Raw genomic sequence first — 72,089 nt, 5'->3', positions numbered from 1 at the left:
AGGATCTGAAGCAGGCTCCACACTGACGGCAGAGTGTCCAAACAGGGCTCAAACTCACAACTGTGAGATCATGACCTGAGCCAAAGTTGGCTCCAACTGAACCACCCAGGTGCCCCTTGCCCAGGGTTTCTAAACAGAGCTGGCTGCAAAGACTTCTCTTTGATGACTGACGCATCTGTTTCTGGACCCATGTTCCCCACTATGTGGAAGAAGTCTATCTGCTGAAGACAGAATGAGCAACCCACAAAGAGAAGCAAAGAAGAAAGAGGAAAAGGAGACTTTACTGCATTCTAGTCTTTGAAGCCGATTGTTTCGAATGCCAAAGCTGACCAAACCCTTTCATAAGTGGCCAATATATTGCACTTTTTTTATTACTCTGATTCAAGTTAGATATGTGTCACTTGCAACCAAATGTACTTGACTTGTACATATATTTAAAATAAACACATTTTAAACAATGGGACAGTTCCGCATTGTACTCTTGAAAGTTCTAAGTAGAATGACCTTGAAAGGTCTTCTAATCCATTTCTTTGCCTTCAGGCAGAATGACACTTAAACCGTCCAAGAATGCATGTGGATTTTTAATAAATACCATCTGTTGGTGACATATGCCTGTGGGATTTGTATGTGTAAATTACAATTATGAGATGCTCAAAAAAATAAAAAACAACTATACATTTCTATTGCCTTCTCTGGAAAGTGATGAATCATGTTACAGAGTGCATACTGTATTTCTCTTTTTGAAAGGGCATTACCAATTACTTTAGCGATTTGATTTTCAACAAAGTTGAAATTGCCTTAATGAGACTATCTCAGAATTTCTGATTCTTCAAAGTATGTTCAACTATCTTAAATTTTTAGTTTTAAAAAGTCTTACCTTTGACAAATACTTGTTTTTTGCCATTATCAGTGCTGTATGGAAGAAGAAACACAAGTTCGTGGAAAACACACTCCTCCCAGAACAGTAATGACATCATTTCTGACATTATCAAAGGTGCTTCCAGCAAACACTCCACAAACCAGGGCAATGTTGAAGTTTCTTCCAGGAGAGCCAGAAACAGTGATCAATGCTCAACAAATAATAAAGGATTTTCTAAAAGGTAAAGAGAGAAATTTGTTTAGGATCCTAAAAGAGTACTACCAAAAATAAAGAGTAAAAATAATTAAATCTCTATCAAATAATAACACATTAGGTAACTTACTGTTCCATTATTGTCAACACCATATGAGATTGTAAGTAATATTTCAAATCAGAGTCTAAGGATTGCATATCCAGACATAAAAAAATTCCTATTTCAGGCATTACCCTGAAAAGGATATAAATGGTCATTCTTCACTCTGATGGCCAAAACAGTGACCAAGAAACAGCATCCACCCTGTTCAGGTCCTTCCCATGATGCAATGTTCCCATAATGCCATAATGTTGGCTTAGGATTTTAGAAAGTCAAAAACAAAACAAAACAAAAAGGAAGAGTTAAATGAAATTTAATTTCCCCATTCTGCACAATATACAATTTATGTAGTAAATTTTACAATATGTGTGTTTCAGGGAGCCTGTGTGGCTCAGTCAGGCATCTGACTCTTGATTCTAGCTCAGGTCATGATCTCACGGTTTGTGAGATAAGCTCTGAGTAGGGCTACAGTGCCATGCTTGCGTGGGATCCTCTCTCCCCTTCTGTCTCTGTCCCTCCCTCGCTCAAGCACACGCTCTCTTGCTCTCTCTCAAAATAAACAAATGAACTTTAAAAAATCCTATAAAAAATAAAACAAAATACGTGTTTCAAAGTCAGTGTAAGTTTGTACATGTGTATATCAGTTTGTTTGTATGCCGTATGTATGTCTGTCTCCCTGAGCCTGTAGAACTATTTCTATGAAATATCTCACTGGGAACACTGTTACAGGCTATTTTCCTTAAAATTCTCCAGACCAGAAAGGCACTGTGGCATTTCATCTATAATAGACACCAGGCACTGGAATGACTTCACAGGAATGAAATGTAATATTCAAATCAAGTAAAGAAACTAGTTTCTTTGTGCAATTTACATATCTCTATATAATAAAAGGGATCATATTTTCTTCAAATACTTTTTTTAACTCAATAAACAACTCTCTCCTACTTCTGGTTGAAAGTAAAGCCAAATTATTTCAGTCAATAGTTTCAAGAAATAACATTTTACATTTATTTTTCATTTTCATGTTTTATACAATATCTGTCATTTGTTTGAAAATTGAATGTGTGGCTAGTCGGTTAAGTATCTGCCTTCAGCTCAGGTCATGATCTCAAGGTTCATGAGTTCGAGCCCCACACTGAGTTCTCTGATGCAGAGTGCAGAGCCTGCTTCAGATTCTCTCCCCCTGCTTGTGCGTGCACACTCTCAATCTCTCTCTCCCTCTCTCTCTCCCTCTCTCTCTCCCTCTCTCTCTCCCTCTCTCTCACTCAAAAATAAATAAACAAAAATTTTTAAAAATTAAGTAAAATTCTGCATATTTTGAATTCTCCTTAATTACATGTACTATATATTAAGATATTACCAAGCTATTTGGAAATTTAATTTGAAGATTGAACCTTTACTTGTATTTCCCTAGGTGGGATCCCCTGAACTCTAGTCATAGGAAATATTTGACACTGTTTTTGTGAAGAACACATTTGGAAAATGCTTCCATTAATATTTTAAATCGCTAACACATGCACACACACAAATTTATGTAATTTTACTTAATACAACTTTTCCCAATACACATTACTCTAGACTACTCTGAAGGAAATACCATAAAGAACACAGAACTTCCTGATGGAAACACCATAGACTACCTTAAGGAAGACACCATTTCTATTGGATTAACTTTAAAACATAGTCTACTCTTCATAGGAATGAATTGCTTGCAAAAATACTAAACAAACAAAAACAGAAACAAAACAAAACAAAACAAAACAAAACAAAACAAAACAAAAAAACCTTCACATATTCACATAAGGCTGTGTGAGCATTCCTTCCCGGCTGGCTGGATAATTACAGAAACCCCAGGGAGCATGGCTGGGGATGGGGACTCCCCCCATCCCTTATTTCTTCCTCACACCTCTTGTCCACACTGCTCCACATGCCACGCCATGGTCACTTCTGTGTATCATACTTGACATACTAATTGCAGAGAATTCTCAGATTTGAAATCCCGAAGCGCTCTGAATTCAGTCTGTCTTTGAGGTATGTTTTCATTAATTTAATATCCGTAGGAGGAGAACAAAACCGAATCATAGAGAACACTACACTAGGTTTTAGGTGAGATGAGTGCAGGAGCTGCCTTGGCAACAGGAATCAGCTTTTATGCAGGCAGAGATGCAAAACTATGGTCTTCTTGACCAAGAAGACAAAAATATACACAGAGCTCTTCTTGTTCCAAAGAGATCTTGAATTCATCTTTTTTTTTTTTTTTCCTTAGTATTCTTCTAAAGTATTTCCTAGCTCTGTCGGGACCTTGTAATAGTCTAAGTATATCACAGATATATGCCACACTTTTATCTTTATCCTTGCACTTTTCTTACCAAATTTTAAACATAAAGTTTTCATATATCTGATCATCTAGGAGCAAACTAAATAGCCAAAGGCCTCATCAAATATTGCACTTTTGCTTTCTCATCAGTTCCCTTGTGATTTGTATCACTCTCCCAACTATTTCTAAGTAGATCTTCACCAACTTCTGCAAGTTTTAATGCCTACCCATCAAACTTTTATTTAAACCTTTGGTTTCTCAGCGATATAAAATTTGAATAATTGAGAAAATAAGTAATACTGAAGAAATAAAATAATAATCATCTAAAAATACATTATAAGATAAGGGGAAATGTCCCACAGTAGAACCCAGAAGCTTCCAAGTTCACTTCCAGGTTCTGCATTACTTCACTGTTTTACATTTTTAGACTAGATAAGCTCTTTCAATACAACAGTAAAGGGAGATAAAGCAATGGATCAATACATAATGATTACAAAAAAATTATCTCACTACATTCTAATAGATAAATTATATTCTGAAATTATTTCACAACATTCTAACAGGTAAATAAACTATATATATTGGTTTGATTGGCTCATATATTAGTGCTTTGCTAAGAGAACAATATTTTAGATTCAAGCCTTAAAAGGGGTCAAGTAACTATGGCGAGTTTCCTAATCAGAAACAGCATCCATAATCCAACCAGTCATCCCATATTATCCACCTTGTTGCCTGATGAGTGAATATGGATGAATCCACACAAAATAAAAAATATCACTCTGATAAACAATTCACTGAATGACCCATGTCATTTTCATACATATTTACAGAGATTTCATTGATTCAAATTAGATACAAATGGCTTGCATTGCCTCAAAACCAATAGAATTTCTGCACACAAATTCCTTTTCCTAGTAAGTCATTTTCCCTTCCTTCTTTGAGAAAGGTCAAATGTAGCCTCATCTAGGAACATATTTATCACCTACTCCCTGCCTTCATTTAGGGTTAGGGCTTCTTCTTTGGGTGGGGAGAGCCTTCACTGATGTGCTCCCTCCCCCTTCCTAACCAGCTCTGGAATAGGAATTTCTACTATACACCCTACACTTAATTTCTATAATGACTTTTAGCAAGAGTATCATCATGACTCAATGACATATCTACTTGTATGTCTTCCCCAGAAGACAGTGCTTTCTGAATGGCAAGACTGGGTATTTTCCTTTTGTGTAAAAATTAATAAAAAAAAAAAAAGATAAATGCTTACCTCCTACACTAAGATCTAAAATCATCATAAAATAAAAATGAATTTATCTGTTTAGTTTGCAAAATCAGATCAATCAACTCTAAGCCTCCATGCATATGCCTAGTTGACTGAAAATTAATGATTAGTCATTTGCTGTGGTGAGAGGGGAACTTTCCACCACTCTAATGTTATGCAAGAGTCCCAGAGGTTTATATGGACCAAAACATTCAGGTATACCCTTCTTTGCAGTCTACCTAGGACAGTGTTGATACTGTCTGAGCCTGAAGGGCAACTTTCTGCCCCCATGCTAGTCCCAGGCACAGATATCTGTCACCAGAAGTCTCAGGGTCTCAGCCATTAGTGATCAGACCACTGGCATTTCTGTGTCACACCCTTAGAGGCCCATTATCGCCTTTGGAAGCTGGAGGGGAACCCATCCCATGTATACAACATATACCCAACACAGCCACCTGATCATTTACCCAGGGGACTCTTAGAACTCCTTCACCCCAAGCACTAACCCTGCTCACTCCTTTCCCTTTCACACTGTCCTTGTTTAACTCTTCTCAAAATGAATTTTCCCCCTGGGGGAGGAGAAGTAGAATAAGGGCAATTTACCATTGGTCCCACAGTGCTGGCTTCTCTTTCCTGAGGTTCAAGTGGGAAAGGAGATGTTAACAACAGATAGTGTTTTTTTAATCTTCTATTAACTGACTTATTAAGCATCCTTCAGAGGAAAAGACTAGTCAGCCATGTCAGCAAAAACAAGGATTCACTGAGGCAAACATTGTAAGCATTAATTCAAGAACACCCCCCGGGAAGAGGCAGCCTTAGCTGAAATTTTCAAGAGTTGTAGCTCCTTTGCAGTGCTGATGCTATTGTGGAGAGGGATAAATCCAGGTATCTTCACTGCATTAAGTCAACATTCAAATCTTATATTTCCTGTGATTCAAGTTCCAGATTCACCCCAAAACCTAACTGTAGCTTAGCTTCCTATGCAGTTCTGCTGACGAGGATAAACGTAACAGGCATGTCTGTTTGCTGCCTGACAGTTGTTTTTCTTATTGTGAAGTAATAATTGGCATTCTGCTTTTGTAAATTAGTCTCAAGAGCTTTGAGAATGGATTATATATAAGTTGACAACATGTAGAAGAGGGAAGGCTAAATCAGGGTCAGGCTACTATAGACTGCCTGGGGAGACCACCAGGACAATGCCCCACAGCCTACCCTAGGATCATCAGATGCTTTTCCTTCTCTCTCTACAAGCAGGCTAGACTCACATGTGGGGCTCAATAGCTGAATATTGAATGATTAAACCTTTTACATTTTGACAGCATTGTTTAGAGTACAAAAGAAGTCTCCAAGCATTATCTTTTTTAATTCTTAAGAAAATGCTAAGGGCTGATATGGAAGTTTCTATGTCTGTTTTACAGGTGAAAAAAACTGAGCAACAGAGTTTTGGTGACTGGTTTGAGGTTACATTGTTATTCACCAACCAAGCCAAAATGTATTTTAAAAAGTGGCTACAAATATTTTTAACCTGGATGTGACATTAATGCCTTGCTACCAAAACTCTGCCCCTCAAAACACCTACAGATAAATAATAGTTAATGGTTATGTAGCTCTTAATTCTACACAGGTACTATTCTAAGTAATTTACAGACATCAACTTGTTTAGTCTTTATAATAACCCTATGAAGTTAGTACAAATTATTATTCTTATTTTACAGGTGAGGGAAATAAACTTCAGGGAAATTACGTAAAGTGTCCAAGGTCACACAGCTAGGAAGTGGCAGAGACAGGAATTAAACCCGGACACTACTGTTTCCCAAACCTATGCTCTTTCCCTATGTTATACTGTGAATATATGAAAATCCTTTGCCTGGTTGGATACCATAAATCTCGGATTCTACTTGCAGCTTATTTGTCATGTGCAAAAGGCATCTTTGCCACTTGGTTTAGTAGCCATGTTTGAGATTTGACGTCTATATCCATATCTTATCAGGCTTGTACTTGGAAATCTGTCACTTTCTTCAACCCTGCCACATCTGCCAACCTATACTTTCTAACACAAGGACAATCCCAAGAACTGACACCTGCACTCTCAATTCTAGACTTCCCCAGTCTGATTCAAACTGCTTCCAAATGGAAGTCCAGTTATAATTGACAAGATGAGATAAAATTTTATTCTATTAAAAGACAATTCTTTGGAATACCAAATGTTTTTAGAATAATGTTCTTCCCCATGCTTCTCCAATATCAGATAACTTACTAACTGCCAACCTGTATTTCAATAGGTATCTCATTCAACTGACTCTTTTGTGATAGTTTTGAGAGTATTCCCTCCTTAGGCCACCCACCACAATCATCTCTCTCTCATTCGAGAAATATTTATTGAACCACTAATATATGTAAGAAATAAGCCTAAATGGAATCCTATGAGATAAGATTCCAAAGGCATAGCCTTTGTTGTCAAGGAGCATACTATTTATTAGAACTAAAAGATATACAGAAATGAATATTAGAAGAAGAGTATTATTAGTTGCAAAAGGTTTGTTTTTGAAGAACTCTGGAGGAGAGATTATCCCATTTATTCTAAGGAGTCAAGAAGTCTCCTTAAGAAAATCACATTTCAGGTAGAGTCGTACAGGAGTGCCAAGGAAAGAGACTACTTCAGGTTGAACAACTTGTAAGATCAAAGAACAGAAGTTAAGACAAAGCAGAACAGTTTTCTTGCTTGGCTAGAGCACTGTATGGATCCAAGGATGTAGCAAGAATCATCTTGGAAAGGTAGGTTGGGGCCAGAGTGTATGAACCTTGAATGTACAGCTCAGCATTTCACTCTAAAGTAATTTTGGAAGTGAGTAACGTTCTTTTTGTTACATTGCACAGTGGCTAAAGCAAGGGACAGTGGGGGTCAGAAAAAAATCTCCAGCTTTGCCACTTAGTAGTTCGGTGACTTTGAGTAAGTCATTTAACCATTCCAGGTCTCAGTCTCCTCATCTGTGAAATGATAATGAATATAAGAACTACACGTCATAGGGTGTGATGGCAATTAAATAAAGCAATGCTTACAAAAGAAGACAGTGTGGGGATTGGCATTGGTAGATACTAGGAAACACTATTAGTACTGAAAAAGCAAATAAGTAGTGAAGACTTAGAATTCTCAAAACTCATTCTGCACGCATTGGAATACTTTCTAAATCATCTGTGCCCCTTTGCGACAAAAGGCATTTGATACCATATTCCACATGTGTGTAGTTGAGTACTACGTGGACACCTGCCTCCATCCTGTTCTTTGCCCACTTCTGTCTTTGCATTGGTCTTTCTGGAAGACACATCACACAGATAGTACATATTAATTTTCTGTTTCGATAAAACCCGTGGGACTTTTTCACACATACTACAACTGCCATGCCAAGCCTCCTGAGTCCTGTCCTCATGCAATTATTTTTTTTCCCTAAATGTAGGAATTCAGATCATCTCTGTTAATTTAATCGTATTAATTTCAATTGATTTCCTTGTAGAAATCATTTTAAAACTACTAATTTTAATCTAACATTTTAACTTCAAGTCACCTGAAAATTTGATAAGCATTGAACCTCTCACTAAAATATCTAACTAGGTTAGAACAAGAAGAGTTCTGAATTTTATACCCTCATATGTCTCCTCTAGTTTATTAACTTATTAATCGACACTATTAGGCTATGATAATTCAGCCAGCTAGATTTTTCTTAATATTCTTATGTACTTCTTGCTCAAAAAGCTATCTTCAAACATTAGATCAAATATTCTTCCCAAATAGGATATAATTTATCTGCCCCATCATTTGTAACAGAAAGTAAACTAGATGTTGTTGTCATAACTTGTTCTTGGTAAATACATACTGGCTTTCCATAACCACTGTTTTCTTATTTAACACTCTCCCCAAATTTGTTTTATATCCATGCTTTTCTCAAAGTTCCCTGTGCATATGAAGAAGAAACCTGGCCAAATGTTCTTACTGAAGCTTTTCCAAGTTAAGTCTGTATGGATTCTTGAAGTAACACATTAGCTGTGTGGGTAGATGGTATGAAAATGGATCCATCAGAAGACAGGGCAAGACTCTTAGCTACATCTATACCATGAAATGTGTTTATTTACAAAGATCTTCACAAGGAGATTGGGTAGCTTCAATCTTATATGTTATACTCTTTTAAGGCACATTTCAATATATTTTGCAAGCAAGAGAACCTTTCTGAGGCTTTTCATTTAATTTTTTGTGGAACTATCAGGTGCGCAAAGGAAGAATACACCAATTAATTTGGTTTCCAATTAATTTTGTTTCCTGAAGTCATTTCATTCTAAGACAACAGCTGGAAATCCCCTTATTTCACATAGGCACTAGCAATTAACAGTATAAAAAATTAACAGGATGCAAAGATTTCATTCTGCTTAACAATCAAAAGGAGTTGTTCTATCAAAAGGAGTTGAAAGGGGCTTCCCTTGACCCTGACCACCAGTTCCATTTGTAGTTCATTGTCCCAAATCTCTTGTTCTAAAAAGCTTTCACAGAGCAAACACCTCAGTAGCTTGTTCTGTCACCTCTATTGCACTTTGTCCAATAAATTGGGTCAATATACTTCCTATTCTCAGCCTTTTCTTCTGACTCAACAGGATGCTGGCATCATTCCAAACCTGCTGGGCCCCAATCCTGGTTTAATAGAAATTAAAAAAACAAAAATCAATGAGAGAAAAAATGTTTCTGGATAGCTCAGCTGACATAGCCACAGGCAGGAGCTGGTTAGTGCTATTCGGCATTATCCACATGATCAGACAGACATAGACTGTTATTTCACAGTTCACCCTGCCGACCAAGTCACTCAATTGTCGCAATCAGTGCTAATGCTTTAGGGTAAAAATAAATAAATAACAAATGTGGACTCTAGCACATGCACTGGCTGGTGCTGTGAATACGCACGGAATAGCACTATCGGTAGATTCAGCCAGCCAAGGTCTAAATCAGCTAGCTAATCAATTCCTGATTTGTCTTTTTCTTTTTCTTTTTCTTTTTTTTGGTTTCTGCTTTGTCAGTTAGCTGGTTGTGACCCATGAAATTCCTTCTTCGGAAAAGAGTTTGCTTTAGGTAATACTCTTCATTCTAAAAGAAAATCTACTGACTATGGCATCATTGGGTGACAATACCAAGCACAAGCTACTGCAAGCCAAGAGGCAAAAGGGAAAGGTTATCTAGTAAGTAACACGGAGAGATTTCTTGCCTCGAAGTATATGAACTCCTTAAAGGCTTTAGAAGCTACCTTCCCATGCAGTAGCCTAGGGATGCTATAATTCATTCAAAGAGCCACATTCAGAATGGGGAAAATAGAAATATAAACCTATCCAACTTGGCACGAAAAACTTAAATGGGTTTGAATAATTGAAAGCAAGCAGACTTTACCATATTGCAGCCAAAATTCAAATGGCATGCTGGCTCTTGAGACACAGAAAAGCAATCTAGGGCATTATCTCATGTGTCATTCGCTCTACTTTTCTTTAAGAAAACTATAGCAAGAGGATTTGTATTTTAAAGATTAATGCCAGATATGAGCACTGGGAAGAATGAGTATCTTTAAAATGCTGAAGAGGCAGAAATTTAGGAGAAAATAGATCTACTCATAATTTGAAATTCTGTCTTTCCTCTGTTGGCTGAGTAACAGGCTTTGTCATCTACTACAGTAGCACGGAATGTTGAAATGTTGAAGGAGTGGGAGGGAAGGAGGTTGCTGCAGGCAATATCATCTCTATTATCTGTATTAAAGGAAAAAAAGAGCATCATGTTCATAAAGGAAGGAAATACCTGTTTTCACCAGCAACAATAGAATTTCATAGTTTGGCTGCGTTATTTTAATGTTTCCCAAATTAGCTCTCATTCCTTACCACAACCTTGCATCGTAATCTGGACTTTGTGCAAAATAGAACATACAGATATTCCTCTCATGCATGATGTCCAAATTATAGTCATAATTTTATAATAGTTTAAGTCAGGCAACCAAGTAGGATTTCATTTATAAACAGAAATTCTTGTCAGTTTCACAAGCTAGGAGGAAAAATATAAGAACACTTGGTGAAGAAAGAAAAAGAGCGGATGGGTTGTCCCTGGGACACATTGTTTGCAGTAAAAGGTTAACCTCATCAGCAGAAAAATGACAGAGTAGAAATAGCAGTAATCAAACAGAAGCAAGTAGTAGGGGAAACCTATTGAAAAGCAATGAGAAAGTGGAAAGAACTTGAGACAAAGTAGAGATAAAGACGTTTTTGAATAGAGGCTACATGACAGAATGCATGACCAATAAATTCCAATTTGATTAAGAAGGTTATAAGAATCTGAGGGAGGAGAAAGAAGATGACTCTCTACTGAATGTAGAAGGTGGAGACTGTTAATTGTCGGAGACTTTGAGCCTGCCAAGTGCCCTAGGCTTAACAAAACATTTTGTCGGGGACGCCTGGGTGGTTCAGTCGCTTAAGCAACTGACTTTGGCTCAGGTCATGATCTTGAGGTTTGTGAGTTTGAACCCCACATTGCACTTGCAGCTGTCAGCGTTGGGCCAGCTCCAGAACCTCTGTCCCCCTCTCTCTCTGCACCTCCCCCACTTGCATGCACACTCTCTCTCTCAAAAATAAATAAACACTAAATAAATAAACACATATTTTGTCACATGTCTGGTTGGTGGGCATTAAGAAGGGCACTTGTTGGGATGAGCACTGGGTGTTATACGCAACTGAAGAATCACTAAATTGTACTATTGAAACCACTATATGTCAACTAACTTGAATTTTCAAAAAATCTTGAAGAAAAAAATGTCAGTTTCCCAACCTCTCCCTCTTTTTATAGGTACAAAGAGTAACGTGGCTCAATTTCTGAAAGCTAACCAGAAGAAATGTGGATATAGACAAGTGCATTCTGAATAGCAAAATAAACTGAATTTTCTCCTTTTATTGAATAGTTGCCTTAATTGTTTCCTGAAATAGAATAACCTCAACAATACTACCTCTGGAGAAGAAGGGGTACTCGTCCATCTGGGCCAGATGCCATCCGGTGATGCAACTCAGATCACTCTCTGCAATGGGAGGGTCAATGGTTTCCAGTGCAGAGGTGGGGCCACATCCAAGTCACTGAAGGGATTTTTCCAACTGCACAGGCCTGCCACCCAACTGCAACTTAAGAAAATGGTGTTCCATAGGTTGATAAATCTCCCCTAAAGATAGCATACTGGCCTCAGGGATCATTTAGACACAGATGTTATCTTTCTACACTGGTTTTCCTCCATGATTCTTTAATGTAAGCTGTAACCTAGATAACAATGGCTCCAAGCCAAATACCAATTTACATATCAAAGGTACATCCTGCGGTACATTTGTGTTGACCTAACCATTGTGTTGACTTGAAGAGAAAAAACGAACTGTTAGTGAGAATTATTGTGTTAATTCAGATTTACTGAGAAGATCGGATTAGATGTGCAAAAGATTTATTAGGGGAAGGAGCATCAAGCAGAAGAAAAAAAAGGAAGAATGGTAGGGTAGGAGTTTCCAATGGTAACAGTGTTCCAAGAAAGTTTCAGCCAGGCTGGCGAGGAGTCCTTTAAGTTAAAGTCACCCACAGCAGGAATCCTATGTCTCAGAGGAAGGGGCCACCTTAATACCTCCACTGGTCATTGGCTGGGAGCAGCCCACCAGGAATATGGTCTCAGGCAAAAATGATGGGTGACCCAGAGGGGCAGCTGCTGAGGCTGTCAGTCAATTACCTGTATTTTCATGGCTACCATAATTAGTGTAATGTTGCAACATTTTATTCTAGCCAAATAAAGCGATTGACCAAATCACTGACTTTATTTAAAACATAACTGCTTTCAAAGACTTGTAAGGGTAATTAATTTCTTTCATAAACTTTTCCTAAGAACATACTATATATCGGGTACCATGCTAGCTGCTATAGATAGGGAAGTGGTTAAAACACAATACCAGCCTCAATGAACTTATAGTTTTACACGAGAGAAAACGACATGCGATGAATGTGTATTACATATTAAAACCAAATAAGACCAATTTTATCATAATATGGATATCTTTTAAATGCTTATGATATGTTCACTGGGTGAAGCATTTAATAAAACACTACAGTGCAAAGAAAATGAACTGTGTGGTTAGTCATCCTCCAAAGTCAGGCAGTAAAGCAAACAATATTATATGGAAAAAATTAACATCTTCATTTTTAAACTTAGAATATTTCAGTAAAATAATGTAATGTTTTTGCAAATGATACGAAATTGGTTTCAATTCATGAACCATTTTCTGTTAATTAGATCTGTTTATAACAAATATATGATTTTAGTTTTCCCTTTTCCCTTAATTTTAATTGTTTCTCAAAAGTTAGATATTCCATGATTTCAACAGACAACACCTCACATTTGTAAAAATGAGGATCATGAAACTTCATTCATATAGATGAAAATTATCCCAAGATTTCATACATTCATTGAACAAATATATATTGACTATCTATTCTTTTCCAGCTTCTCTAGGTACTAGGGATACAGCAGTGAACAAAACACACAAAATTCCTGCCTCACCTGAAGTTTAGACTCTTGTTGAAGGGGGAGGATGGAGAGAAAAAATAAATGAGTAAGATATAACATGATAGTAGTGTATTCTAAGGAGAAAAAGAAACCAGAAAATGGGGATAGAAAGGGATGACAAGGTGTATACTAAAATTTTCCATACGTGGACCAAGAATAAAAAGTTTATTGAATGAAAATAGTAATTCATTGGAACACCTAGGTGGCTCAGTTGGTTAAGTGTCCAACTTCGGCTCAGGTCATGATATCACAGTTTGTGGGTTCAAGCCCCACGTTGGACTCTATGCTGACAGCTCAGAGCCTGAAGCCTGTTTCAGATTCTGTGTCTCCCTCTCTCTCCGCTCCTTCCCCACTCACACACACACTCTCTCTCTCTCTCTCTCTCAAAAATAAACATTAAAAAGGAAAAATAGTAATTCACTAATCAAGTTTTTTATTAATTTATTAATTTTCAATAAGCATTTATTTGTAGGTGCCAGTGACAAGAACACAGAGATGTAGGAGATATGATCACTGCCTTCTCAATGCCTGCTAAGTAGTGGGAGGGTAGAAATCAACAATCAGTATTATATTCCCAAAATGCTAATATATGAGCTGAAAGTAAAATATAAATATAGCTTTATTTTCACATTTGCAGAGATACAAATACAGATATTTTTTAATATTTTAATAAATATTATTTAATATTAAATAAACCAATAACTGGCAATGTGACAATAGTAAAACTTTTTTGAAAACTCCCCAAATCCTCCTAAATGATAAATCAGGAACATTAAATGAAACAAAACAAAACAAAACTACAGACAGTATCCTCAACAAAACTAGGGATAAGGTATCCCCATAAGCTTCAGAACAGGCATTAGTGTGTCTAAACCATCAACAGCTGTGTGCCCTACACAGAGGAACAACTATATGCTCAGATCACTGAGGAGTGGAAGAGTGATACCCATTTATCAACCCTTGAAAACCAAAATTTAATCCAAAACAATCACAACCAAAATAAGATAATCCTATGGAAGCCAAGACTAAGGATTTGGGAAAAACCTGAATGTCCTTACAGGACACAAGTTTCAGAGAAAGCAATTTGGCTTATGAACGTGAGAAGATTGAAGAGAGCTTTGTCAGTGTATGTGCTTGAGAAGTACAGAGCAAATATTCATTTTTAGAAGTACAGAGTTTTACTCTTAAGGAGCGTTATTGGAAATAGATGCTTAGGTGAGTGAGTAGAATAGGAAAACTGGTTATATAAAGAGAGAGAGAAGTTTCAGATACTTCTCTTTGGGTGCTTTTGGAGGCACCCAAAGGAATTAAGTCCTGGAAAGTGGTATACAGGCAAAATAATGAGAATAAGTCTGATATCACTACCTTGGAATGCAAGCCTATGCAGTTGAGGGCTGAAGCATGCATTTAAAGAAAGAAAATACTTCTAATCTAGACTTACCTATAAAAGACACAAAAGCATCTACATAAAGGCCATAGCCTGAGTATTTCACATAACAGAATGGACCTTCTCAATCCAAGGAGCTCTCCATAGGAACATAGTCCTGATGGCCTAAGAAAATCTACAACACTGGAATATGGGAAGTGGTGAGAAAAGCAATATGATCTAAACCATATAAAGTTATTGACAAGAAGTGCCTGGGTGGCCCTTGATTTTGGCTCAGGTCATGATCCTAGGGTTGTGGGATTGAGCGCTGCACCAGGCTCCATGCTGAGTGTGGATCCGGCTTGGGATTCTCTCTCTCTCTCTCTCTCTCTCTCCCTCTCTCTCTCTCTCAGCCCCTCCCCAGCTTGTGCATGTGCACGTGTGCTCTTTCTTTCTCTCTCTCTCTCTGAAAAAAAAGTTATTGACAAGAAAAATGATGAAAATTAACCTACTGATATTTCAATAACCACAGGGTATACACACTAGGAAAATCTGTCAATAAAAGAAATGAAAATGAGCTGAAAAATATCAAGAAAATTAAGAACACAACCACAGCTTTGAAAATAGCACAAGTCTTAATAGAAAGCCTAGAAATTGTATGACTATATATCAAGAGAATAGGATACCAAATCTCAAGAAAAAATAGAAAAAAAATTCATGAATAAAAACTGAAATAGAAGGAATATGAGAGTGAGTATACAGAAGCCAGTGCAGTATAAAAAGAAAATTTATAAAAATTTAAGGAGAATTTTTTTAATGTTTATTTATTTCTGAGAGAGAAAGACATAAAGAGAGAGTAGGGAAGGGGCAGAGAGAGAGGGAGCCACAGAATCTGAAGCAGGCTCCAGGCTTTGAGCTGTCAGCACAGAGCCCAACATGGAGGTTCAACTCACAAACCATGAGGTCATCACCTGAGCTGAAGTTGGACCCCCAACCGACAGAGCCACTCAGCCACCCTTAAACAGAGAGTCAAAAGAATTTTCAAGAAAACTGTTGGGTGTGGCCACGAGTGCTGCCCAATCAGAAAGTCTGGCTGGAGAACCTGGGCAGCCACAGAGGCCACCCTATAGCCCCACTCAGGCCAGGACCAAAGCCAGCAAATCTGCTCAACTGCTGAGCATACCTTACAGCCCCATTGCATCAGGGAGCCCAAATAGTGACCCCAGGGCAGGCTGAGAGCCCAGCCTTATGGCCTTGCCTGATTGCCAAGCACAGCCTACAGATTCACCCAGGCAGGGAGCCCAGCCAATGACCCTGCCCAATTGTGGAGCATAGTGAGCGTTTGGACTCCATCAAGGAACCCAGAGAGCAACTTCACCCAAAAGTGGAACACAGCTAGCAAGCAGCTCATCACAGAGCCCAGCTTGTGACCCCATTTAACTTCGGGACACAGTCTGCCGCCCCACCTGATCATATATATAGTACTGCCTACTGCCCGGCCCAACTGCAAAGCCCTGGCCTGTCTGAACGTGTAGCCCAGCCGGCAGCAGAATCTGCTGGGATATCCCATCACTTTTTGCCATATTTTCTTCACTGGAATTGAATCATTAAGCCCAGACTATACTCAAGGAAAGAATTAAGTTCTAGCTTTTGAGGGGAGGACTATCAAATAATTGGTGGCCATACCTCTAAACTATTACAAACACCAATTAGGTGTTTTTCCAGAAACAGACAATTTGAATTTAAAATTAATATGGAAAAAAAATAAGCAAGAATATTTAGAAAATAATTGAAAAAATATCATAATATAAGGGAGCTTGCCCTACCATATATTAAGCCATATTACTATGTTTTTATAATTTAAAAATGTAAAAGCACATGAACCAGTGGAAAAAGAATAGAACATCCCAAACAGACCCAAGTACATACAGAAATATACAGAAAGGTTGACTTTTATTTATTTGTTTTTTTAAGTTTATTTATTTATTTTGAGAGAGCGGGGAAGGGGCCTAGAGGGGGAGTGGTCAATGTGGGACTCGAACCCATGAACTGTGAGATCATAACCTGAGCTAAAACCAAGAGTCAGACACTTAATTGACTGAGCCACCCAGGTGCCCCCAAAAGGCAGACTTTTAATAAATGGTGATCAAAAAACTGGGGGAAAAATCACTAGACGAAGAAACAAACAAAAAACGTAATAAAAATAAATAATCTACAGAGAAAAGCAGGGAACCCAGTGGAGAAGATACAGAGGCAAGGTAGACACCACTGAAAATGACTTCACAGATAGTATTAATTTGGGAAGCACACGTTTCATGTATTTAACAACAATATAAATTAGATAACAGAGAAAAAGGCAATCTTAAAAGCTACAAATACATTTAAGCAAATAAATCTAACTGCATATTGGGTTGGTGACAAGCACATGGAGGATATAGGATCTAGTGAAGAGACGGATTTACAAAAGTGTGGGCAAAATGAAAGATGAAACCAAGAATGGGTGACGCACCCCCGGACTAGGAAGAGAGGGAACAGTTGTCACCATTAGGCTACTAAGGGCCCAGAGAGGACATGACGTAATGCTGGAATCTAAGGAGATGCATAACCATATGACACAGCCACCCTGTAAGAGCTACAGTCGTAAGTAGAGAAACACAGCCGGCAGCCCAGCAGGAAAAACCAGGGGAGGAAATACCCCAGCTTCACTCTCCTGCCCTTCAAATGTCCTCTCCTCCACAAAGGAGAGCCGGAGAGAAAATGAGTTCAACTATGCCCTTTCTAGGGAGTGCTTCCCACCACACAGAGCAGGATAAAACATTGAGAACAAATGCAGAAGGGCAAAAAGAGAATGTACAGTACCCCAAAGAAATAATGTTAAATTTATTAGGTGAGCTAATGCATAAAGATTATGTGAGAAAGGCTCTAATTTTTAGGGTTCAAACAATTTCAAAATCTTTAAAAATTTAGAAATATACAAGATGTAGTAAGTTAAAAATTTGGTTGTTGCTGTTTCTGTTTTCCTCATAATTGGGGATGAAATGCATAGTGTTTTATACTGCTGACAAAATGGAAAATTGTCACAATCTTGCTAGAAACCTATTTGGCAATAGGTACCAAGAGGTATAAAAATGCTATAGGCTACAGTCCTCCAAGCTAAAAAATAAGTAGATGGTATAAAAAATGGACACACAAAAACAACCATGGCTGGAGTATTTTAAAAAGCAAATTGTAAGAAACTTAAAATTGAATGATGAGGAAATGTTACCTAACATTTAAGTAGTAATTTTAAATTCAATGTACAAAAAGTTTTAATGACTTGGGGAAATGCTCCACAGCCCTCAGGCTCTTTTAAGTCCTCATGGGACAAACTTAATATTTCTGTTATTATGCTAACCAATTTATTTTAATCAATATAGAATAGTTAACCTGTTTCATAACTAAAAAATCCATCAGGATAACGCTGAAATGATGTCTCTGTGACCTTTGACTACAAATCACCTCCACTCATTCTTTTGCAAGAACTTATGTATCTATTTAATCAAGTAATAAATTATATCCATCCTTGTTAAAAACACAACAAACCAAATCAGAAAAACCTAGATAACATGAAAGCTTCATTTACCATCACTCCAGACCCTACTCCTTTCCTCAGAGCAAACCAGACTCAGAGCAGGAAATTTAACTTTCCAAAAGTTCATGTATATGTAAAATATATATACATAAGTACATGTATGCCTATGTTATATGTGAGACCTATATATACACATATATAGTTATATGCATATACAGCCAAACACACATTATACATGTGTGTCCATGCATATATAAAAATACATGCACATACATACATAAATAATCCAATAATAGGTTCATGTAAAATTGCTTTCCATTTTCAAAGGTTTTATCAATTTATATCCTACAAAGTTTTTGCTTACATACTGGCCAAATACAGTCCTCATTTACTTCAAATTTTGTCAATCTTATGGAAGAAAAGTATCTTTGTTATTTTAATTTGCATTACCAACTGTAATAACTTTCATGTTTATCAGTATATCTTCAACAATAAATTGCCTGTTCATATCCATTGTCCATTTTTCTATTTAATTATTTATGTTTAATTCTTTATGTTTTTCCTTTTGATTTATTTGTATTTTTTTTTTAATTTTAGAGAGAGCACATGCTCAAGTGAGGGAGAGGGAATCTTAAGTAGGCTCCATCCTCAACGCGAAACCAGAAGCAAGCCTCAATCTCACGACCCTGGGATCATGACCTGAGCTGAAAACAAAGAGTTGGACACTCAACCAACCGACTGATGGGGATGTGTGTTTTTTTCTTTTTTTAAATGAAGAACATCTATGTCCTGTTATTTTTTTTTTTTATGATTGCATTATCTTCCCCTAGTATTTTTACTATTTACACATTATATTTTCAATTCTTGTGTATAGTTCCTACAAAAAGATCCATTTTTACTAGATTTTTCCATTTGTTGCCACACAATTTTCCCATTATTTTTATTCAATGTTTTGATCACTTCAATATTAATAAATCATCTCTTAATTTCTAATTTTAAATAAATAAATATTTAGTTAGATCAGACTTGCCAAAGTTGCATCTATTTTATTGGTCTTTTTTAAAGAATCCATTTTCATTGTATGGTTCAGGACTAATTCATGATTTCCTGGCTTTATTTTTATTAATTTCTTCATTCTATTTTCTTCAGCTTTATTCTATTATTTTCCTAGAATTTTAATTCATATGTTAATTTCTTTTTTAAGTTTTTATTTTCAAATGTATATATATCTCTGAATTTAATTCATATGATATGTTTAAAGCTTTATCTTTCTTCTAAATAGATTTTGAGCTTTTTAGTAGCAAAATTGCCTGGCATGCCATCTGTGTTTTGATATTTACATACAGTCTGAGAGTTGCCTATTATTAGAAAATTTATTTTCATGATTAATATGTCTGGTCTTCTTTAATCTAGTTTTATGCTTTTTATTTATTGTACTTCCCTTACATTTTACTTTATTTAATTTTGCCCTTGCGATTTGAAAATAAGTATACTGTTTTCGTTTTATAACTGTTAAATTTGTATTTTTTAAAATATTGAAACCTGGGGCACCTGGGGGGCTCAGTCGGTTGAGCGTCCAACTTCGACTTAGGTCATGATCTCACAGTTAGTGAGTTCGAGCCCCGCGTTGGGCTCTGTCCTGACAGCTCCAAGCCTGGGCCTGCTTTGGATTCTGTCTCCCTCTCTCTCTGCTCCTCCCCAACTCATGCTCTGTCTCTCTCTCAAAAATAAATAAACAGTAAAAAAAATTAAGATATTGAAACCTGGTGTCTCTACTTATGAATATCTATCATTTAAGAACATATCCTGACTGCTACTATGTAGAATGAGAAAACTACCCAATATTTTATTCCACTTCTACTCTTCCATATTTTCATTTTTTGTTGTAATCTCTATTGAAACCTTGCTTATCATTTCAAGCTACTTATTATTATAATTATTTATAACACTTTTGCATTTTTCCATTACTTTTCTTAGCACCACTTTCAAATTTATTGTTAAAACACTTATTCCACTGAAGTAATGAGTACCACTTTTAAGTTTTTGATAATGGTTTCCTTTCAGAATGGAATGAAGGCCAGTGGTTTAGTCTCCATTTCCTTTTCCCCATGTAAATGGAAACCATCACAACCTTTTCCCTTGTTAAAACCCCTTACAGAAGATCTTCAACCCAGTGTGCCAAGAATGGGTTACAGGAATGATGACAAGGGTCGGAATCACCCAGCCCTGTGGGCGGTTGAACAAACACCCTGGTCTTGGAACTCCACACTAGTCACCCGGCTGCAAACAGCCCTGAGCATTTACCATGCAACACTTCATTTCCTCTGCGATGCCACATTGCAAAGACCTGCTAGAAAGTCCTGCTATAAATGCTGCTCTATTGCTTTCTCTTCAAAGTTGTGGAAAAAGTTTGAAATCCAGATGTTTTCTCCTTATTGTATTTAATGTATTTCTGCATCCTAGATATGTGTGGGTTTCTTTTTCATTGTTAAGTATCCGAGCTTTTATCAGAATGTGTTTATATTCCATTCCTTTTAGTAACATTTGACAAATCATGGGCCATTTGAGTTTACAGAGTAAGTTTATTCTTTAGTTCGGAATGTTTTCTCTCATAATCCTTTTGCATATTTCTTGTAGATTATTTATTCTAATTCTTCAGAAAAACAGCAAGTTTTCAATATTTTTCTGTTCGTCTTTTATATTTATCATCTTTCCATTAATTTGTTTTTACCTCTTTTTCTTTTCCTCTGCATTCTAGACAACTTCTTAATTTAATCTTTTTTGTAATTCTTGATCTTCTGCTATGTCAGGCCTGTTCTTTGTTTACAACAGGTAAAAATTTTATTTCTACTTTTAAAAAATTATAACATTTTTATTTACCGTACCTAACAACTTTTATATTACCTTATATGTCTTGGCACACATATTTTTTCATCTCTGTTATCTTATGTCCTCTCTTTCCTATAATATTTTATAAAATTTAATTGAGTTCAAAAATTTCTAGTGATGAAAGCTACAATGAAATATGTATATATTTGTTATGTATGTATAATTTATCTTTTCTTCTGGTTAACAAATCTGTTTATAACTTCCAATTTTTGTTTGTTTGTTTTTCTTTTACATTTGCCAAAACGGTGACAATTCCATGCCAGCATCTCCTTTTCCCCAAACAAACAACTATCTGATTTAGGCACCTCATTCTTTGATTGAATGCCATTGTCTTCCTCTCATTTGATCTGAAGTTGTAAAGTTAGTTGATTGGTTGTTTTTTCAGTCAACTAGAAGGCTGAGAAATACAAAGAACTGTAGCCAGTGGAAAGACTGCCTTTTAGTGTTCCTATAAATAGAAAAGATAAAAATATCTTTGGTTACAGGTCAGATCCTGTATCCTAGTGCTGTTACCTAGTGCTGTATCCTAGTGCTTTTTTATTTCAAAAAAGAATTTCTGTGTTTGGAAAAAAAAAATAAGTAAATCTGTCAAAATCTGTTGTCACTCACCCTCTGCTTCTACCTTCCTCCACAAGATCTGGCCTCTGGCATGTCTATCCCCAAATTTCACCCGGTCCCCTTCAAAAGGAGGCCACACCACAGAGGAGCCTGAAGCTTTGGACAGATACTCTTTTCCTTTCCAGAGTTAAAGCCCTAGAATATACACTTGAGTTTATTTGGATCCCAAGTCCATATCTTTTTCTACTACAGATAACTGGCCCTCACACTCATATGAACACCTTTAAAGAGTCTTCCATCCCCATTGTGCCCAAACATTGTTAAACTAATAGCTGTTTGCTTGCTCACTGCCTGCATGACTGCTGGATTGATTAGAGGAGCCCCTATTACTACAAGCAGGCTAGTGTTTGGGATGCCCCTTTCAAATAAAGATTCTTATTGTTGATCATGAGGATTCCTGGAGCCTGTGTGATTATATTTCAATATACCAGTCAATGAAAAACATGGTATCCCTATCTCAGTAAAAATTCCAACTATGTATTCTATCCAATCAAAAGTATCTGCTGGATTTCACTCTGTTTCTTTCAAGGTGATAAAAAGGTAAGTGATCAGTGGGGAATCTGTAGATGCAGTTTTAACATGATGTTGAAAAGAAAGTATGGGCACCAGGTCAGACTTGTGACCCATTTAGGGTACAGAAAGGCCTTTCATTATGGGATATTCTGCCCATAAGACTGAGTTCAGGGCTGGCCAATAGAATGTTATGCAATGATGGACACGTTCTATATCAATACATTTGATACACTAGCCATTAGCCTCTGGTGACTGTTGAGCACTTGAAATATGCCAGAATGACTGGCATACAGAGGACTGTATTTTAAATTTTATTTAATTTTATTTAATTTTAATTTAAATATCCACATATATTGTACAGCCCACAGCTAATCAAATCATTGGCTTATTTTTAGCCAACTTTTCTCCCCTAAATCTAATCTCCCAATTATCCCCAAAGCCACTGGAGTTTATTTCAAAAAGATTTTGAAGCAGGTATTGCCTTTATTACAGTTTTTCCCTAAGAGATCACTCTCAATTTTAAAGGACATCGTGTATTAGGTCTAGAAGGTTGAAGGGCATTGACCTCTTCTCTCCAAGAATTCTGAGCCTTATCTAACAGTGAGACCACAACATATCATCAAATATGAGTTAGCTGGAGGACTGGGACCCCTACAAACTTGACAAGAACATTAGGAAGGAACTGAGCTCTTTTATCTTCACATTGTTTTTTCTTCCCCCTCCAGAGTCCCTTCTATTCATAGAAGAGTTCTGAAGAGTTTACCATCACTGATCTCAGTGGTCCTCATCCTCCCTTCCCAAGAACCAGCAAGATCCGATCTCATAAAAACAAACACCGAAACCTCATGTTATTTTTTAAATGTGTGAGTCTTACTATAGTTGAGATTCAATTTCGAATCTCACCGTGTCTGTAAAGTAGTGCATTTTCATTGTCTCTCACCATTTTCCACTTCTGAGTTTAAAAACAAAACGAAACAAAACTTTCTGCCTAATGACATATTTTATGCACAGCATGTGGTTATAATTAAAATAATACCATTCATTCCACATACAAACTATTTTTCATCTTGGGAAAAACACTGATTACTCCCAAGGAACATTGCTGCATGGTAGTTATTACTTCACCATTTCACAGATGAAGAGTGGGAAAAAGAAATAAATACAGACTAAAAGGAGTATCTGTGTGGATGCAAGAATCAAAGTTAGACGTTTAAGGTGTGTGATTTTTCATCTCAACCTCAGACCTGTCCTCTCTCCATTTAGGGTTGTAACCATAAATCACCCTCAATTAATTGTAAGCATATTTTACATAGTAAATCTAAACTCCTACCAACAGACAGCCTTCCTCTAACCAGAAAGAAGAAAGAAAGAAAGAAAGAAAGAAAGAAAGAAAGAAAGAAAGAAAGAAAGAAAGAAAGAAAAGAAAAAAGAAAGGGAGGCTGTAATTAGCCAGATTATCTTCTTAATTTCATCAACTATTTTGTTGACTGGTTCCATGGGAAAGACTCAGAAGTGGATATTTGTGGAGCAAGGTAATTGCTACTTCCTCCCTGACCTTGTTTTAGTAATCTAGAAAATATCATGAAACCACAAAGCTTATGCACCATCACGATTTACAAATTATCCACACACAAAAATGGCAGTTTCTGCCCCAAATTTCTATCACCTACAGAACCTGCCTCATCACTACAAAGATAACTATACATGATGGTGTGTGGATGGGAGGGCTTGTAACTATTTGGGAATCTTTAGGTTCATAAGGAAGAGGGGAACTTTTCTCAAAAGAAACATCAAATTTTCTTTTCTCACAAGAAAATAAGATCTTTGAAGATTTTACTTGAGTGGAGAATCTCAGTTATAAAAATCCTGTCCACGTGGGGGTGCCTGGGTGGCTCAGTCAGTTAAGCCCCCCAACTTGAGCTCAGGTCATGATCTCAGGGTTTGTGGGTTTGAGCCCCGCATCGGGATCTGTACTGACAGCTCGAAGCCTGCAGCCTGCTTCATATACTGTGTCTCCCTTTCTCTCTACCCCTCTCCTGCTCACTCTTCTCTCTCAACAATGAATACACGTTAAAAAAAAATTTTTTTTAAATCCTGTCCATGTGGTTGTACCTATGCCCAACATATCTCTTTCCTTCCTAACTATACTTATCTTAGAAACCCTTTCTCTCTCTCATAATGGCTAAAATTGTGCCAATAGAGTTTTATTTCAGTGAATAATGTTCTTTTAAAATCCAAATTTTTGGAGAATATTATACATCTATCCCTTTACCAGTACTCACCAAGCTATATTAGAGAAATTCGACGTTAAATTTGTGGGGCAGCAAAATAACAATTATGTGCAATAGAGCAGACATATATGACATGGCAAATGTAGGCTGGTGGTCTTCAGACTATACCATATGTAATATCACATTCTAGAATTTGAGAGAAATGCACAGTGTGGGGCCCCACCCCAGAGACTCTAAATTGGCAGGTTTGAAATAGGCATAGGAATTTGCATTCAGGCAAGTTTCTTAAGGTGATTCCATGCCTCATGCTCAATTCCAGGAAATGTTGTCCTCTGAAGGTGTGCACAGCACAATCCATGCACTCTACATGGGGCCCTGGGCATCACTCATTCTCATAAGGGCTTAGGTAATTTGAATTAATGGAACATGGGGTATCATAAGGAAAGGGCTAAAATGGAAAGACAGCTGAATATTTGACAATGGCCGAGTGTCAAAGGTGTACTTTGCCATTTAAAAATTTCATTGAAGTTAGGCTTTGTACCCAGGAGAGTAGCAACCTTTTGTTTTCTTCCTCTTCTTCTTCATCCTCCTGCTCCTCTTCTACAAAACTCCCTATTCTCCCAGCCTGGAACCTGCTTTATATAGTTCCATATCACCTAGACAAAATAATTTTTCTATGTTGCCTTGGGAGTCCATCTATCATCTTTAACATTACTTCAATAAGAAAGCTTATAAAGTACAAAGAATCCAACACACATTTCCCTAAGATAGAAATTTAAATGCATACTAAAAAGAAACCAGACAGATAAGACTCCTAGAGAAAAATAAAGCAACTCTACATTATCAAGAAGCAGCATGTAAACTGATTAACTTTTCTCTCAAAAAGAAAAAAAATCAGGAGGAACATATTAGGGAGTCACTGCCACATTCTAGGGTTTCCCAAATCTTTGTAATTGTTCCTTAGAAAGTTTCAATTAAAGTGTTCTAAATTTTTAAAATGCAATATAAACTCATTACCAGATAAGCACAAAGGAATATTCTAAAGTCACTTATGAATGGATTTTGGATTATTCATCTGCTTCTTTCCATTAGGACAGCCAAACTGTAATTAATGCCTTTATTCCCGTGTTACATAAAGCGTGGAAGTCAGACGTGCAGCATCCGCATCCCCACCACACACCAGCTGAATCCAAATCTACATTTCAACAAGTTTTCTGGTGATTCAGATGTACATCAATACTTGAAAAGCACCATTCTGTCACATCAGGACTTAACCTCTGAGGGACCTCAGAGACTGTATGCTATGGGTACTCTCCGATGTTGGTGATATTAAGTATCCATGGGGGGGTCTGAATACTTACAGAGATTGTGACTTTAGAATGCATTTTCAGAAATAAATCCATTTTTATGAATGCAAGTTTATACAAGAAAGATGTTCTTGGGGCTCCTAGGTTGCTCAGTTGGTTAAGTGGCCTACTTCGGCTCAGGTCACAATCTCACAATTCGTGAATTCAAGCCCATATGGGGCTCTGTGCTGACAGCTTGGAGCCTGGAGCGTGCTTCATATTCTGTCTCCCTCTCTCTCTGTCCCTCTCTCCTACCTCTAAGTCTCTCTCAAAATAAATTTAAAAAAACATTTTAAAAAATATTTTCTTATTTACATTTTAATTCCTACTAACGATTCCTACTAAAGTCCTCAACTTGGTGGTTGACCCATGGGTAGTTACTGGCAGAGTCTCTTTTAAAAGACAGTAGGACCAAATATCATACTAGCTAAGGGGTTTTAATACATGTTCAAAAGCACATTTTACTGCAAAATAAATGCCTGTTCCACCCCTGTGCAGTAGTAAACCTAATAATTAGAGTGCCTGATGATTGGCCACTTTGTATGAAAATACAGAAGAGAAAACTGTTACATTGAGCATCCATAAATGTTTTTGGTTGTGAAATCCAGAAAGAAATTTTAATTGTTGGCTTCATAATTCCCCATCTCAAACATCCTAAACCATCAATAAAAAACACCAACAAAACTGTGAAAATACATACAATAAAGTGGGTGGGGGAGATGAAGCAAAGGATAAGAGGGTTCATCCAAAACTGATAATTTTTAAATTTCTCTTTTTAATTTAAACCATTTATTTTGCTTGGTCACTGGCTTCCTAGAAGGTAGGCTCCAGATCCTCAAAACTGGGATTTGATTTCTGATAGCTTAATCCTGACATCAGCTATGGGTTTATCATGGGTCAAGGACAGAGTTTCTGTTCTTTGGGAAATATTTCCTTCACTTTATCCCTTAACTATAACTGTAGCCCATACCGAGCCGATCAGCATTAAAATATTCAGAGTTTTTAAAAGCAACATGCAAAAAAGTTTAAGTAGATGAACACAAAGCCATCAGCATAAACAATTTAAAACACTTTCCTTTAATGAATTCATTATGTATGTGATGAAAAGGCTTATTTTTATTCACCATAACGAAACACCAAAAAGACAATTTTGATGACCCAATTTTTGCTCATTTAAATTATTTTATCTTTAATTTATTTTGATTTACTGATTTCTTATTGGTAACTTTACATTATTCCGATTTATGACAATCTGATTTCTTCTCACATCATTCTTACATTGATAATTTCAATCATTTTAACAGTCTCTTTTCTAACATTTTGATATTTTCTAATCAACTACAGTATTGTAAGTAACCAACTTCTCACAGACAGGATTTGGACCTACCATTAGTATGGAAATGTCATACATTCAGCAGAAAAAGTTCACTGCTAGTATTATTTTTTGAAAAATACATACCATTACTTATATGAATAGAGCAAAGGAAGATAGATACTTGTGATTTGGCTCTTATAACTCAAAATCTTCATTTATGGTTTATAATTGCATATATTTAGTTTGGCTAATGTATGGAGGATAAATATAGCTAGATATAACTTTTGAGCAGAAATAAATATAGCTTGATTTATAGGACAATGCTTTTATTAGGAGTTAAAAGCTTAGCTATCTCTGTAAATATACAAACAGATATATGCAACCATGTGCAGTGGGTGTAGAGTCTATCAAGTAGCTTAATGTTATCAAAATACTCCAGTGATAATGAAACTCAAGCCTCAGAGAACAGTAAGAATATTATTCCATATAATGTATTATGCATCAATAGTTTCAGGCGGGCAAATCCTACCAGCCACTCAGGCCACCACAACAGTTAGTGAAAAGAATATTAACTGATTCATGAAATGGAAAAATAGAGAGAAGAAAGGGAAACCAAAGAGAAATCCCTACATTGCTCCTTTTTTTTCTTTTTTTTCTTTTTTTCCCCTTCTGGCCATCGTTTTCAGTCCACCCGGAGTCCCATGGTTCTACTCTATAGACTCTATGCTCCCACCCTCCACTCTCCAAATCTGCATCTGACCCTCCCTCTGCCTCCACTTCTCTTCTTTCATCCTTTTTTTTTAATTTGCCATCAACACTCAAAGCCAAGTATGTACTTGTTGTCATTCAGTCCCAGATATTGACTTGTTAAAGCCTCTAATTCAAATCAATCCACTATTATGACCATACTCTAATTCCATTAGATTAATGATTAATATGTATCCCACAGCCTATGACATTAATTCCACCTGAGCAATATTCTTTTTTTTTTCCTGCATAGAAAAAGTACTTTGTCACAAGCAACAAATTTTAAAGATTTGCTGAAGTCCCTTTGCCCTGTAATAGTATCTAGTTGTCATTTCAGGAAAGATAAATTGGGTCCATTATCAGGAAATAGTGGCTATTGCCAATTTTTAACACCAAAACTGCACCCTGATCTTCAAAATCCCTTTCTATTGATTTCTCTCATATCAGATTATGTTGCACAGACATATTTTACACAATTTAAGATCATTTATCTTTGCTTCATAAGAAATCGAACAGTTTTTATTGATGTTTACTCGGGGGCATGTGCTTCATTTCTCGTGTAACGTACGAAAAACTAATGTACTCTTAATAGCAGACAGATTACACAAATTTGCATGGGTATTTTGAAAAGATAATACCAAACGGGTTGAAGTAGCACAGAGAGAAAATTTTTTCAACTTCATTATTTTCCAAAGCAGCAAGATTACCAACCAGCTTTGCAAAACTTTCCCTGTTGAGCTTAAACATACTACATGCTCAAGTGTTTTAATTTGAATTTTTAAATATGGAGGAGGACTTGCTCCTGAGTATCAGGAATTTGTCAACTTAATTACACAATCCCAGTAGTTTTGTGAGGACACATTAGTAATTTCCTCCTGGCTTTGCTAGCCCCTTGCTTCCCAGCCTTGTATTCTGAAGGTCTCTTGCTCTTTGCTTCTCACCTCTTTGACTTACAGACTCTGCTGGGAAGGAGTTTCCTTATCAGGCACACATCACAGAGATATGTTAATATGCCTGCTCACCTTTTTATTGTTGCTATTTACCTAAAGACAAGAATTCCATGTAATTTTTAAAAACTGATTGTCAAAAATTAAATGTTCAATAGGAATGCTGTGGAAATTTTGTGAAATAAATTTGGTGGGTGCAATGGGGCTTTCTGTTCATTTGTAGTTCATTTTTTTAAAAAGCCTTAACATTTTAGGCACAGTGACCCAATGAAACAATATCACATGATATATGTCCATATACATGTGTGTGTATGTGCATATGCATATATGTATAAAAACATTCGACATGTATACTTTTTTTAAACGTGAAGAGAAAGAATTGAGAAGTAAGTCTTCTTACTCCTTCAGCTTTCCAGTTAGGACCTATCTGAGCTTGTTTTCCTACACCCTTTGTCTCCTGATAGCTGCTCCCATCCACTCCCCATGCCCCTTGGTGTGATCCAAGAAACAAAATGTTGCAATCCAATACTATGCCTCAAACAGTCCCCATCACACAGTAATGTCACAAGGATTATGAGAAAAAGTCATCCAAAATATAATTAGCCCCCTTTTGTCATTGCCATACAATGACATTTACAGTAGTCTTTTTATGATAAATATAAAGCATTCAACCCATACCTATTTTTTTAAAACAAGAGTACAATTCAATAGTCTATTGTTGAAACCTTAACTAGCTTTTGCAAGCTAGACTCGAAATTATACACTGAACCTAAATTATGTTTGAAATTGGCTCCTTTATATAGTTTAGAACAAATGATTTCCAGATGAGAGTCAAAACTCAAAAATAGAGCCTAGAATTCAGAACTGTTCTGTTGGATTATAGAATTTGTAGGCTAAGGCAAAATGAAGGCTCAAAATCTGCTGAAAGCATGTATTTTTGGTCTCTTCTCCTAGGAGAATGTTCATGATAGATGCTATGGAATTTCTGTCAATTCCTAAAATAACCAAATATTCTACTTTTGGAAACCTAAATAAATAAAAAGAAACGCAGCTTCTTTCACATAACAGCATAAAGTTAAAAATCAAAGTTTGGAGCTAAATCCATTAGCTGGAACAGTTCAGAGCAGATCGAGGCACATGGGCTGCATTGCCTCTATGCTCCCATTCCTTCCACGTTTTGGATTTTTTCTCCCTCTATTACCAGATGTATAGTCTCCTGCCTTGGGAAAGGGAAATATAAAAACAGTGCATGTGCTTCATGCTTTCACAGAATGTTTCTCTTTTCCCAGACCAAAAATGTTGCAGAATCATAAAATAATTTCAGATTCACATTTTTTGTGACTTTATCTATCCCTATTTCAGCACAGAGAATGTATGCAGTAGCTTACTGATGTAGAGACAATGCAATATAGAAGAAAAAGGCCAGAATTTTGATTTGGGAGAACTGGAGTTGAATTCCAACTACATTGTCTACTAACAAGGAAAAATCTCTCTGAGCTTCAATTTTCTCTTCTGCAAAATGAGAATACTACCTCGTTTTCAAGAATGTTGAAAGGGTCAAAACTAATGTACATAAAGTCAATAACATAGTCGTTGACACATAATAGGTGGTCAACGTGAGACCTGTTATGTTACTGGTATAATAGGAACAAACAGAATTCCCAGGCCTGAATTCTCATTTATTCTGCAATACCTCCCTGGATCTCTCTAGATCCAAGAGTCTCAAAGGTACCTATCATAATTGCTACTTATGTCTAATCTCCCTGTAAGAAGACACCCTGTTTCACTACAGATTTAGGTCTGCACTGGAACTTGGTAGTCACAATGCTGGAACAAATGGAAAACTAGCCACCCTCACATGGATCAGCTAAGCCACACATGACCTTTTCCACCTTTGCAGTGTTCCTTTTGACAAACCTTATCGTAACCTACATTTTAAAAGTACCAATAGTTTTTCATGCCTCGGCTTCATTGCTGGTGCAGGCCATAAGCTGTACTCACCTTGTGCCCCAACTCCCTACCCCCGACCTTAGCCAGGTCTTCTAGGCTCTGTGTGGTGGGCCTCAGGGTAGGGTGGCCAGCATGGACTCTGGAGGCTGGGGCTGCACCCCCTAGTTCGTATCTCTGAGACACTCGGGCCTGTGTGCTCAGAAGCCACCTTGATGAGGCCCCATGGCCCCAGGCCAGTCTGTAACATCACCTCTTCTGAATGTGCCACAAAGCAGATCCTTGACTCCCCACCCAGGCCTCCAGACCTGGCACAGAGGGACAAGGTCACCTCCTGCCTCACCTCCCTTTCGCCTTAATCACCAAGCACCTTTTCCCATACAGTCATTGACTGAGGAAGACTCGGAAACTGCCGGGCCATGCAAGCCAAGCCACGGACGCATGGGCAATCACCAGAAGCAGCCAGGAGACCAGGGTAATGCGAGTGGCAGCCACCACCATAGGATCAACTTCGACAAATATCACCTACATCACTTTGGAAAAGTTGGTAGGAGGCATTACCAGGTAAAGAGGAACCAGAGCTCTGCCCAACTGATAACCTTGATACAGCGTGGACTTTAGTCGGTGAGCAGACACGGGTACATGCTGTCAAAAACAAGACTGGAGCTGCTCCCATCACTGATGTGGTCCGATCGGGCTACTGCAAAGTTTTGGGGAAGGGAAAGCTCCCCAGACAGCCTGTCATCGTGAAGGCCAGATTCTTCCATAGAACAGAGGAGAAGATTAAGGGGCAGTGGGGGCCAGATGCATCCTGGTAGCTTGAAGCCTTGTGAAGGGAGGTTCATTAAATGCTAACAGGTGCTTTTCAATCAATCAATCAAGTACCAATAAATTATAGATAAATATGTACCTGTGGTGCAAAGTCTGTTTGAATAAAAACTACACTAGACACACGAGGAAATAAATCTGACGAATCTGTCTCTCTTCCCCCACTATTTCTCTTGTCTTCTTCCTTGCCCCTTTCTCACCCATGGAAGGGCCAATTCTAACCTCACTCCACATCCCACCTCAAAGGTCACCTCTTCCTTGAAGTCTCAAGGGGCAATTCCAGCCTCCTTTACCATATCATACTACAGTTACATATTTTTCTTGGTACTTATTATTGGCAAACAAGTGCAAAGCTGTCGCCCCTGCAATTACACATGCCAGGAAGCTGGCAATGGCTTTCATCTTCTTCGTCTATAACAGGAAGTCATCTCAACAGTCACATTGGCCGGCCACATACCTTCTGTTCCTTCTGTCATTCCCTTCATTCCTGACCTTTCGTGACCTGGCACTGCTCACTTGGCCCACTGCAAAGCCTGGAAATTGGTCTTCCTGCCTCCAGGTCTGCACCTCGGCTATTTTTCTCCACACTATTAACAGAATGTTCTTTTTAAAGTACCAATCTCTTCATAGCACCAACTCTGTAGGTCTTTTTCTTTGCATTATCTACTTCATAAAATCCCAAGGCTGGGGCATGGCTGCATGTTCTGTCCTGAAAGGGGAGGTTAGGGCAGGGGCTGAGAGCTTGAGGTTCAGAACTGTGCTCTCTGGAGCTTACAGCCTGGCTCTTCCACTGGCCAGCCACGGGACTTGGGCACTTAGCCATTGCTTTTAGCTTCAACTTCTCCCTATAAGATGAAGATCTGGGGGGAGCATTAAGTGCAATAATGAATCTATACTGATGAGCAGAGGATCTCCCCCATATCAGTCGCTTGGCAAACGGTCATCATTCATAAAGCAACCCTCTGCTTGCAGCTCTACCCGCATCTACTAAGCCCGCATCCTACTCCACATGCTGGCAGTTCCCAGGTGGAGTTCGACTCTCTCAGGACTCCCCATCCCTGCTCACTTTATTAATAGGAGCAATAATAATATGTAGCAGGAGTGACTCTGTGCCCACAATCTTGGGCATGCAAGCAATAAGCCTTATTTTATTACAACCTAAGATAGATTTTTATTTTGAGCTCCTTTCCTCCGGGGAGTGGAAACTTACTATCCATCAATTCACGAATCCACCTTCCTCTTACCATCTCCAGGGGGCCATGTCTAAGTTCCGAGACATCCGTCTAGCACAAGGGGATTCAGTGATGTTCATCAATCCAAGCTCGCATCCCTTCATCTAGCCTTTGGTCATTGGTAGGCACTTCCAGGAACTTTCCTTGTTATTTCTATGCCCTTCTTGGCCACTCAAAACTTGTTCACTCTATAACTCAGGAGACAGTCTCTGACATTTCCGCCTCGACCTCCCAGACAATGATTTCTTGTCTGGAGTCCTGTCATCTCCCTGAGTATAATCGTGTCTGCGTGTGGAAACCCCAGGTCCTCTGCAGAGGCTTTGGCCTCCCTCTCCCACACCTCTTGGTGGTGGGAGTGGAGGAAAAGTACAAGGTCCCTTCTGAGGGATCCTCCAGCTGAGACTCCATGACTCCATCTAGTCTGACTTGGAGGAGTTTTTCCCAAATCTTAAGTCCTTTGGAGTCTATTCATTTTACACCCCACAGATTTTTTTCTGCTTATAGCTGTAACAAATTTTTCATAGAAACGGTGAAATCAACAACCTACCTGCTCCAGTTTGGAAAAGTAGAGTGATAATAGGCAATCTTGAAAGAAAAATGTTGCTTAAATTTCAAAATATTATCACAATGCAATATTAAAAATAGCTAACATTTACTGGGTGAGTTAGACAAATGCATCCGCATACAATTTACAGTCTGTATCAGTCAGGGTCCCAGCAGACAACAGATGGTGCGCTCAAATTAAGATACTGTGAGTAGGGTTTAATAAAGGGACTATTTACAAACTTGTGGCAAGGGTGTAGATAAACCCAAAGATAATGCAGTTCCCTGGGGCTAAGGATGGTGTGGCTTAGGTTACTGTCCCTAGACCCAAAGAGACAAAACCAGGGAGCAGTAAATGGAAGCCAGAATGAGAGAGTCCTGGAGAACAGCCACCTTGAAAGGAGCAGTGGCCTGTATTTAAGAGATAGGTGGCCAGAGGGAACCTTGCCAGGCAGAAGCCTATGGAATAAATAACACCACTGCACTCTCTGCCCTCCATCACATCTCCTTCCAGAGCTCACCAACAGGAAGTTAGGACACAAGGGAGACCTACAGATGCAGCCCATGCAGGTAGGTTTTGTGGAGCTGAGAGAAAAACGGAGAAGAATGGAAAGTGGTTCCAGAGGGTCGGATGGAAGGTATCCAGCCCATGGTCCATGAGAAAACTCCCATGTAGTTGTCAACTTGGGCTGAGTCAGCTCTAGCTGCTCTGATAAAATGCTGTAGGCTGGACAACTTAAACAACAAGCATTTCATTCTCACAGTTCTGGAGGCTGCAAGTATGAGATCAGGATGCCAGACCAGTCAGGTTCTGGTGGGAGCTCTCTTCCTGACTTGTTGATGGTCCCCTCCTTTAGACCCATTCACATGGTCTTGCCTCTGTGCATGTATGTGGAGAGAGAGACAGACAGACAGACAGAGAGAGCCACCGAGAGAGAGGGGGAGGGAGAGAGAGACATCGGGGGGGGGGGGCGGGGAGAGACACCGAGAGAGAAAGAGAGGGAGAAAGAGATATCTAACTCCATCAGGAAGGCCCTACCTTCATGAGGTAATCTAACCTTAATTACCTCCAAAGACCGCATCTCCAAATACCATCACCTTGGGGGTCAGAGCTTCAATGTATGAATTTAGAGGGGACACAAACACTCAGTCCTTGGCAAACCCAGATAATGCTTTCTTAGTGATGCCTTCCTCATCTAGCAGAACTGACCATTCTTGCATTTACCCAATGTTGCAATATTTGGTGCATACAGTATGTCCTCTGTGAAGGACATACACACACTGTATTCTATCTGTGTGCATCTGTTTTTCTCTTTCACCAGACCCAGTGCCTTGAGAGGGGAGAGAAGGTTTTGCTTGTGTGTGTGTGTGTGTGTGTGTGTGTGTGTGTGTGAGAGAGAGAGAGAGAGAGAGAGAGACAGAGAGAGAGACAGAGAGAGACACAGAGAGAGACAGAAATACCAATGACAGTGCCTAAAATATAGAATATAGTGTGCTGGCTAAATGAACAGATAAGTGAATAAATGCTTTTTCTCCATTGCTCAGGATCAAACTCCCTAAAGGACAATCCTTTCCCAGATAAATAAACTAATTCATGGTATCTTCTCTCTTTTCCTGATAAAATATGTGTTGTTTAATCATGGCCTTCTGTAGGTAATACCCTGGCCTTTGTCAAATACAAACTGATTTGGTCTGATATTGTGAATTTTAGGCATAGCAAGAGAAAGTGGAGGAGACGTTTGTGGCAGGGTGATAAAATATATACTATATCTATTTGGAAGCAGGCATGTCTATGAAGTTCCCTAACTTGTCAACTAGAGCTTACTGGAATTGAATGCAAAAGTTAACATGAATTCAGCAGGAAACCCTTATATATAATACTATCTAAAGTTATGGTACAACTTGATGTATTTTTTTGCCAGAATAAAGTTTTCTGGTTTTGAATAAAGTAAATATCTACCAATAAATTGGTGTTACCGATCAATGACCTAGTTCACGCAGAAGTGCAAACACAGCTGTGCAGTCAGTGCACTGCCCAAAGACCCTTGATCAAGAAGGGGAAGAAGATGACTCTTCTCACTAAATTTGGGCCTTGACATGGGCTGCATATACCTGAAGAAAGGGTGCTTTTTTTCTTCACCTGAAGATGTAATTAATGGACCCCAACCTAGAGAAGGCACCTTTTTCAACTTGCTGAGAGCTCTCTATCTGCTGGCAGCAGCGCTGACCCCAAGCTCACTGCAAATTCAATATTCCCCAATAAGCTCTTCATCCCATGCTTCTCTCTTTTCACAGCACAATCATTATCTTCAGTGTGCTTGTTCAGGATCAGGGTATTATTTTTGGACCTTATCATCTCCTTTAACCTCTCTATCAATTACCAATTTAAATTCTCTTAATAAAATGAGGAGAGATGTGAACAGAGGGTATGTTGTATACTATTGAGTGCCAGGGACTACAGTAGCTGTTTACAAAGAGTAAAAAAAGAATATAAGACAAAGACCAGGCTCTCAAAAATTGAGTCATTTCTTTTGGGAGATAAAAGATAAATCCATGGAATAACAAATAACTGGAAACAATGATAAGCACAGAAATAGTCACTACAGACCCCGTGTGCCCCTGGCTCAGGGCCTCTGTTTCCCTGTCATCCCCATGCCTCTGTTGATCTCTAAGAGGGGGGACTAAGGGGCATTTAGTGGGCTCTAGCTCCACCAGCCGTCTTCTTCTGTTGCCACCCAGCACAACTATTGATATTTTCTAAATCTTCTGCAGGAAGTAAATATGGGTATTTTTACAAAATCTTATTATGTTTATAAAATATTTATTTATTTTGGAGAAAGCACAAGTAAGGGGGACAGAGAATCTGGAGCGGGCTCTGCGCTGACAGGCTGACAGCAGCGAGCCCAATGTGGGGCTCGAACTCAGGAACTGCGAGATCATGACCTGAGCCGAAGTCGGACACTCAACCAACTGAGCCACCAGGCGCCCCAGAAAATCTTTCTATTTTTAATAATGGAAAAGAAGCTAAGTAAAAACAAACAATGTGTGTGATATGCAAATGCATGTTTAGGACAAGCCTCTCCAAATATTTTACTCACGTTCTTCCAAAAATAATTTTTTAAAGATTTACAGCACTTCACATTTTTGACATCTAAAGTTTTTCAACAGATCTTTAGGTAGTTGCAAAGGATGTAATTTCTGGCATGTTGTAAATATTGACTTGTTTCAGGAAAACTGTTACGGAGCGCATTTCAATATACCCAATGGAAAGTTACCAGAACAAGCTGATACCCTTCAACATCTGTTTTAAAAATACATGACCAAACTTTTTTACATCATTCCTTTTCTCCTTGAATTCATATTCACATTCCATTTCACTGCAGAATTTTATCCTACAATATATTATAATGTATTTTTATGCACAAAGATTTATACTTGATAACCCATCCATACATTTCTATTTTCCAGAATCATAAGATCCAAATATTTGAGTTAAATTAATATTTTGATAATTATTATATAATTAGTCAAACCAACATAAAAGCATCTGATATTTTGATAAGTGGTTAAGTATGCGATGTTGAGTGTTACCAGAAATACATAACTTAGTAAAAGAGACAAAACTTTTAAAAACATTAGTTCATGTATCATAATAATTATCACTAGAATACGATGCGGTTCTGTAGCAACACTATTCATTTTACTTACATGTGGAAGTGAGTATTTGGCAGTCTTGTTCAAATAAATAAACAGTCGGGAATAAGTCTTTTTTCCCCTGTAGTAACATCACTCAATTATTTAAACTACCTCCAAGTTTTATGTAAAAAAAAAATCACACCTTATCAAAATCAAAATTAATAATCAAGTGTCAGTCTGCTTGGGTTCTTCTTTACAGTTTGTTAAAAGAAATACATTGGCAACCACTTGTCTTGTAAAGGATTTATTACCAGCTTCTTCATTAGGGGCTCTCTTTTCCTTACTATCCACAACAGTATTTAGGATTGCTTCCTTGTTTGACATGTAGGAGATTTACCCAGCCCAGAGCTGTACACAAGCAAGAGGCTCTGGGCTGATGAGAAGAAATGTTCTTTTTGAAAGTGGGAAAGGGGTCATGGTTAAAGGAGAGATAAGATCTAAGAACCAACATGGCATCTCAACCACAGATCGGTTTTTGGAAAAAAGTAAAAATGAAAGTTGAGGGTTTAGAAATTCATTCCCTTAACACTATGCCCTTGAAAAGCTTGTACAGAAACTCAAGGATACTCATACTTCATTTTGAAGCCTACCGCCCCAAACTATACTTTTCCAACCATATTAGATGGCCTAAGGCCTTCTCCTGAAACAGATTTCAGCAGGCCACACCCGTGCTCAGTAACTCTCAATGCCTCTTCAGTGTGTAAGATGTAGACACACGGACGCATGAATCCATCTAAATGTGACCATGGCCCCTCCTAATCTGTCCTCCCGCCTTGATCTCCTTCCTGAGAATCTAAAATAAGCAGTCTGCTTTAGTCACCTGGCTCTGCTCCCCATTTTACGTACATGTTTTGCTTATTTCTAGATCGTGCCTTTGCTCCTGTGGCTTCCTTAGCTTGGAATACCTCATCCTCTATCACCCTCCCCATCTAAGAGAGGTTATCTTCTTGATCCCTTCACCCAGACTTCCCCTGCCCACTGCAGACCCAACTGATCTCTGAATTCTGGTGAATTTATATACAAAACATAGCTATAAATATATAGACTACTTTTTTTCTGAGGAAAGTAAGATTAATTAAAATCAGTTGTGTTGCCTAAACATATGATCTTTTATTACTTGTTACTCTTTCATATTCATTAATTTTGCATTTCCAATTAGGACGTGATTGGACAATGTTTCAGAACAGTGTTACATTTCTATATCTCTCATACTAGATGCCCAAAAAGGAAGCATAAAAAGTTGTTTCATTTGACACAGACTCAACCATCAAACATAAAATAGCTTTTTATTCTCAATCATTTTGGGCCTTTCATGTATCTTTCCAAAAGTCCTCTGGACATCAAACAACCAATTAGATCTCCCAAAAGAACGGTAGCAAGTGAACTAGTTAAGATCTTATTTCCTTCAAGTTTTAGTGAATGAGGACAAAAACATTTTCAACAATGTAAGTTATAATTTATCTGTTGGTCCCCTGCTAGACAGCATAAGCACCTATATAGAAGTGAGTTGAAATTGTAGAATACTGCCAGAAGAATCTCTACTAAGTAAATAGATTTGGGGGTTGTGAAATGCATTTCCTCCCTACAGAATCAGAATCTACTTGTCACAATAACACCTTGGGTCACTAGTCCTGGTGAAGAAAAACATGCTTTATTGCTTCCTACACACTGTTGCCAAACAGATTGGAAAATGACAAGACAGAGATTGAATAAAAACATTGAAACACCAACATCACTAACCTTGGGGATGTTTTATTTGCCACAACCAACTAATGCCTTCATATAAAGTGAACAGACTGTCTAAGAAAAGGCCATGTGGCATTTCTTTGTGAGGCATAGATAAAGTTATGGCACTTATCTCTAATTAGTAATGGGCACTTCTCCCACCTAAAAGCTTGGCTTTACTGATAGTTTTAATTCTAACTACAGTTATTATATGTACTGCCAATTTGATTATGATTTGTTCTATATGATTTTGATATTTAAACAGTTCAATAGTATATACTTTTCTCTTCAAAGAAAATACATAGATTATATAAATTTTCTTTTACTCAAAGTTAGCACAGTGATAGCCACATACTCTGATTAAATCACTATTTCCTAAGGAATCACAAGTAAGGCAGAACACAGTACCAACTATTCTAACAAGGTATCTTTATTGCCTTAATTTACAAAAATTAATTTTGAATTTCTTTTTAAAAGCGTTCTATGAAATTATGTAAGCATTTTGGGGCTAGATAGATGGATTTTTCATAAGGCATGGAATGCCTTCATTTCTACAAATGATATATTTGTAGAAAATGCAGACTCTAAGTACAACTTTGCTGCTGACATTAGATGCTGATGTACCTTTTGACCTCACATAATGTGGAAGAAAGAGGCAAAGGGTTAATGGTGACTGAGATACTGGAAAATGATCTTGAATCATGGTTCTGGTGAAGTGAAAAAAGAAGAAAATTAACCAAGAGGAGATAAGTTTGTTTCCTGATGTACAAACAAACAGATAAAAATGCATTGATAGTTGACACGTGACAATAGATCAGTATCATCAGGATAAAAAAAAAAAAGGAATTTGTGACAAGTTTAAAGTCTCTTATGTGGTGATGACTCAGTTTCTGGAAAAGAGTTCTGGGCCTGTCCAGTAGGAATTATTTGGTCAAAAATATGCAGCCTTGCAAGATGGTACAAAGCATTGGTATTAGAAGGGAACATTAGTCTATAAAAGTATAATGCAATGACATGTATGAGCAATGTATGAGCAGTTTAAGGATGAACACAGAAAATTTCTCCTACCATACTCTTATCAGTGCAAGAACAAATAGAAGCCAAATAAATCAGCATTGAACAGAATGTGCTGAATAAAGAGAAAAAGAATCTCTTTGCTGCAAATCCAAAATACTCATTATCTTAATTTTACTTGATTGTTTTCAAAACAACCTGCACTGTTGATTGTGCCCACCTTCTTGCAATTCCCTTCTGTTTCTGTGACACCATTGCCTGACTCTGCCAACGGTTACTACTTCTCATTCTCCTTTGGAGGCCACTGTTTGCATCCTCACACATTAATTTTGGGTTTCTTCCATAAAATCTTTTCTCCATTTGACTCCATAAAATCTTCCGAGGTAAATTTACCCATGACTTCCACTATGAACTTCCCACAGATAACTGCGAAATCTATCTTCCATCCCAGATCTATATAGGCCACAACCAACTAAATATCTCCATCTAGATGATCTGTAAAATAACAACATGTGTAAAGCTAAATCTTCCTCTCCTTGACCTTCCTCCTTGTGTTTAGAGATGCCACCAACATTCACTCAGTTGTCCAAGAAGGAACTCTACAAGTCATCATCTACACAACTGTAGTAAACACTATGTGCCCTGCCCAAATCCCCTTTACTAACACTGTGCCCATCCCCAAACTGCTGGGACTATTGGCCACTCCAATTCACAGCTGCCACCTTTCTCTGGAAAATTGTCCTTAGTTGAAGAAAGCCACCTCTTAGGGAACTTAGTCATTCCAGAGTGGCTCACGGCCCAATATTGACCATTACAGAGTAAAAAGCCACTTCTCTTACCTCAATGCTATGGTGTAGTTTATGTACCAAGAGTCCTCCTCTTAAGGACAGGCCAAACCTTGACTTCACATGAGACCACGTCTTTGCTGGACTCTTTCCCCTGCTCCCTCTGTTCTGCTTGAAAGCACTCATTGTCTTAAAGCATAAACACCTGACACCCTATCTCAGGCTCTGCTTTATGGGCACCCAACCATGGACACTCCCCATGTCCGATATTTCAGAGTGTTATCCATTCTATCTCCTTAAGAGTCTTCAAATATGTACCCTTTCCATAAACACTGCCCCTACCTTAGTTTGGGAAGCAGAGTGTTTGTCTTTTTTTAATCATATTCTTACCTTCTCTATTTTAATAGAGTATAAAAGAATTTCCTTTTGTCTTGTCCTACTCTTTCCAATCCATTCTCATCATTGCCACTGCAATAATTTTTCTAAAATACAAATTTAAACTTGTCATTCCCCAGCTTAAGTTTCTATTGTCTATGGGACAAAGTTATGTATTTTCAGCATGGCCTCTAAGAGTCCTCACATTTCTGTCTCTAATGCACACTCTAGCTGACATTCTATCTCTATCCCCACTGCTAGAACCGAATGGATTCCACACATTTATTCCAACTTCCATTTGCATAACTTTTCCATCACTTGTAATGACTAACCTCTTCACAGGATGAATGATTCCTAACATCTTCACAGGATGAATGATTTCAAGTTCACCTTCAAAACTTATCAGCCACCAGACAGACCCTCAAGGAAGCTCCCCTTACTGTTCACACTTTTCCCTTTTCATTCATTTGTCCTTAACTCAGGTAGTTCCCATGTGTTCCCCCGTGCATATTTCTCTATGAATACTTCTTACAATTCCAATTACTTTTCTTTCTTTCTTTCTTTCTCTTTCTTTCTTTCTTTCTTTCTTTTTTTACTACTCCATAAGCTCCTTGAGTACAGAATCTTTTTATGCCCTCTTCCTAGCCTAGGGATTTGTATTTAGCAGACATTCGAAAGAAATTTAAAAGGTAGTAGTCTTAGAAAGAAAAACAACAGCAAAAATTTCTGGCCACAGGGTAGGGCAGGGAGTCTGAGCTCTTTTAAACAACACACTGCCTCAGCTTGTACACAAGTGAATTGCAGCACTCCCTGGGAAGACAGAATGGAATTTCCTAAAAGCACAATTTGGTCAGACGAAGTAGACCAATAAGGAAGAGGTAACCACACATGTTTTACTAGTTCCTAATGAGTTGGCATTGGAGTTATAATGGAAACTCATGTAGGCATTCAGAGCGGGTTTCAAGAGTAAGTGACCTTTCAATTGCACAGGTTTTAAAGAGCTCAAGCTTGGTTTAATGCTCTGCTGTCACCATCTTGGCATTTTTAATAATTCCTATAAAACGGCCCCACCTTTCCATTTTTCACTGGCCTCAAAAATTATGTAGCCAGTCCTGCATACTTGATTTCCAGAACTAGCTACAGGTTAACTCATTAGTGAACCTGTGTATAAAGATTTCTGGTCATGCAATTACTTATGTCCAAGTTATACCTTACTTTTTAACATGCGTTGTTCCTCCCGTACTCTCTATTCCCTCAGTTGTCTCAGCTGGGGTTTCCCTGGCATCAGAGCTTGAGACAAAGGCTTAAGTGCACGGGCTTTAGATGAGGGTCCAGCAAAAAAAAAAAGCTGGGAAGGAACGTAGACCATATAAGGCTGTATATCAAGTTGCCTACACCGTAGGGGCAGAATGCTCACCCCCACGGAACCTCCTGAGGAGCTGAATGAACTATCTGTCAGAAGGAGGAGAGGTGTAACATTTATCCATTGGCTCTCATCCCCCACTGGTCAAGGATAGCTCCACAGAATGTACTCCTCCTGTTGAGCACTCTCTTGTATCAAGCAGGTTCCTAAAAGCATCAGAGAAACCAGGACAGGTATGGGGGTGGTCCCCAGTGAGGCAGTGCCAAGTCGCACCTGCACAAAGCTGGTCAAAGCCTCCGCAGTGCTGGTTGATGCAGCCGGGCCCAAAGTCAGAAACGGGGCTGAGGAGATAGAACATACCACTAAAGAAGTGTCTAACACCCCAGAATTCAGTTGTTTTGACTTGTATTTTTATGATCTGTTTGGATGGCTGCCTCAAATGCCTTTTTTTTTTTAATTTAAATATTAGTCACTCAACATATAGTGCAATATTGGTTTCAGGAGTAGACTTCAATGACTCATCGCTTACATACAATTAAAATGAAAAGTTCTGAGAAGCAGAAGTTGAGGCTCACGCTACGTGTGCCTCCAGTGTGTGACGGAGTGCCTGGCACAAATAGACGTAAATAAAAAGGGTGTCCAAATGCAAGTCACCCTATTTCAGATTAGTCTGACTTCCCCCTGGCAAGTCTAGAGCTTAGACGGAAACAGTAAGTGACAAGAGCCGCAATGCACAGTGCCAGACCCTCCTGTAAACCACGCGTAGCGAATTGGATCCTGTCCCTCACACACACTGCATTCCCCAACATGTGATGACCTCCTGCCTCAGCCAGGAGATAGTCTGCTCTTTGGAGTGAGTTTTTAGAGAGTAGTGGGACTGACAGAAGCAGACGCTTCACCTTCACCTTCACCTCAAGAAAAAAGAGAAGAGCTTTACGGGAGCCACCTTAAAAATGTTGTATGTATGTGGCCTCTGGAGTTTGGGGGGCACCTGAGGTGTGAAACCTGACACATGCCTGATAGTTACAAAACAGATGATGCACTGCCACTGTCACTGTGTGGCCAAGAGGAGAGAACTAGTGGGCTGCACTAGGAGTAAACTGCAGTTTCACAGATGGCAGGACAAGAATATATGTAAGTTTTTCCCAAGAGCAAAGTGGAATCTTGGAGGGCCTCTGACACCCCAGTGAAGAAAAGTCTATGTGAGGTAGACTGAAGTAGGATGTCATAAACAGCAAACCAGAAGAGAGATATAAACCACATTGTGGAGACTTTCAATTGGGGTTGCTCATCAAAGAAATCTCGGAAAAAACACAAAGGCAAAAGAAGCCCCAAGACCAGAATGCACCCTTCTTCTTGTCTCCTTTAAACTCATTTTGGGGGCACCAGGAACCATGGCAAGAAAATTGTACGTTTCCAGGTCCAAAGTAGTAGTAAGCTGAGGTAAGAGAGGAAATCAAATGAGTTAAGAATTCAGAGTTTTAACTATGACAATGAACCAAACACACTGATTAGTAGAAGGGTATTGTTCTTGGTTCAGAAGATAATAGGAGACCTTTTCTTTTTCTTTTTATCTCAGAGTAACTAGAAAATCTATATGACTTCTCCAGTATTTTATCCATCGGGTAGGACGTCTCTAGTCTACCAGTAGGGTTGAAATAGGTGGAATCTAAAACACAAAACACACACACAAAACAGACTCTTAAATACAGAGAACAAACTGGTGGTTGCCAGAGGGAAGGTGGGTGGGAAATGAGTGAAACAGATAAAGAGGATTAAGAGGTACAAAATTCCAGTTTTAAAATAAATAAGTGGTGGAGACGAAAAGTACAGCATAGGGAATATAGACAATCATATTATAACAATGTTGTTTGGTGACAGATGGTGACTACACTTATGGTGGTGAGCACTGAGTAATGTATAGAATTATTGAAGCAATACGCTGAAACTAATATAACACTGTGTGTTAATTATACTTCAATTAAAAAAAAAAGAAAGAAAGAAAGAAAGAAATGGGCCATGGGGAAACTATCATCTGCTGTCACTATATTGAGTCCAACAAATTCAATATATCTGTAAGAACTCTAATACTCGTTTGATGACTGTATGCATGAATAAATTAATTAAGTCCCAGCTGAAGACTGCCGGTATTGTCAATGTAGGAATTCATTGAAGTCAGATTCCAATAAAACTCAGTCAGAAATTCCTACAAAATTGGCACCTTAACTGCAAAGATTATAAACCTGCAGCCATGAAGACATCATGCCTCCATAGTCCCAAAATTAAATGCATGTACTTCATTAATTAAGAGTTATCTCTTAATATGAGAGATATGAGATCTCAAAATACGAGATATAGAAAACACAGGTAAATTATGCAATTATTCTGCCTTTCTCCTACAAGGCTTTTGATGTAAACAGATCCCAGTAAGAACTGGTTTGGGAAGAGGTAAAATAAGCAGAGGAAGTTTTATGATCTAATCTCTTCTTTTTTTTTCCTAGTGAGAAATGATTTACAGATTGAGTAAAGTCAGATTAATCAGAAAACAAAGTTGGAAATATTGAGTGGCTGTAATTAAATATAAAGAATGAAGGGAAAATAAATTTGGAGGGAAAAGTGGTGTGCAAATTATTTTATCATATTGTACCTGTAATTTTGTTCCTGTATCGACTGAACTTTACCTCTTCCTCCTGCCACATACCCTGGACTCCATTTCATTTCTCAACTCCAAAAGAATCAGCCCTCATTCATTCAATGTATCATTTTATTCTCTGTGCTGATAATCAATATTCATTTGAACAGCTGTTGCAGAATTTGTCATGTAATAAGAGCAAAATTATTTATATATAAGTATTCCTTGCTTTTCCCCTCCCATTACCTCTTGTTCTTCTCCCTTTGTAAGGAAGAGGGTGACTTCTGATTAGTTTCTGGAACATATCTTGTAGTGCAGAATTTAAGTAATAGGTTAAATTTCTTGAGGAAGGCTGTCAGAGTTTTAGGAATGGATTAGATTCCTTGGGAGTCCCTACTCAGTCGAATACATCAAATGAGGTTTTGTGAAGGAGGCAGTAAACAGGATTATTTTGTGTAAGGAAAGATGAAATGATAGAAGATACCAGTATGGTTGTGGTTGTGTGAATGAAAGAAAGACAAGCAAAGAATTGGGGCAATTGCCAAGAGAGCAGCACTGGGTTTCAGCAAAAAGAGAGTTGGGTTTTGGTGGGAATCTGAAAGTGAGAAACAAAGAGAAAAGCTTTGTGGTAGCTGCGAGTCTGAGAAGACTGAGGGACAGGAGGAATGATGAAAGGGGTTCTGTAAAAATGTTGGTGGAGGTTATTATGCTACTTGTATTAATATTCTCCGAGAGGTAAAAGTTGTGACAGACACAGCCATTTCCTTCTTTTTCCCCTGATTAAAAAAAAGTCACATAGCAGGTGGAGGAAGATCTTGACCTGAGTAGCTTCACCAGCCCCAAGAAACAAATCATGACCTGATAATCAGTCCCTGCACTAGCACTGCTCTTGGTTAGTGATTGCTGTAAACTTGAATGTTGAGTCCTGGGTCTGACTAATAGGTATAGTGGGAAGTCTGACTACGAAAGGAAAAGGTCTTCCATTCCTGAATGAAAAATGCTAACTTCTTAAGGAAAAAGTCATTTTCCTCCTCTTCTTCCTTCATTTCTTATGCCTTGAAGAAGAACTGATGGCTGAGGCTGGAGCAGCCATATTGGACCATGAAGAGAAAGGCCAAGAAATCTTACAGACCTAAGCATTGACTAATTATTGAGTTAACTGATTAGTTATTAAGCCACTGAACTAAAGCCAGTGACCCCTACTTTAGGATCTTTCATAGTGTGAGAAAAATAAACTCCTAGTTGTTTAAACCACTGTAGTTGGGTTTCCTATTACATGTCATTGAATGCATTCTTAGCTAATCAAGTAAAGATCCCACTTTTGATAAAACTGAGAGTATTTCCAAGAATGGATAGAATATCACCTCAAGCCAGAACTGCCAGCAACCCTAAGATTTATTAGCATTATTATCACAATGCATTATAATTAATTATGTACACATGTATACCTCCCACTATGAGACCCTCAAGAAGGGCTGCATTCTGTTCATCTATCTTCAACGTTATCACAAGTACAAGGGACACTGTGGCAGCTTATTAAATGCTAGCTGAGTGAATGCAAACAATTGAAGTTAACCCCAGGACAAAGTAATAAAAGAAGAACCAACAGTTAAGGTATAAACACGTTCTTCAAACCCAACTCAGAAAAGCTTTCATTTTAATCAATAACTTTCTTCCTACCTTTAATCATTTGAACTACATTAATTTTGAAATAAGTTAACTCTGAATTTTCTAATTTCTAGGTTTCCAAGTCCATCTTCCCTACACACCAATCCCACCTAACCCCCACCCCCCATTTAGAGTTACTTAGGAGATAATTCAACCTACAGAATAAATAAATATAGCTTACATCATACCCTTTTACATTCTTTTTTTTTTACATTTTTTTTTTCTGTGTGACAGGATGCTTGAATTAAAATACTGATTTGCAAATTCTGCATAAATTTACATATTATTTTCAAGCATCCTTAACTCTAAGCTTGTAAAATAAAACCCAATTAATTAATTAGTGCAACCTACTGCAATTGTATTTAAACCCAATATTCACAGCATGACACACAGTGTATTTTTAAATCAATTAAGTAAATCACATTCCAGTTCTGAAAAAGCAGACACATAAAGACAAAGAGCTAGTGACAGACATGGAAAAAGAGATAGAACCAGAGGAGGCTGGGCCTCTCCTATGGATTCAAATTTAACATCAATACTAGAAGTCTAAAAATTAGAAACATGCATTAGAACGTTGAAGATTCTAATGTCATCAGCAACTGTTGTAGTATAATAATAAGAGATCTATTCTGGATAAAGCAAGGGACAATTTACTCTCAGTGCAGTTCTACAAAAGTTATATTTCTAGATATTATGTAAGAATTGGGTCCTCTCTCCAGATTACTATGGTAATTGCCACTGTGCTTGCAGCCCACAGAAACGCCTCTCTATTACCCTTGCAGTTACTATCACACGATTCACCCTTAATCATTCTACAATTATTTTATGTATGCTGTTTTCTCTTATTAACTTCATTGTAATCTCTACAAAGTCTAGGATTATTCCCTGTTTCTGTAATCCCATGACTCACTGGAAGTGCTTTGAAGATAGGTGTGCAAAAACTTGAACCAGAAAACCCTTCTTTTTAAAAAAAAAATTTTAATGTTTATTTATTGTTGGCAGAGAGACAGAGAGCGAGTGGTGGAGGGGGCAGAGAGAGAGGGAGACAAGGAATCCAAAACAGGCTCCAGGCTCTGAGCTGTCAGCACAGAGCCCGACGTGGGGCTCAAACTCACAAGCTGTGAGACCATGACCTGAGCCGAAGTCAGACACAACCGACTGAGCCACCCAGGTGCCCCTATAAAACCCTTCGTGAACAAGTGAAGAATAAAACTTTTAAGAGCCACATGGAGATCATTCAGTGTTGTTTATAAGTGACTGATATGCTAAAAGACAATACCATGAGAGTTTTGAGGAAATCATGTCATAGAAGCAGACCCACACATTGGCCATTAGTGGAACAAGTTGAAAAGAATAACTTTGGAATTTAAAAAAGTTCAGGAAATGATGGACAAAATGATGAAAGATGAAGAATTAAGAGGCAGAATTCAGAGTTGTAAAAAAAGTAATGAGATTTCCATAACTAAAAATCAAATATCTAAAGCAGTTTAATAGATGGGTCGATAGCACTTTGAACAAAGCATTTTGAATAAGCTAAAAACAAATAAAAAATATAAAAACTGAAACACAGGAAGAAAATAATGATAATGGAAAAGACACTTCAGGACATGTTGGGCAAGACAAAAAGTGTAATGTTTGTGAAATTAGAGGACAAGAAATGATTGATAAAGGAATGGGGTAGAACAATCACTGTAGGAATAACAGCCAAGAATTTTGTTTAATCATAGAAAGGACATAAACCTTTGAATCATAAAGCTTAGCAAACTCCAAGATAAATACGAAACAAAACAGAACCAAAAAACCACACACCTAGCCTCATCTTGGTAAAACTGCTAGGCACTTAAGTAAATGAGAAAAATCTTTAAAACAGAGAACAACCTTTGAGGATAGTCATAAAACTGACTACTTTTAACAATAATCAACTTCTCAACAATGAAAATATCTTTAAACAGAAGACAATGGAATGACATGTAAGCACTGAAAGAAAGTAAATACTAACCTAGACCTCTGTACCCACCAAAATAGCCTTTAAAAAGCATTCAAAAATGTGCTCTAGTTTTTTTAATGATAGAATTTACTGCCAACAGACAATTAAAAAGGAGTTCCTCAAAAAAATCTGGAAATAATGAAGCATTGCATAAAAGGCAAATATATGAAGAATGAAGAATTAAGAATTAAACATAAAGAAATAGTGATTACAAAAAGTAATTATCTGTAATAACTTACAGAATTTAAAATACTTTTATGTGACATTATGTATCAAAGTAATACAAATGCTGTGATGGGGTTAAATAGCATTAAAGAGTACAAATGTTTTAGAACTACCTGTTGAAAGTTAAAAATCAGAATTGTTCCATAATATGCTGAAGATGCATAATAAAATCTTCAAGGTAACCCACAAAAAGTAGAAATATACATATCCATCTAACAAGTTAACAGAAGAAAAACATTAAATAATATAAATATTTTTAACATTTTAATTACACAAAATAAGGTCAAGAAAGAAGGGGAATAGGATTATAAAAGAGACAGGCTAAATTACAAGCCTTATGAGATGACAGACTATCTTTATAGCGTTAAATGCATGTGACCTAAATAATCTAGTATTTAGCTTAATAATGAAAAGTTAAGTGTCAGGCTGAATACAAATGAACTATATGCTACTCTACAAGAGACATACTTTAAATATAGCACAGAAAGATTATAGTAAAATAGTGGAAGAAAATATATCCTACAACAACAACAGAAAATTGGTTTGGCTGGTTTAGATAAATTAATATGGGACAAAGTAGACCTTACAAGCAAAAAACATTATAAGATATTAAAAATAAAAAGGATATTTTAAAATGATTAAAAGCCAGTTCAACAAGAAGATATCAGAATCTTAAATATATATTCTCCCAATAACACAGCTTCAAAATATGCAAAGTACATATTGACAGAATTATAAGAAATAGATAAATCCCTAAGACCTTAACAAAACTCTCAATAGCTAGTAGAAAAAAAAAACAACAATTAAAAAAGCATAAAAACATAACCAATATGAACAACAAATTTAACAAAATCGATCTAACAAACGTATAAAATAGTGCACTAAACAAAAACAGAACTATCTATTCAAGGGCACATGGAACATCCTCCAAAACTAACCATATGCTGAGCCATAAAAAAAAAAGCATCAACAAATATCAAAAGATTTAAATCATCCAGAGTATATTTTCTGAACACAGTGGAAATGAACTAGGAATCAATAAAAAAAATAACTAGAAAATCTCTAATTTCTGGATATTAAGCAGTATTATTCTAAATAATCCACAAGTCAAAGCAGAAATAAAAAAAAAGAAATTAAAAAATATATTTGACTGAATGATAATGAAAATACAACATATAAAAACACAAAATGTAGCTAAAGCAATGCCCAAAGAGAAATTTGTGCATTAGAAAAGAAAAACATCTAAAAATCAATGATTGATACTTTCATTTCAAGAAACTAAGTCAAAAATAGTCAGTTAAACCAAAAATAGTTAAACCAAAAATTAATCAACAAAGCCAAAAGTTTGTGGGGTTTTCTAAAATATTAATAAAACTGATGAACTCCTAGCAAAGCTAATTGAGTTAAGAAAACAGAAAATACAAATGACCAATAGCAGGAATAATAAAAAGAAAAATCATCACAAATCCTAGAGATATCACAAATTATGTTATAAATGATTTTATGCCAATAAAGAACAACTAGGATGGAATGAATATATATTTTTTGTAATTATTTTATTTTTAAAACCTTTCCCTTAAAGAAAATCCTACACCCAGATGACATATTTTATGAATTCTTCCAAATATTTAACAAGGAATAACAATGATTTTACACAAGCATTTCCAGGGAGTAAAAAGAGAGGAAACACTTCTCAACTACTGTAATGAGGGAAACATAATCTTTATTCCAAAATGTGAAAAGAGCATTAGAAATAAGAAAAGATACAGATCAGTTTTTCTATAAAAGTAAATGCACAAATCCTAAAGAAAATAACAGCAAATGGAAGAATACAAAAAAATACATCATGAGGGGTACCTGAGTGGCTCAGTTGGTTAAGTGTCTGACTTCGGCGCAGGTCACGATCTCACAGTTTGTGAGTTCGAGCCCTCATAGGACTCTGTGCTGACAGCTGAGAGCCTAGAGCCCGCTTTGGATTCTGTGTCTCCTCTCTCTCTGCCCTTCCCCAGCTCTCTCTCTCTGTCTCTCTCAAAAATAAATAAACATTAAAAAAAGTTTAAATACATCATGATTAGGTAAAATTTATTTTAGAAAAAGAAGAGTGATATAACATTTTAAAATTAAATATTATATCCCACCAACAGAATAAAGAAGAGTAAAATATATTACCAATTTGAATGCACAGAATATTCATTTTATTGAATTTGAACACCCACTTCATGATCAAAACTCTTAGCAAAACAGAAATAAACATATCTTAACCTAATAAGTAGCTACCAAAAATCCTACAGGAGCATCACATTTAATAGTAAAATATTGAGTCATTCCTCCATGGGATTGGAAGTGAGTTAAATTAAGGATACCTCTTAAATTCAACAATATACTGAAAGTACTTGCCAGTGAAATAAAATAAGAAAAAGTAATTATTAAAAGAGGTTTGAACTAGAAGGGAAGAAAGAGAACCTTTATTATTTGCATAAGGTAGGATTATACACCTAGAAAATCCAAAAGAATACACCGGCAGTCAAGTACAATTAATGACTGATTACTACAAGGTCACTGAACATCAAATCAATATATAAAAATTAGTTATAGTTCTATAAGCCAGCAATGAATAACGTAAAAATGGCATTGTAAAGCTGATATTATTACAACACCATCAAAAATATCAAATACTCAAGTATAAATAAAATGAAAGATGTGCAAGACTGCTACACGCAAAACTATAAAACATTATTAAGTGAAAGGGGGCACCTAGGTGGCTCAGTCAATTAAGCATCTGCTTCTTGCTCTTGGCTCAGATCATGATCTCAGGGTCGTGAGATGGAGCCCAGTGTCCCTCTGGCATGAGCATTGGTTGGGATTCTCTTTCTCTTCCTGTCTCTGCCCCTCCCCCCACTTATTCTCTTTCTCTCTCTTTCTCTCTCTCTCTCAAAATAAATAAATATTTTTTAAAATAAAAAACATGAGACATTATCAAGTAAAATTAAAGACCTAACTATCTAGAGAGATAGGCCACACTAATGGATTGAAACACTCAGCATTTTAGAAATTGAAGTATTCTCCAAAATGCTGTATAGATTTATGCAATCTCAATCAAAATCCCAGAACATTTTGTTTTTGTTTTTTTTAAATCTATATGAAAATGCAGAGGGCCAGGAATATCCAAGAAAATTTTTGAAAAAGATAAAAAAATGAAAACATATATACCAAATATAATGTTAATTAATATAATGCGGTATTGGCACAAAGATCGACAAATGGAAAATTGGAAGAGATGGGTCAAAAAACATATCTATACATATGTAAATGATTGCTTTATGACAAAAGTGGTATTTCAGTGGGGGGAAGAAAGGTATTTGAATAAATGGGTTAGTTGGATATGCATATTTTTTAAGTGCCTTGAACTTTACTTAACATCAAGTCAATTCCAGATGATTTCAGATTATAATGTGAAAGTAAAATGGTAAAGTCTTTAGAATGAAAAATAGAAAAACAGTTCATGACATTAACACTAGCAAAGATTTCTTAAATAAGAAATAAAGGCATAAAAGCCATTTAACAAAGATGTTAAATTGTACTATATTAAGATTCAGAACTTGTAAAGACACCATTAAGGGAGAAATAAGACAAGCTATACAGTGGAAGATGTTTCTAACCCATTTATTAAGTAGAAGACTTCTATCCAAAATATGTAATACCTCCTCAAAACATTAAGAAATGTACAACTGGATAGAAAAAAATAGACAAAAGAATTGAATGGAATATTTATAAAAGAGGATATAAATGATCAATAAGTATATTAAAGTAAAGTTGCTTAACTTTATTAGCCTGCAGGGAATACCAATTAAGATCACAATATGATACCAATTCACTCCTATCAGAATAAAATTAAACAAACCTAAGTAGATGCTATCCAGTGTTGGCATGAATGCAGGAAACCAGAATTCTCATACACTGCATGAAGGAGTGAAAACTTACGCAATGACTTTAGAAAACCATCTGGTGATAGCTACTGATCATATGCATACCTTACAATTTACCGATTTCACTTTAAAAACAAATTTTTTTTTAATGTTTATTTATTTTTGAGACAATGCAAGAGACAGAGCGCAAGCAGCGGAGGGCAGACAGAGGGAGACACAGAATCTGAAGCGGGCTCCAGGCTCCAAGCTGTCAATACAGAGCCCGATGAGGGGCTGGAACTCATGAACCGTGAGATCATGACCTGAGGCAAAGTCGGACGCTCAACCGACTGAGCCACTCAGGCGGCCCCCAATTTCACTTTTAAATACCCAAGAGACACGTGCACATTCATTCTCAAAAAAATTAAAAAAAAAAAAAAAGATGAGCATAATAATATTCACAACTTGAAATAGCCCCAGATGCTCATCAGTAATAGAAGGCACAAGGAAACTGTGGAATGGTCACATGGTGGAATCCTATACAATAATAAAAATTGCATAAACTGCAATATGTAAAAGAGTATGTATGGTTTGATTCCATTTTTATATAAATCAAAAATGGGAGAATTAATCCCTCGTGTTTATTTTGTTAAGCCAGTTTACTTGCTGGATTCTGATTACATGTGTATGTTTGCCTTACAAAAGTCATTTATGGATGTATGCACTTTTCTGTTATGTATATTATACATTGTAAAAAGTTCAAAAAATCAATCGCAGCACATACCTAGGCTAGTACTGCATGAAGAGTACATGAATAATTACAATGATTAGGCTCTAACACTTTTGTGCAAGACACTCCTAGAACTTTATCTACTTGCATAATTTAATTACACAAAAGACAAGGGAGTTGAAATTGTTACCCCGGTGTTCCCAATGAGGCAATTAATACTACAGAGTTTAAGAACCTTGTCGAAGAGGACATAGTTAATGACAAGATCTGTAATTCGAAGCACAAGATCTTCCTACCATGTAATTCTCCCTCTTAAAAGTAAGGAAATTTTAGAGTTAATCCATGTGGCAATAACTTATAAAAACATTGTGTTGTCACCGAGTGGGTTCTCTGGAAGATCAAAACCTGTGAGAGAAGGGGAGGAAGCAGCACTGGACAGATGGAAAAGAAGAACTTTGATGCAAGCCCAATAAAGCCTCAGCCAACCTGGTAGGGAGACCATCTTTGTGTCCCTCACCTGTCTGTCCTTCACTGTCCCATCACTCTCCTTCACTGATAGATGTTAATAACTCTCAAGTCCCAGATGCAGACTGCCCTGAGAAGGATATGATGTTGGGGGGTTACAGTGCAGGGATTAACTCTCTGCAGCTAAAGTCCATCCCAAAAGAGCAGACAGCTGGAATCCACCTGACCCTTCTCTCCACATTGAGCAGCAAGTCCTTCCATGAAGGAGGAACTGGGTAGTGCATCTGTAGGTCTAACAAAAGGGTTTCAATGACCTCATTCTCTTTTCACCCTTACAACAATCTTACAGGGTGACCATGTATGTGCTCAGTTCAAGGTTTCTGCCAGGAAACCTCTTCCCTCAGTGACTCGCCTGGGTCTTATTTTCTTCAACTATTCCCTCAATTATCACCTTCTCAGTGAGGCCCAACCTGAACACTATATGTGAAATTGCAACCAACTCCCATCCCTTGCTCCACATCCTCTTCCTACCTCTTCCTATTGGCTTCATTTCTTTGCATGTGCCATCTCTCAGCATATTACATCATTTACTTATTTCTTACATCATACTGCTTTTTATTGGCATGTCCTTCTCCTAGAACATAAGCTTCGCAAAGACAGGACTCTTTGTTTTGTTTACTGATTTGTTCCTAGTCAACACAGACTAGGTCTTAATAAATGTTTGTCAAATTATATTGAGTAAAAGTGTATCCTTAACCCTGAACACTCACCCACTTGTAAAATATGATTAAAATCAATATCAAAAGAAAAGGAAATTATAGCTTCCAGGGTGAGGAATGAGGAGGAGGATGCCTGCCTGTTAGAGAGAGGAAGTGAAGTGTTAAATAACTGTATCATTAATTAGTGTTTCCTTCTCTGTTTTCCCTAAGATAATCTTCACACTGTGTGTCACTCACTGGGAAAGTAGGAAGGGCATAAAGGACTGTCATAGCAGTAGGCATACTGTAGAAGCTTCCAAAAATCTATTTCTCGACATTTTTTTTTTTTTTAGTTTAAGATACAGCAATTCCTTTCTACCATCAAAGAAAGAGATAATAAAAATATAGAAAGATTCGCATTGCTGGAAAAGGTTAAAAATACAATTATCTATTCTAAGGAAAATATAATAGCTAACATGCGTTGAATGAGTTAGTTATAGATCTGTTATAGTGTTAAGTCCTTCTCCTAAATTATTTCATTTAATCTTCACATTTCTATGAACTAGGTACAATCATTATCCCATTGTTATTTAATTTATATTATCCTAACATTATAATGTAAAATTATGACTTTTACAGGTTAGAAAATCAAAGAGTAGAAAAATTAATCGAGGTCACAGAATTAGTCAATGGTGAGCCAGAATTTGAACCCAAGTACTCTGATTGCAGAGCCCATTACCACTCTTCTTTGTCCCCCAACCACACCTCCACTGTCCACACCACCTCCAACTGGACTTCACATGAATGCGAATCAATTTCTCCTATGATAAACCACTAACATATTGAAGGATATCTGTATCAGCATGCAGTGTTGTCCTGACTAATAAAGAGGGAAGTTAGGAGTATTTTGAATATGTATTTCTGCAGTTGTATTGTGATTTGCTCACACTGGGGTGAACCTTGCCTGATGCTCCATTTATTAACTCCCCGTGCTCCTCCCTCTGCCCACTCCAGCCCTCATAGGTGGTAGGAATCCAGAGAACATAATCATGGAGGAAAATCATGGAGGGAAATAACTGAACACAGGCCAAGCTTCACAGAACAATAGAAACTTCTGCTCTTGCTCAGCTCTGGGTTTCTGGTTCCTGGGGTTTTCTTCCAAACAACAATACTGACAAGACCAACTAGTAAAGCTATGTTGATTTTACTTCCCCTGACTGGGCCAGGTCTACAGGATACAGAAGCTCTCTCCTACCAATAAGCTCAAGGGGCACTTGGGTGGCTCAGTTGGTTAAGCATCTGACTCTTGGTTTCAGCTCAGGCCATGATCTCAGGGTTTGTGAGTTCAAGCCTCACATCCAGCTCTGCACTGACAGTGTGGGGCCTTCTTGGGATTCTCTCTCTCTCTCTCTCTCTCTGCCACTTCCCTGCTTGTAATCCCTCTCTCTCTCAAAATAAATAAGTAAACTTAAAAATGAAAAAAGATTAAAGTCATATACATATATATATACATATATATATACACATAAGTTAAATGTTTCATTTGACCTTGACCTTAACTCTTTGTGGCATAAACTCCCTCCAAACTCCTCCCAGACCTCCTTCAAAGGTGCAACTACCTAGAATCATTGATGTCCAACTTAATTACTGTGGGTTTCATTTGCATATATGTTTTCTCATTACATACCATTATAGTTAGGGATTATGTTGTTCTGAATGAAGAATTCCCAGGGCAGGATTGTCCCAAATAAAACTCAGCTTAGTGACATTCCCTACCATAATGTAGACTTTCCTCGTTCTTGATGTCAAAAGAAAACCATTAGACAGTTCTAGCTTTTTCTTACCTCTCTTTCTCTCTCCCTTCCTGTGAAACCTAACTTTTTCCTTCAAGGTCTAGCTGAAAAATTCTCTTATTTAATATTTACAATTGAATCTTTCTTTACCTCTATTCCTCCTCTAAATAAGATTCCCCATGCTGTCTTTCACATGCATCCAATTAGCCTGAACTTAGTCTCAACGTCACAACCACTGTAACACAGGCTGAGAAATGTCATCTTTGGCTGGGCATCCATGGGCCCAGCCATCACTCAGGGTGCTCTTCTAAAAGCTGAATGAAGTGTGTACATTGTTCTCTGATATGAAATAGAAAGGAGAGAACAAGTTCTGGAGTCAATCCTGTCTCTGTCACCCTCACATTTACCTTTTAGAAAATGTTGAGGGGCGCTTGGGTGGCACAGTTAGTTAAGCATCCAACTCTTGATTTCAGCTCGGGTCATGATCTCACAGTTCATGAGATCAAGCCCTGATTCAGGCTCTGTGCTTCACATTTTTTAAAATAGAAAATGTTTGTATGAAAAGATGAGTATTCCTTCCTCCCCTCACCTTCTCCACCACCATGGACTGAGAATTCTCTTGCGGAGCAGTAGATGGTCTGGTTTACTTTGCTTAATTGTATTTTTCCTAATGCTGTTGAGCTGACATGATTTGAATCATTGCTGGGGAGGGCGAGGGGAGGAAGGCTACAATAGGCTTGACTGGAGAAGCTGAAGAGTTTGGAGGGTAGGGGGAGAAAGAGAAAAGAGAATGGAGCAACTAGCCCAGGTAGAGGAAAGCTGGAGAAAACAGAAATGGTTAAAGGGTTGTTGTGTTGTTTTGTTTGTTTTTGAAATTGTACTGTACAGGCTGCTGTACGATTGTTTTCTTCATCTTCCCCTGAAAACAAAAGTAAAATATCAATAGGCTTTTTTGGATTTGTAAATACTCTTTTGTGCTTAGGGAGAATTTTAAAAAGTGTGAAATTGACTTTAGGGGAGGTGTAGAGCAAAAGGAGTTAAGTCACACTAGCTACATAGGAATAATATGCAAACAGGTTTAAGCAAAAAAAAATCTATACCAGCCTTTTGAGGGTTTTTACACCTTTTTTCTTGAACTATAATTAACCAAAGGACAGGTACTATTCTGCTTTATGTACATTATTATAATATATTCATTATTTCAGCAACCCTATGAGGCTGGTTTTATTTTATCCTATTTTACGGATGAGAAAACTAAAGCTTCAAGATGAAGTAATTAGCCCAATATTTCACAGCCAATAAATAGCAAACAAGAATTTTGACCTAGGAGCTGTCTAAGCCCTGTAACCTTCTCTTCCTACATCTTCCACGTATACAAGTAATCAACCTAATTAACTGACACCATTTTGACAGGCTTTATTCTATCCACACTAAATTAGTGAAAAGCTGATATAGACGTCTTTATGTTGCTGATACATTTCAGCAAATTCTGAAGTGACTACTGTGTGCCAGGGACTGTGCTGAGACCAGGGCAAAGATAAAGAAGACATTGTCTAAGACCTTGAGAGGCTCACAGTTGAGCAGAAATAAACTGAATTATATTCTGCTCCTTTGTCGTTTGCTATAACAACATGTTATTTTCCAAAAAGTCCACTTGGAAATGTAGATAACGATAATAATAACTGGTCACAAAACACAAAGTGAAATGTGATATAAAAAATCATTGACTTGACCATTTTTATCATTCTTAGACAGGTATACAACACAAATACTATGTCAAGTATGAAATTGTGACTAGCAAAGTTAATTTTGTTTTACTAACTCTAAAAGAGGATGGCTTTAACAAACACTTGAGAGTTAGACATATTGCCTTCATCAATAATCTCCCAGAAACTATTCAGTCAGCAGCCAATTCATCTATGAACTACAATATGTAAGTGATACATTTTCTGGAATGTTAACTAGCCCTCATCAGCATGAACTCACGTGTCACACAGACGAAAATTCAAAATGTCCCAAAGTCTAAGAGAAAGGATAAGCAAGCAGTACTTAGCTGGCTCTATTAGACTGTCTTTTTTGATTAGCTATGTCAAAGTACCTAAGCCAGGTTCAATCATATGCTTCCCTCTGACTCTACTTCTTTAGCTTTTGCCGCACTTCTCCCGGACATAATATCCCCTCCCAAATCACTTGGACATAGTCACTTTCGTAATGTTTTCCAAATATATATCACTACGGATACCAGTAGTAGCTATTATCCTCACTAAAAAAGAAAGTCTTATCGTAGCACTAGCAATAATGCCCACAGTTGGAGTCTCCTTGCAGCTTAGCAATGATCTTTGTTCTCAATTCTGATTCATCTTAAGGATTCCATTTGGCATTGTTTGCTGAAAGTGAACTTTGAAAATAATACAAGTTCTATTCAGGAAAGTGTCTTCCCTTCTTTAATCCAGTATTTCCTACTTTGGAATGTCAGTTTTTTTCTTCATCAAGCCAATCTAGTGGTTCTCATTATGTGTAGTGGAATTCCTTCCCCTACACCCTTCAAATACTATTCTTTAAAAGCACTCCACATACCATACATGAAAAGATGAACTATTTTCTCAAGAAGTTGAGCTGTTTATTGTTTGTTGGGAGATTCTATCACTGAAACCACTGGATTCTATAACAGCAGCTTGATCATCACTTTCTTAGAGGTTTCTTGTGTTATTTGTGAAAAGTATCATATTACATTTGTATGTGTGGCAATTTGTGAATCTTTTATAACTTCATAAACTTGGAGGTAGCTGGGGTCAATAGAACTGGACTCAAACTCTTAATCCACTGCATGCTTATCGTGTGACATTGAGAGGTTTATGGAAACTCTGTCAGAGCTTTTATATATAGAAAGAATACTAATATAGAAAGAACTATCTTTGTGATATATGGCAGTTTTGAGGAGTAATGAGGGGTCACGTTCACTAGATCTCTGACATTCAGCAAAGCTGTCTGGAAGGAACTTGTCTCCTCTACTCCACTGTATATATCACAATACACACTCAGGGATCGTTCAGACCACAGAATGTAATAAAATGTAGCTCCACTAGTGTCTTCACGAATCTGTTGGTTCTCAGAAATTGGTTGAAAGCCACTGACTATCTCTGAAGCACATTTCCATAGAAAGTTACAATTTTTGCCATAAGTTAACTGCCTTTTCAACTTTCACAAAAACATAAATTCACTCAACAAGAAATGTTTGAACTCTGTTGGTGGGAATTGGTACAGCCACTATGGAAAAGAGTATGGAAGTTTCTCCAAATATTAAAAATAGAATCAATATACAATCCAGCAATCCCACTTCTGAATACATATCCAAGGAAATGAAAACAGGATATCGAAGAGAGACCTGGACTCCCGTGTTTATGCAGCATTATTCCCCACACCCACCAAAAAACAGATATGGAAACAACCTAAGTTTCCATCAATAGGTAAATAAATAAAGATGTGGATAAAAATGGATATAATGGAATATTAATTCAGCTGTGAGAAAGAAGCAAATCTTGTTATTTGCAACAATAAGGATGAAACTTGACAGCATTAAGCTAAGTGAAATAAGTCAGAACAAGAAAGACAAATACTGTATGATACGTGGAATCTAAGAAATTCAACTCATAGAAACAGAATAGAATGGTGGTTACCTACACCTGTAGGTGGGGGTGGACAGGTGTAGGAAATAGAGAAATGTTGGTCAAAGATACAAACTTCCAGTTAGAAGATGAATAATTTCTGGGGATCTAATGCACAGCACTGTGATTATAGTAAACAATACACTTGCTGCCAAGACAGTAGATCTTAACGCTCTCATGACGATACTTATGTGACATGATGGAGGTGTTGGCTCATGCTTTACAGGTGATCATATTGCATTATATATGTGTACCAAAGCAACGTTGTATACCTTAAACTTACACAATGTTATAGGTCAGTTATATCTAAATGGAACTGAGAAAAAAAAGACCCAATGGGAAAGTTTAAAAAGAAGTTTTTGCATTGTTTGAACCATTTAATGAAACCATTTCAAAGTAACTTTTAATGCGTATAAAGGAATTCATATATTTTTATGTCACATATCTATTCTCTCTAGACTTTAAATATAACACAACTTCTATATTATAACAGCACATATCTTATTTTAGCTTCCATTTTTCTCTATGCTTTTATCGTTAACTATTGTGGCTTTCTTATAATCATGGCATTTTGTGAGTATCCTACAGTCCTTTGGATATGTCTTTGATGCAGGTATTATCTCACACCTGCCATTTTTGAAGTCAAGTACACATTGGTTTAATAATTTGATAAAATAGATGTCAAATCTTTGTCTAATTTCAGTTGAGTTCACATGTTAAAATGCTGAAAGGACAACATAATTTTCTAAGAAAGAAGAGAAAATAGAAACCAAAATGGAATGGCTTTCTTTTGTTGTTGTTGTTTTCTATATTGTTTTTATTGCAGAATATTTCTTGGAGAGTATTTCATACTAACATTTTTAGAAATATGATATTCTTATTTTTTTAATAAATTTATATTTAGAGCAGTTTTAGACTCACAGCAAAAATGACTGGAAAGCAGAAGTCCCATATAACTCTTGCAGCCCTTCATTTTCCAAAACTTCCCCCATTATCAACACCCCTCACCTGAGTGGGACATTGTTAGAATCAATGAACCCATTTTGACATGAAGTTATCACTGATACCACTCAAAGTCTATAGTTCACATTAGGCATCACTCTTCTATTGTACATCTTACGGGTTTTGAAAAATGTATAGTGACACGTATCCACAATTGTAGTATTATACATAATAGTTTCCCTCATTTAAAAATACTCTGGGGTGGTCCTATATGGCTCAGTTGGTAAAGCATCCGACTCTTGATTTTGGCTCAGGTCATGATCTCACAGTTCCCGAGATTGAGCTCCATCTCAGCACAGAGCCTGCTTGGGATTCTTTCTCTCCCACCCTCTCTGCCCCTCCCTGTTCATACATACATGCTCTCTTTCTCTCTCTCTATCTCTCTCTCTCTCTCTCAAAATAAATAAATAAACTTTAAAAAAAGAAAGAAGAAGAGTTCCTGTTGCTACACATCCTTGAGAGCATTTGGTATTGTCAGTGTTTTGGGTTTCCACCATTCTTATGAATGTAGCAGTATCTCATTATTTTAATTTGCAATTCTGTAAGGACTGTATGATGCTGAACATCTTTTCATACTATTATTTTTCTATTATTATTTCATCTGTTTAATATTAGTTGTCATATACTTATGATATGTAATCATATATAAACAAAAGATACATATATATCTTTTATGAAGTGTCTGTTCAGGTCTTTGGTCCATTTTTTAATGTTTGGGGTTTTTTATTGTTTAGTTGTTTTCTTATTGTTGAGATTTTTGTGTTTATTGGATAATAGTTCTTTATCAGATCTGTTTTTTGCAAACATTTTGACCTTGTCTGTGGGTTTTCTGCTAATACTCCTTAATTGTCTTTCGCAGAGCAGATGTTTTTAATTTCAATGAAGTCTAGCTTACCAATTATTTCTTTCATGCACCCTGCCTTTGCTGTTGCATCTAAAAAGTCATCACTAAACCTATGGTTGTCTAGATTTTCTCCTATGGTTTCCTCCAGGAATTTTCAATTTGCATTTTACATTTAGGTGTATGATCCATTTTGAGTTCAATTTTGTCAAACATGTAAGAACTGTGCCTAGATGTGTTATGATTATTATTATTATTATTATTATTCACATGGATGTCCAATTATTCTAACACCATTTGTTGAAAGACAATTATTCTACCATTGTACTGCCTTGTCCCTTTATCAAAGATCAGCTGGATATTCTTACATAGGTCTATTTCTGGGCTCTGTGTTCTGTTCCATTGATCTATTCTTTTGCCAATACCACGATGCCTTCACTATAATGTCTTTATAGTAAGTCTTGAAGTTGGGTAACATCAATCCTCCTAATTTGTTCTTCTTGTCCAATATTGAGTTGGCTATTCTGGATCTTTTTCCTCTCCACTTAAATTTTAGAATCATTTTTGTCAACATGCACAAATTAACTTGCTGGGATTCTGATTGAGATTACACTGAATCTATGGATCAAGTTGGGAAGAACCAACACCTTGACAACTTTTGAGTTTCCCTATCTATGAAATGAAATATCTCTCCATTTATTTGGTTCTTTGATTTCTTTCATTAGAATTTTGTGGTTTTCCTCATGTAGATCTTATACATGTTTTGTCAGATTTGTTTTTGTTTCTATAGACTAAAATAATCTCAATTTTTTCAATTTGCAAGCAACCAGATGAGGATACTCAAGAGGTCTATAAATTAAGACTATAGAATCCCCCAGAGAACATATGCATACCCCAACCATAATGAAGGTATCAAAGATGGGGCATAGAATATAATACCAAAAAGATGAGCTTAAATTCTAACAATCTCTTTTATTAGCCACATGACCTTGCTCAAACTACTTAGCAAATCACAGTTTCAATAATATGGGAATAGTGGGGTGCCTGGGTGACTCAGTCAGTTGAGTGGCCAACTTCAGCTAGGGTCATGATCTCACAGTTTGTGAGTTCGGGCCCCGCGTTGGGCTGTGTCTCCCTCTCTCTCTGCCCCTCCTCCACTCATGCTCTGTTTTTCTGTGTCTCAGAAATAAATACACATTAAAAAATTTTTTAAAAATAATATGGGAATAGTATTGCACCTTCTATTTGGTATACAATACTATACATTTTTTAAAGAAATGCATGTGGTTTTGAATGAACAAAATGAGGCCTAAGTTCAAACGGTCATGTAGTTGAGTGTAACAAGAAAACAGTAGAGAAAAGAGAAAACAACATTAAAGTACAGCAAAAGATTTAAATAAAAAGTCCATATACCAATTCAAAGATTCTGGACAATAAGTGGTCAAAACTTAGACCACAATCTGTTTAACAGTTTCAGAGCTACTGAAAAAAAAAAAAAAAAAAAAAAAAGAAGATTTTGAGCCAGAGAGTGAGATACAGTGCCCCTTTATGCACTCAATGAATTTTATTGAATGAACACATAAATTAATGAATAAGATATCAAGGTCAACTTACTTTTAGAAGCTGGAAATATTCATACTCTATTTTGGATAAAATAAATCCAACACTTAGCACAGCACAAGCAGGATGACACTTTATCAAACTGGGAATCTTGACAGGCTTTATCAATATACTGATTGATTGATGACCCATGATATATCTATGTATCTATGAGTTATAATTTAGAAGTAACAATAGTTTGAATGTATGAAAGCAACTAGTAAGAATAATCTAATTCTTTTCCCCTTGTGCTTCTTTCAGGCCCTAATGCATTACCTGCCTTTGGCTTTTGTTTCCTTCTATTATAAATAAAACTGTCTCCTTGGCTGCAAGCTAACATCTGATTACTTCCTACCTTTGAATAGCAAAGATAGTATTGACTCCAACCTAGGATAATGACTTTCCTTGTGTTTTTTTTCCTTTAATTTTTGTTATTAAGTTAAAAAAGAGGCCACAATTTTAGAATAAAAAAAAAGCAGCAAGATATAAAATACAAAAGATATTGCAAATCATTCACAGAACAGCAAGCTGAATAGTGATATTTCTTAAAAATAATGTGACAGAAAATTAGAGTTTTGTTAAAGATAGTAGACTAAAATGGGTTATTATCGGCACTTAAAATTTCTCTCTGAACAATAAATCTAACATTTTTAATAAAGCTAACATCTTAAAATTATAAACACTCATTGAATGCTATAAAATAATTTAACTTTGTGCTATATGTGTGTTTTCATAGCCAATCCTATTTCTTTAAAGAGAGACAATATAATAGGTTTAAAGTATTCCTAAGGGCTGGAGGGAAAGGGAAGACACCATATATTGAACACTATATGATCTTCTGCTATAGTGCTACAAAGGAATGGTTTTCATTAAGGATTTCCCATAAGAAATCATCAAGTAATTGTAATATCTACCTGTAGGAACACACTCAGAACTAGAAACTTCACCTGCAGAGACCAGGCCAGGTGTTTGCACTTTGGGGTGGGCTTGGTAACAGCCGAGCCACCTTACAGTTGGATCAGTTTCCAATGACCATGTACTATTGTTCCACAGCCGTGGGTATTGCCAGCTGTCATGTCATTAATTTCTCCAAAAAAATAGTTCCCCTGAAAGTTATGTTTGGCTTTAAGAAAGAGAACTTTCCAAGGAATTTCATTTATAAGTCTAAAAAACTCATTATCTCTTGTAAGCCTTCAGTTACCTGCTCTAGAAAAGTCAGTGAATCTCCTAGAATCTACTGTTAATCCTCCCACACCAATTTGGAGTCATTCATTTATATTAGAACATGATCAATGCCAATATTCAAAATGAAGAAAGGCAAAAAATTGTGCAGAGAAAATGAAAACTGACTGTGTCTCCCAGAAGTACCATAATAGTATTACAATATTGGTAGGGGACGACATACCTACCAGGTGTTGCAATCCCAATCCAGTATGTGATCCACCTATGTCTCGAGCTCTCATTGTTCAAAAATTGAAGCTATTGAGGATACTGCCAGAACGTTCTCCAATTACTTAAGACTTATTTTTACTCTCAGAGAAGGGAGCTGTATGTTGGCTCCAGTTATAATGACTCTATTCCCAACTATATTTTGCTGGGCAGAAATTTTCAGATTGTGAAATGTGATTTAGTATGTCATACTTTACTTTTATTTTTATCAACTTTCTCTCTCACCCACACACCCACGCACGCAGCTTTATTCTTTATTCTTTTGTTTTTTCTTACAAGTTTTCTTGGCCTTTTGTTTCTTTTTGCTTGGTTTTCGCTAAACTACTCCTAATTTTTATATGACAAAAGCACGCAGTTCACACCAGTTTAAACAAATAAAATGTATTGAATTTACAGATGCAAACACAGAAGAATTATGGCCAGATTCTGGGATTTAACTATTTTATCATTGATAAACTCTTTATGTCACAGCTCTGCTTTGATTGTGCTGTCTTAGAGACAGGTTTTCTCCATGTGCCAGATCCCAGTAATTTCAAGCTTATATATCGCTGGCAATTAAAGCAAGAGTATCTCTTTCTGATGGCTGCTGACTCTGCTCAGAGGTCATTAATTGTAGAATTTTTTGGCCATCTTGAGAAGCTAAAAGGTTTTTAAACCATCTGGTCTTCGTTCCTTTTTGCTTAACAATTCTTCCCTCAAATCGTCTCTCTCTTTTCACATTTTACTGTAAACAGCAAGAAGAGTCAGTACTTTCAACACTTTGGATATCTCCTTATTTAAATAACTGAGCTCATTACTGATGTGGTTTCTTTCCACATGACCACAAGTGAAATTTTACTAAACTTTCTGCCACCATGTAACATGGATTTCCCATTCCACAAGTTTCTAATAACACATTTCTCCTCATTTTCTTTAAGTCTTCACTGGAAGTATCCTCAAAGTCCAAGTTTCTGCCAAGTGTTCAAGGAAACCTAGGCCTTCTTTGGCACAGCCCTCAAAATTCTTCCAGTTTTCTTATTGGCTGGGACCAAAGCCATTTCCAGCAATAACCACTGTTATGAGTTGAACTATGTCTTCCAAAGAAACATGGAGTTCTTACCCTCCTACCTCTGAATGTGAGTTTATTTAGAAAAAAGATCTTTACAGATGATCAAGTTAAGCTGAGGTCATTAGGATGGGCCCTAATCTAATATGACTATGTCCCTATAAAAAAAGAAAATTTGGACATGGAGACAAGCATGCACACTGGGAGAACACCATGTGAAGATGAAGGCAAAGACGCATCCACAAGCCAAGGAATGCCAAAGATGGCCAGCAAACCAACAGAAGCAAGGAAAGAGGCAAGGAACAAATTCTCCCTCACAGTTTTCAGAAGAAACAACCCTGCCAACACCTTGATCTTGGACTTCTAACTTCCAGAGCTATGAGATGATAAATTTCTATTATTTTAAGCCCTCAGTTTGCCAAATCTTACTTCTGCGGCCCAAGCAAAATAATGTAACCACTTTTGGATATGAAAAGCTAGATTTGGTATCTATCACTGTGTGACATTTCTATCCCAAATTCAGCAACTTAAAACAATACACATTTATCACCTCACACTTTCTATGAACTGGATGCCCAGTTGGTTCCTCTGCCAGTCTGCCATCAAGATACTAGTAACGGCTGAGTTTTCATCAAAAGCTCCACTGGGGAAGGACTGATTCCAAGCTCATGTGACTGGGAGCATAATTCAATTCTTTTAAGGCTGGAAGACTGAGGGTCTCAGTTTCTTGATGGATGTCGGCCAGAAGCTTCCATGAATGTTGAACTATATTACCCTCTTCCTATGGCTGCTCACAACGTGGCCACCAGCTTCTTCAAAGCCAGCAAGGAGAGACAGTCTCCTAACAAGACAGACATTACAGTCTTATTCAGAGTGGTAGTGTACTTGTTATAACATTCATCTAGTTATCTTTGCCATATTCCATTGATTAGAAATAAGTTATAGGTCTTCTCATACCTAAGAGTAGACAATTACACAAGAGCATAAAAATACAAACACACCAGTAAGTACAAGCATATAGTGAAATTCAGAATACTCCAATACTGCAAAATAGTGCTGTACTAATCACTAACTCTACTATAAATGTTGAAAGAGAAAAGTATTAAAAATAGCTATAGCTACAATAATTTGTAGGAGTCTCTCCCTCTCTCTCTGCCTTTTCCCCACTTGCTTTTTCATTCTCTCTAAAATTAAATAAATAGGGGCGCCTGGGTGGCTTGGTCAGTTAAGCGTCCGACTTCGGCTCAGGTCATGATCTCACGGTCCATGAGTTTGAGCCCCGCGTCGGGCTCTCTGCTGACCGCTCAGAGCCTGGAGCCTGTTTCAGATTCTGTGTCTCCCTCTCTTTCTGCCCCTCCCCTGTTCATGCTCTGTCTCTCTCTGTCTCAAATATAAATAAACGTTAAAGATTTTTTTTAATTAAATTAAATTAAATTAAATCAAATAAATAAACATGGGCAAAAATTTTTTTAAAAAAGAAAAAACCCTTCAAGACAAATTAAAATAAAACTACAACATATCAGAACTTTCAAGATACAGCAAAAGCAGTACTAAGAAGGAATTTCATAGCAACAAAACACCCATATTAAAATAGAAGAAACATCTCAAATAATTTTACACTAGAAGGAACTAGAGAAAATAACAAAAACTAAGTCCAATGTTAGTAAAGGGAAAGAAGTATTAAAGATTGAAGTAGAAATATCTGAAATAGACAATGGAAAAACAATAGAAAAAATCAACAAAGCTAAGAGTTAGGTTTTTTTTTTAAAGATAAAATCAACAAACTTTTGCTAGACTAATCATGAAAAAAAAAACAAGAAGACGCCAATAAAATCTGAAAATAAAGAGAAAACATTACAACCAATGCCAAAATAGATCAGAGACTACTATGGACAGTTATATAACAACAAACTGGACAACCTAGAAGAGGTAGGTAACTTTCTAGAAACACAAAGATTGAATGAAGAAGGAACAGAAAGCCTGAACAGACCAATAACAAATACAGACATTGAATCAGTAATCAAAAGCTTTCTAATAAAGAAAAGCCCAGTACTAGAAGGCTTCACTGGTAAATTCTTCCAAGCATTTAAAGAAGAATTAATACCAATCATTTGTAAACTCTTACAAAAAATAGAAAAGGGAACATTTCCACTCATTTTGTGAGGCCATCATCAACATGATAAGCAAGCCAGACAAAGATACAAGAAAACTATAGACTATAAATGTATAAAAATGTTCAAAGAGGACAAAACTACACTCTTCAATGAATATAAATGCAAATCTTCAACAAAAAGTAGCAAACCAAATTCAACAGCACATTAAAAGAAATCATGCACCATGACCAAGTGGGACATATTCCAGGGATACAATTCAATTAATGTGATAAACCACATTAACAGAATGAAGGATAAAAATCACAATTCTCACAATAGATGAAGAAAAAGCACTTGACAAAATTCACCACGTTTTCATGATAAAATCTCCCAACAATTAGCTCTAGACTGAATGTACCATAAAATAACAAAAGCCTTCCATGAAAAGCCAACAGCAAACATTACACCCAACGACAGAAAATGGAAAGCTTTTCCTCTAAGATCCAGAACAAGGCAGAATTAGTCAAGAGCAATTAGTCAAGAAAACTAAATAAAAGGCATCCAAATCAGAAAGGAAGAAGTAAGATTATCTGTTTGCAGATGACGTGATCTTACACAGATGGTCCACAACTTATAATGGATCAACATAATGATCTTTCAACTTTACAATGGTGTGAAAGTGATATGCATTCAGTAGAAGCCATACTTTAACCATAATTGGAATTTGGAATTTTGAGCTTTTTCTGGGCTGGAGATGTGCCTACAATCCTCTCTCATGATGCTGGGCAGTGGCAGGAAGTTGCAGCCCCCAGTCATCTACACAGTCACAACAAGCATCTTGTTTATCACTTTCAGCATAGTATTCAATAAATTACATGAGATAGTTAGCACTTTATTATAACATAGGCTCGTGTTAAATGATTTTGCCCAACTGTAGGCTAATGTAAGTGTTCTGAGCACAGTTAACGTAGACTAGGCTAAGCTATGATGTTTGGTAGCTTAGGTGTATTAAGTGCATTTTCAGCTTACAATGGGTTTATCGGGACATAACACCATCATAAGTTGAGGAAGATTTGTATGAAGAAAATCCTCAAGATGTATACACACACAAAAGCAAAAATCTCTCAGAACTAGTACACTCAGTTAAGTTTCAGTATATAAAATCAACACACAAATTTAGTTGAATTTCTATACACCAGCAATAATATATCCAAAAGGCTAGATCTTATGTTGTGTTCTTTTCACACCAATAATAATGATAATAATAATGATAATAAAGGGCAGGAGTAAACTTTTAGAGCTTATAGGTATGTTTATAGCATAAACTGGTGATGGTTTCATGGATGCATATTTATCTCCAAATTTATCAGATTTTATACATTAAATGTGTGCAGCTTTTTATATGTCAACCAGACTTTAATAAAGTGATTAAAAAATAATTGTCCTCAAATAACATATTGAAAAATAGTTGTCCTGAAAGGACATATGTGTGTATGTATATGTATGCATGTGTGTGTGTATAGAAATATATATGTGAGAAATATATCATATATTCTGTTACTATTATTATTTAAAACTGCAATAAAAACGTATGGTGACAGAGGTGTTCAACTTGAAATGATCTATCCTTCAGAGAAATATCCTTATACTGAGTTATTATTTTATCAATGGTCCTACAATTTACGTAGGCAATGAGAAACAGTGAAAAGTGCCATAGTTTGTTGACTTGTCCAAACCGTAAATGCTATAGTCAGTATTTTATATCCTCGTGCTCTTAAACATGTCAAAATGAATTTTGTCCAAAGCCTGTGCATAAGACCAGGATAAACTAAATGAAAATAACTGTCAGAAGGACTGTCTTCAATCACTTTTTTCTCCTAGGTCCAAAAGTATCAAGCTGCTAAAATAGTATGTTTTATCTCAGATGTAATATTCTGAATCTTTATCTTTTATATAATTTTGTGTACTATAAGACAATCTTTGCCTTATTGTCAATGTAAGCCCTGTGCATGTATAGGGAGATTCAGAAAAGACATGCCAGGTAGTCTCCAGTAGGTATGTTTTAGTTAGCAGGCCCTAGGGATACATCAACTTTTCCATTTGCTTGTCTTTAGTGAATTAATTTCAGTGTATCCAATGCTTGTCCTTGTTTTCAACATTCTAACCAGAACAGAGATCTTAATGGGCTGCATGCATTAACTGACTTGAGAGACTTCCTTAGATGCTGTTACTTCATTTTTAAATCCAACCTATCTAGCTACTTTTTTGATTAAGCCTCATAAATGTAATATCTATTATATTGGTAAAGAATAGCATATTTGTGAGGTCAGACCAATTTTTCTTATACATTAGGCTGCCAGCTATTATAGATATAACTTCAAACATTTCAAATTGTGCTTGGGAGCACAACTGTGATCTGAAATTAACTTTTTAAGAATGTGTAAGGAAATAAAACACTTCCAGAGCATGAAATTTTAGTCTGCGTCATGTTCCTTTCTGCCTGAACTGTTTATACAATATAAATACTTTAATACTTTAATATAAATACTTTAATTTAATTTCCTTAGCACATTGCTAACCTTTCCACACCAACGTATTTCAGCCTCATTATCAACTGAAGAGTCAGGGACAAAGGCTTAGCACATTTAATTCAAGTTCCTAGAAAAGCATCATGAGCAAAAAATGATGGCTGCACTAAGTCCAAGAGCTGCAGCAAGGAACAGATGATCAGAAAAGTAAATACCTGAAGAGACAGCCATTAGGATGAGCCTACATGTTGACAGTACCAGGGGCCAAAACAAACAAAAGTTTAAGACTCCAACAGGCTGATCCAGAGGCCAAGTGTTAACCTCTGCTGGCTGTAAGCTAGGATTCACATGCAGATCCATCCAATGTCAACACTCTACTGCCATTTCCATTCCATTGCACTGCCTGATAGAGTTAGCAGATGGCAAGGACAAGCATACTTTCCAACAGTCTTCACTGGAGGAAAAAAAAAGTATTCTTCCAAATGATACTGCAATGAAACACCAACTCTAAACTGTGGAGAGAAATGCTTAAAGCATATTTCAAGAGTAAGAAATAGATTCTAAGTTAATTTAAATGACCAATAGAGGTTGTTGAAGTTTGGCCATTAGGTCTGCCCTTTTCAAACTTCTAAGCAACAGAAACTAAATTTCACTGTGGGTAATACTTATGCCAGTCATTGTTTAATACTTGAACTAAGGCAAGTGACATAACAATTGGTTATCACCTAGAAAAACACATTAAAAGTCAAAGCAAAATGAAACAATTCCATAACTTTGTTATCTACAGAGAAACAAGAAGCTCAAGAACTGTAATCGGCAGTTTGACTAAAATTAGTTGACTGGATATTTTTATGTTGTACTAACACAGCAGTGCAATTTTTATTTCTATAAAATAAGACTACCAATTTTATAAATCAGTTATAAAATTCAGCTAACAAAATGAACCAAAACTTAGAGTTCCTTCTGTTGGCCCTAATATTTCCAAAGATCATTATGCATTAGAGTCTTCTCAGAACCCAAAGTTGTCTTCTCACTGAAACAGGTGAAACTGACAGACATTTATCTCCCTCATAGTGTTACATATTCATAAAAAATTTGTTTAAGAGTATAAGAAATCAATATAAGGTGTAAGGTGTATCTGAGATCTTTCTTCCTTCTTTAGGAAGGCCTGGATTTCTATATACTATCCTCTTATGACTGCCTTTGCTGTGTCCCAGAGATTTTGGAATATGGTGTTATCGTTTTCATTGGCTTCCATATACTTTTTAATTTCCTCTTTAACTTCCTGGTTAGCCCATTCATTCTTTAGTAGGATGTTCTTCAGTCTCCAAGTATTTGTTATCTTTCCAACTTTTTTCTTGTTGATTTTGAG

The 72,089-nt window shown here is 36.9% G+C and overlaps 1 pseudogene; it reads left to right on the top strand.

Annotated features, from left to right (window-relative positions):
* Positions 1–20,462: 20,462 nt before the first annotated feature.
* LOC122203116 lies at positions 20,463–31,654 on the top strand (annotated as a pseudogene).
* Positions 31,655–72,089: the final 40,435 nt, after the last annotated feature.

This window comes from Panthera leo, chromosome D3 (assembly GCF_018350215.1).
Source record: "Panthera leo isolate Ple1 chromosome D3, P.leo_Ple1_pat1.1, whole genome shotgun sequence".
NCBI lineage: Eukaryota > Metazoa > Chordata > Mammalia > Carnivora > Felidae > Panthera > Panthera leo.
This window is presented reverse-complemented; position numbering and strand designations above follow the sequence as displayed.